Source organism: Malania oleifera, chromosome 8 (assembly GCF_029873635.1).
Source record: "Malania oleifera isolate guangnan ecotype guangnan chromosome 8, ASM2987363v1, whole genome shotgun sequence".
Classification (NCBI taxonomy): Eukaryota; Viridiplantae; Streptophyta; class Magnoliopsida; order Santalales; family Ximeniaceae; genus Malania; species Malania oleifera.
The window spans coordinates 99139404-99210778 of NC_080424.1; the positions used below are offsets into that span (position 1 = coordinate 99139404).

General features: G+C 37.2%; 6 protein-coding genes across 18 annotated transcripts in view; 3 read left to right on the forward strand and 3 right to left on the reverse strand.

Moving 5' to 3' along the window:
• The first annotated feature begins 22376 nt into the window (after positions 1-22376).
• Positions 22377-29345, forward strand: LOC131163096 (beta-galactosidase 3-like). The gene is made up of 19 exons (XM_058119818.1): positions 22377-22910; positions 23084-23179; positions 23307-23419; positions 23559-23625; positions 23803-23895; positions 24126-24269; positions 24523-24611; positions 24719-24824; positions 24925-25012; positions 25412-25530; positions 25634-25798; positions 26277-26455; positions 27037-27146; positions 27324-27433; positions 27774-27884; positions 27971-28081; positions 28196-28398; positions 28519-28855; positions 28991-29345. The coding sequence occupies exons 1-19, from the start codon at positions 22740-22742 to the stop codon at positions 29141-29143; spliced, it is 2565 nt and encodes an 854-aa protein (XP_057975801.1). The 5' UTR covers positions 22377-22739; the 3' UTR covers positions 29144-29345.
• A 2134-nt stretch (positions 29346-31479) lies between these two features.
• Positions 31480-35870, reverse strand: LOC131163098 (thioredoxin H4-like). The gene is made up of 3 exons (XM_058119819.1): positions 35525-35870; positions 32381-32503; positions 31480-31851 (listed from the first exon to the last, which is right to left on the reverse strand). Exons 1-3 carry the CDS (start codon positions 35609-35611, stop codon positions 31684-31686), a joined length of 378 nt encoding a protein of 125 aa, XP_057975802.1. The 5' UTR covers positions 35612-35870; the 3' UTR covers positions 31480-31683.
• A 5555-nt stretch (positions 35871-41425) lies between these two features.
• Positions 41426-45915, reverse strand: LOC131163100 (uncharacterized). Of its 5 annotated transcripts, none has more exons than XM_058119827.1 (3): positions 43379-45915; positions 42940-43006; positions 42158-42691 (listed from the first exon to the last, which is right to left on the reverse strand). In XM_058119827.1, the coding sequence occupies exon 1, from the start codon at positions 44343-44345 to the stop codon at positions 43470-43472; it is 876 nt and encodes a 291-aa protein (XP_057975810.1). In that variant the 5' UTR covers positions 44346-45915; the 3' UTR covers positions 42158-42691; positions 42940-43006; positions 43379-43469. The 5 variants fall into 5 exon arrangements, with proteins under 5 accessions (XP_057975812.1, XP_057975810.1, XP_057975809.1 ...); XM_058119826.1 differs by having other exon boundaries at positions 42782-43006; XM_058119829.1 differs by lacking the exons at positions 42158-42691; positions 42940-43006 and adding an exon at positions 41426-41611.
• On the reverse strand, positions 42158-49970 carry LOC131163099 (low-temperature-induced cysteine proteinase). Of its 6 annotated transcripts, none has more exons than XR_009138915.1 (7): positions 49355-49938; positions 47894-48129; positions 47537-47677; positions 47016-47447; positions 46241-46357; positions 42940-43006; positions 42158-42691 (listed from the first exon to the last, which is right to left on the reverse strand). XR_009138915.1 is itself a non-coding variant. In XM_058119824.1 (6 exons), the coding sequence occupies exons 1-5, from the start codon at positions 49773-49775 to the stop codon at positions 46259-46261; spliced, it is 1329 nt and encodes a 442-aa protein (XP_057975807.1). In that variant the 5' UTR covers positions 49776-49970; the 3' UTR covers positions 42158-42515; positions 46241-46258. The 6 variants fall into 6 exon arrangements, 4 of the variants coding, with proteins under 4 accessions (XP_057975807.1, XP_057975804.1, XP_057975805.1 ...); XR_009138914.1 differs by having other exon boundaries at positions 42782-43006; XM_058119824.1 differs by lacking the exon at positions 42940-43006 and having other exon boundaries at positions 42158-42515; positions 49355-49970.
• Positions 49971-51010: 1040 nt separating this feature from the next.
• LOC131163101 (uncharacterized) lies at positions 51011-56185 on the forward strand. Its single transcript, XM_058119830.1, has 7 exons — positions 51011-51374; positions 52896-53037; positions 53810-53957; positions 54042-54117; positions 54220-54331; positions 54523-54614; positions 55578-56185. Exons 1-7 carry the CDS (start codon positions 51342-51344, stop codon positions 55620-55622), a joined length of 648 nt encoding a protein of 215 aa, XP_057975813.1. The 5' UTR covers positions 51011-51341; the 3' UTR covers positions 55623-56185.
• Positions 56186-59290: 3105 nt separating this feature from the next.
• LOC131163102 (probable GTP-binding protein OBGC2) overlaps positions 59291-71375 on the forward strand; it is a 23572-nt gene continuing 11487 nt past the window's right edge. Inside the window, exons 1-5 of one of the 4 annotated variants that reach the window (XM_058119831.1) lie at positions 59291-59475; positions 59649-60121; positions 60429-60520; positions 60753-60836; positions 61121-61198. In XM_058119831.1, the coding sequence (XP_057975814.1) occupies positions 59372-59475; positions 59649-60121; positions 60429-60520; positions 60753-60836; positions 61121-61198 (831 nt within the window). In that variant the 5' untranslated portion in view covers positions 59291-59371. The remainder of the gene's footprint in view (positions 59476-59648; positions 60122-60428; positions 60521-60752; positions 60837-61120; positions 61199-71375) is intronic. The other 3 variants (XM_058119834.1, XM_058119833.1, XM_058119835.1) reach the window with 3 other exon arrangements.

The following is a 71375-nucleotide window of genomic DNA, read 5'->3' on the forward strand; positions in this document are numbered from 1 at the left end:
TGGACCTGAAAACATTGTACGTACATTCAGGGTGAGACCCCTCTTAGTAAAGAAGAAAGCAGGTTATATCAGTGTGTGACATACCAGTGTTATTTTACGCAATACATAACACTATACAATACGATACAATTCGAAAAATTTCCTTATGGTTCCATACAATTCCAGTATTTTCACAAATCCATTCCAGTATATACGATACCCAAAACATACAGTCAGTGTCGTCACACTAATATGCAACTACGCTATGAAACCCGAAGCTTTGAAAAGACCTAAGTTCCCTATAACTGGTCAAAGAGATCATCTATACGAGGCAAAGGGTAATGGTTCTTCACCGTCACTTTGTTGATCTCACGATAATGAATGCATATGCGCATCGACCCGTCCTTCTTCTTCACAAAAAAAACTGGAGCTCCCCAGGGCGAAACACTCAGTCGAATAAAACCCAAGTCCAGTAATTCCTGTAACTACTCCTTCAACTCACGAAGTTCTGCTAGAGCCATACAGTACGAAGCTTTAAAGATCGATGTCTTGCTGGGTAGCAACTCTATCGCAAACTCGACCTCATGATCCGGAGGTAAACTTGGTAAATCATCAGGGAACACATCCAAAAACTCATTGACCACTCGAATATCCTCGACCCTCAACTCCTCCCGCGGCTGTTCCTTCACAAAAGCTAGGTACCCCTGACATCCATCCAAGAGTAGACTCCTCGCCTGTAATACTGATAGAATCTATGGTGTCAAACGCACACACGATCCTATGACTCGTACTCCTACTCCCTAGGAGGTCAGAACACTACTACCTTCTTACGACAATCAATGACCGCAAAACTAGAGAATAGCCAATCCATCCCCAGTATGACATCAAAACCATACATGTCGTATACTACAAGGTTCGCTGGTAGCAGTCTCCCCTGGATTTCCACTGGGAAGTTCTCTAACATCTTACTACATATCGTTACACTCCCAGTCAGCATAGTCACAAACAACATCTCATTCATCACACAGGTTTTAGCCCCACACAACTTTACAAAACTATTAGATATGAACGAATAAGTTGCCCTTGAATCAAATAAAACAACAACTTTATTTGAAAGCAATAACATGGTACCTGTCACCACGTTCCTAGCATGTTCCGCGTCTGCTGGAGTCAGTGAATATACCATCGCTGAAGCCGTGGTTACCCAGTAGTTCCCCCAAGGCATCTAATTACCCCCACGGTTCTGGCTTTACGCAGACGTATCTCTCCTCAGTGCCTAGAGACTTCGTGAGATGTGCCCTGGCTTGCCACAGTTGTAGCAATTTTCCCAGAACGGCTGACATTCGCCATCGTGCCTTTTACGGCACCTGGCACACGGTGCGGGGAATGGATCCCCCCGATAACTCTGCCGCTCGGTGTTCTACTGATAACCGAAACTGTAGCTCTTCTTCTTCTTCCACTGTCCCTGCCGAAGACCACTCTGAGGACCAGAAGATACTATCCTTTTCCCCTGATCCTACACTACCTCATCTCCCCGAAGGTCGGTCTCAACTATGGTGGTTTTATCCACTAGGACAGAGAACTCATGGATCTGCAGCATCCCCATAAGATGGTGGATGTCTTTCCTCAGACCCTTTTCAAACCTCCGAGCCTTCTCGTGCTCATTCGGAACCAAGTATGGTGCAAATTGAGACAACTCGATAAACTTGGCAGCATACCTCTGCACCGTCAGAGTTCCCTGCGTCAGGCCCAAGAACTCATCGGCCTTCGCCTCCCAAGTGGAGACCGGAAAGTATCTCTCAAAAAATACCTCTTTAAAGCGGCCCCACATCATACCAGATGGACCAACTCTCTACCTCTCAAGCAGACTTACCGCTGTCCACCAATGTCCTGCCTCCTCAGTCAGCTGGAAGGTAACGTACAAGACCTTCTACTTCTTTGTGCAGTGGAGGACTTCCAAAATCCTCTCAGTCTTCTCAACCCAGTCCTCCGCCACTATCGGATCAAGTCCTCCCGTAAATGTCGGAGGGTGCATGCATGTGAACCTCTTAATGATACACCCTGCATCAGGAGGAGAGCTCTCTTGTCTCCTAACAGTTCGCCCAAATTCTCGAATCACATGTCTCGCCAAACCACGAGACATAGAAGGATACTCATCACTTGCCGTATCCTCAGAGCCACTCTCTAAGTTATTATCCTTGGGCTCCATTCTGAAAATAGAATAGGAATCAGTTAGAATTCCTATATCGTACATAGTTAACACAATCATAGACCTAATCATGTCAACTATTACTCTCATAAGCCTAAGTTTGCCCGGTCACACCGACATGAATCCATCAATGGTTTGCCCTGCCTTTACTGGAATCATCATCCCAGGAAAAACACAGAGTACCGCCGACAAATCCCAGTCTAGCAACAGAACAACCCTCGACCAACACTACCCATTTCCTACATCCTATACTCTGGTATGTATACATCAATACTCCTAACCAAGTCTACAAGACCTCGTAACCTGGTTAGCTCTGATACCAAGCTGTCACGCCCCGAACCCGCAAATGGGTCCCAGGTGTGAATATAGTAACCTAACATGTCTCTGTATCAATTCAAACATACATGATACAATACAATAAGAGGGTCTGACCTCGTGAGGTACACGGATGCCCTATACACATACACGTATACATCCAAACTCATCAGTTAAGCAGCGAAAAATGCTTCATCTATCTATATAACATACCACGCCAGAGTCTGTACAAAACTAGGATACACAAACCCATACAATACTGTACATACTCTAGGTGTCTACAAAAACCATCATGACAACCCGGTTACAAAATCTCGTACCTAGTAAGGTACTAACAGCAGCTAAAGACACCCCCGCTTCTGATTGCTAGGATGCTAAATATGACTACCTGATGGACCTGAAAACATTGTATGTACATTCGGGGTGAGACACCTCTCAGTAAGGAAGAAAGCAAGTTATATCAGTGTGTGATATACCGGTGTTATTTTATGCAATACACAACACTATACAATACGATACAGTTCAAAAAATTTCCATACAGTTCCATACAGTTCCAGTATTTTCACAAATTCATTCTAGTATATACGATACCCAAAATATATGGTCAGTGTCATCACACTAATACGTAACTACGCTATGAAACTTGAAGCCTCACAGCGATTACATTGCCAATACGCAACTACTCCATGAAACCCGAAACTTCACAGTGATTACATTGCCAATACAATGTAGCTCACACCCCTTGGTGACCAACCGAGATACGTAGTAAAATTTCACACCCTCGGATATAGAGCCGGACACTCTCACCCACAGTTTTCACACCAGTACATGGCGAATCGTATGGTAATTAGTTGCCACATAGTTGTTTCGGCGTATGGTAATTAGCTGCCACTAGCCAATTTCACAAAACCTGGAATCAATTTGGAGCTCACACTCCTATACATATCAGCATACGGTAATTAGCCGCCACTAGCTATTTTACAAAATATTTGAAACAATTACATACAACCATACATACCAAACTTATTTGGTTTGCGACAAATCATATCATTTTCCAATTCAAGTATACAGTTTATGCAAATATAGATAACAGTTATCTCAATAATATAGTTTAAACAAAATGAATGGTTTTTCAAACAAAATAGAGATGATACCCGAAATCTCCACATTTTCTCGAAAATTGTAATCCAAAAATCCCGTATTTTTACCTGATAGTTTCCCCAAATAAGTTACCAAAACATACATACGATTGTAGCCTATAAGCTTACCGATCCTGATTTTGAAAATAAACTAATATAAACTGAATCCCCTTACCTTAACCCGAATTCCAACTAGGAACTCTACGGTCCCCAAAACTATGAACCAAGGCTCCAAAACCTACAAATCACAGTACAATACATGCTTACAATTCGTACTACTACAAATATTTCGAATTAGAAAGGAAAATAGAGATTTACCTCTTTTGTCTCGAAACACGAAACTGCTCGAAACGAAATTTCGATCCACTAGAAACGTAGAGAATCATCTTCCCTGATCCTCGTAGTAATGTCTGATTTACGAATCAGGCGACAAATGGTGAAGAAATCAAAAGAGAGAGAGAGAGAGCTTCGAGTTCTAGAGAGAGAGGGAGAGAAAATCAAGCTAACTTAGCTTGGAAGCAACCCTTTTGGATATTTATAGCCCTTTGACTTGGGTGAATTCGTCGATGAATTGGCGTCCTCTTCGATGAGTTGGCATCCTCTTCGATGAGTCTGCCATTGCCTTCGTCGACGAGATAGTGGCCTCATCGATGAGCCGAATATTTCCAAATTTCCGAACCTCTTGGCATTCCCTCGTCGACGAGCCTCTAAACTTTGTCGACGAGGAGCCACTAGCCTTCATCGATGAATGATGGCCTCGTCGACGAAGTCTGCACAATTACCTTTTTACCCCTCTCTTAATCAATTTAATCCATATACCACGGTACGGGTTCTTACACACGTGTACCCTGAAACTGATCAAATAAGTCGTCTATACGAGTTAGAGGATACTTGTTCTTAATTGTTACTTTGTTTATTTCTTTGTAATCTATGCACATCCTCATAGACCTGTCATTCTTTTTCACAAATAAAATTGGAACTCCCCAGGGCGATACATTAGGTCTGACAAATCCTTTATTCAATAAATCCTACAACTGATCTTTTAATTCTTCCAATTTTGCTGGAGCCATTCGGTAAGGAGCTTTAGAGATCGGCGTCGTCCCTGGAAGTAAGTCAATAGTAAAATCTATCTCGCAATCGGAAGGCAACCCAGGTAATTCTTCTGGAAATACATCTGAAAACTCCTTAACCACTAGTGTATTGGCAAGCTTTAATTCACTTTCTGTCACCTCGTTTACATAAGCCATAAACCTCTGACATCCGTCCAGAAGTAGTCTTCTCGCTTGCATGGCTAACACTAACTGAGGCGGAGATTGCACCCGCGATCCCACAAATCTGAATTCTGCCTTCCCTTCTGAAAATCACCTCTTTCAAATGACAATCGATACTAGCATGGTGAGTAGTCAGCCAATCCATATCTAGTATTACATCAAATCGATGTAAATCTAGCACAATTAGGTCGGATGGTAATACTCTCCCCTGCACCCTACGACATCTCATCACTGACCTTGTCGGTGTTGCTATTGACTGTTCAATATCTAATAATTGTGTCTCCATACTAGCCAATTTAACATACCCCGCAGACATAAAAGAGTGGGTGACACATGTATAAAATAAAAAAATAGCTTGATATGATAATACAGTAAAGGTACCTGTCACAACATCGTCTGCGGCCTCCGCATCTCCCGACGTCAAAGCATAAACCCTCACCGTGGCTACATTCTGCTGCTGGCCTCCATAAGGCAGTTGATAACCTCCTTGGTGTGGTCTGGGAGCAAGTGCGGTACCCAGTAGTGTAGGACAATCTTGAACCATATATCCCGGTACACCGCAGCGATAGCAGACTCCTCTCCGTGATCGAAACTCTCTCAAGTGTCTCTTTTCACATGTCTGACAAGCTGGGTAGACCTGCAAACCTTGAGTCTCACAACCTCTCATCTCCTACCTCTGTCCCCTGCCATACTTACCTCTCCTTCATTGGCTCTGACTAGACCCTTGCTAATAGCCTGAAGGCATGGACCTCTTCTTCTATCCCTGCTCCTCTACACCGATCCGCTTACAAGCCTCAGCCACAACTGCTCTATCTACCAACTCGGCAAAGTCTTGTACTTTCAACACTGCCACCTGCTTATAAATTTCTCGTCTCAAACCTTTTTCAAATTGCCTCGCCTTCTTTGCCTCATTAGGTATGATGTATGAGGCGAAACGTGTCACGCCCCAAACTCAGAAATGGGACCCGAAGGTGATAATGTAACCTAACACGTCCCTGTATCAAAAAAATCATCAAAAGATACAGTACACTGGATGCGGGTCCGACCCCGTGGAGTTTCCAGGCACCCTAAACACATCCAATCACAACATATACGCAGTGGAAAAAAGTCATTCTATATCAATATATACAGTACCATACCAAAGTCTCTACATGAGTTAAACACACCTCGATCAAAACGTACAACCGGGTGCCCAAATACAACCCAAAATGGCAACCCAACAAAACAACTGTCCTAGCACTTACCCAAATGCTAACACAGTACACCGGCCACTACCCTCCCTACACCAGGACGCTAGTTCCAGTTACTCGAAGTACCTATAAAAATGTATGTACAGATGGGGTGAGGCACCTCTCAATAAGGAAGAACACATGTTATATTGGTGTGTGACATTTGAGTGTTATCATGACAAAAACATACATGCAGTTGAATGGAATCCAGTACTAATTTACACAGTGCATACACACACATATACAGCGGCCATTTATACGCAGCCCCATCACAATACACACACATGATCAGTAACACGGTGTCATCACACCCTTTGGCTCGAAGTAGGTCTGCGACAATCCGGTGTTGGCCCGGAGCCAACCCACGAAGCACGGTGCCACCGGCACATGGCTAGTCCTCAACTCCCATGGCATCGTACCGGAGCTAAATGGTGGATCCACACCCTTCGGCCTGATCTGCCGGACAAGGCTCACGCCCTCGGATATAGAGCCAGAACTCTTGCCTACATGGCAAGCGATAAACACATGGCCTCGGATATAGAGCTGGACACTCTCAGTACCTGGACTCATTTTGGAACTGCGTTCCCATCAGCCATTTCGCAATCACACACACATGCATGCTCATATAACCAAACAAACCACACTCATTTGGTAATCTAAATCATGGTTTTCCAAACAAATATAGTTTAAACAAATTCAAGGAACAGCCATCCCAATATCACAGTATAAAGCACACATATACTCGGTTTTCAACAAAACCCAGGATTCAGCCCGTCGCCCCTTTTTTTTCCAAAACTGTAATAATGAAAAACCCATAGTTTTCCCCGTTAGATCCCCCCCAAAAAAGTAGCCAAAACACACACAAGACTGTGGACCATTGCTCCACCGAGTCCGATTTCAAAAATAACCAATATAACACAGTTTCCCCTTACCTTAACCCCAAATCACAAATCCCGAACTTCAAGGCTCCTAAACAGCGAACCAAGTTCCAAAACCACTAAATCACAGTACAGAATATACTCATAAGACTGATACCTACAAAACTACTGGATCAGAATTAAAAACTTAGCCTTATCTCGATTTTTCGCCAAAACCCGAAAACCTCCAAAACGAGATTCCGATCCATAGAAGTTGTAGTGAATCCTTCCACAATCCTCGTGGTAACTTCCGTTTCCCGATTCTAGCAATGATCAGCAAAGAAATCTAGAGAGAGAGAGAGAGAGAGAGAGAGAGAGTAGGGAGAGTTTAGAGAGAGATAGAGATAAACTTGAAGTAATTTAATGAAGAAGTCAAGGAAATTTTCTTTTATAGCCCTTTGACCCGGCCCAATTTTGTTGACGAAATGGTACCTTCGTCGATGAATCTTTCACTAAATTCATTGAAGAATTGATGGCCTTGTTGACAAAACTTGATATTTCCCGATTTTCGAAACTCCTCGGCTTCTCCTCGTCGACAAGGCTCTAAATTTCATCGACGGGAAGAACACAGGCTTCGTTGACGAAATCCGGCTTCGTCGACAAACCTGCTCTTTACCAAAATGTCCCTCTTATATATATATATATATATATAAACCCATTATCACGATTTGGGTTCTTACAATCTCCCCTCCTTACGAAAATTTTGTCCTCGAAATTTTCCATCTCTCATTCCCAGATTCATGTATACAATCGAATACATAGACACAACTCAAGAGCGAACTGGCGATCACCACAACGCAGTCCCATTATACACATACATACCCTCACATATGGCGGAGGAATACCGTGGTTACATATACAACAATCTCAGGAGTTCACAATACACACACACTCCCGACGACTAACCACCTATCCCAACCCACAGTAGGATCATGTACAAGTTCTCAAAATAATTGTGGATACTTCTGTCGTATTTCCGTTTCCAGTTCCCAAGAAGCTTCCTCAACCTCGTGGTTTTGCCACAACACCTTCACTAACGGTATCTCTCTGGTACGAAGCTTCTGAACTTTACGGTCCAGAACCTGAATAGGTATCTCTTCATACGCTAAAGTATCCCCAATTTCCAACTCATCATAACTAATAACATGTGAAGGATCCAACACGTACCTTCTCAACATGGAGACGTGAAACACATCATGGACCCTCGAAAGTGCTGGAGGTAATGGAACTCTGTAGGCTACTAGACCCACTCGCTCAAGTACATCGAATGGTCCGATATACCTCGGGCTCAACTTGCCCTTCCTACCGAATCTCATCACCCCTTTCATTGGAGCGATACGCCAAAATACCTTACCTCCCACTTCAAACTCTAACTCACGGCAACAAACATCTGCGTAACTCTTCTGCCGACTCTGAGCTGATCTAATCCTCTCCCGGATCAAACACACCTTCTCAGACGCCTGTTGAACAAGTTTAGGTCCTAACACCTGACGTTCACCAACCTCATCCCAACACAAATGAGATCGACACCTCCGACCATACAAAGCCTTGAACGGTGCCATCCCAATACTAGACTGGAAGCTGTTGTTATAAGCGAACTCCATAAGTGGCATGAACTGTATACAGCTACCACCAAAGTCTAACACAAAGGCTCGCAACATATCCTCCAATATCTGTATCATCCTCTCTGACTATCCATCAGTCTGGGGTGGAACGCTGTACTAAAAATAAGCTTCGTCCCCAATGCCTCGTACAAACTCATCCAGAATCGAGAAGTAAACCTCAGATCTCTATCTAACACAATGGACATCGGTACCCTGTGCATTCTCACAATCTCATGCATATACAAATCTGCTAGCCTACTCAAAGGATAACCAATTTTCATCGATATAAAATGAGCAAATTTCGTCAATCTACCCACGACCACTCAAATAGCATTCTACCCGTGAAGCGCTAGTGGCTATCCATTCAGAAAATCCATGGAAATATGCTCCCATTTCCACTCCGGAATAAGCAAAGGCTGCAACAGCCCTACTAGCCTCTGATGTTCAGCTTTCACCTGCTGACACGTTAAACACTGTTCCACAAACTGAGCAATCTACCTCTTCATACTAGACCACTAGAAGGTCTCGCGCAGATCCTGATACATTTTTGTACTACCAGGACGTACCGTATACATAGAACGATGCGTCTCCTCTAGAATCTTCCTTCTGATCTCATCATTGTTTGGAACGCATAGCTTGGTCCCAAACCTCAGCACACCTCCCTCAGAGATGTTAAACTCCGTAGCCAATCCCTACTGTACCTTTTCCCTAACCTCTACCAACTCTGCATCACTAGCTTGCGCGGCCTTTATATGCTCAAACAAAGTCAGCTGGATCACCAAGCTAGCAAAGAAGGCTCGATGATCACCAGTCACCGACTTTATACCTAATCTCTCCAGATCCCATCTAATGTGACCTTGAGTTACAACCACAGATACAACCATAGGCCCTGACTTCCGATTCAACGCATCAGCCACCACATTAGCCTTCCCTAGGTGATAACTGATCATGCAATCGTAGTCCTTAATCAAATCTGGCCACTGTCTCTGCCTCATGTTCAACTCCTTCTGTGTAAAGAAATACCTGAGGCTCTCATGGTCTGTGAAGATCTCACACTGCTCCCCGTACAAATAATGTCGCCAGATCTTCAGTGCATAAACCACAGCAGCCAATTCCAGATCATGTGTAGGGTAATTCTTCTCATACTTTTTCAGTTTCCGAGAAGCATACGCTACTACCTTACCCTACTGCATAAGCACACATCCCAGGCCTTTCAGAGACGCATCACTATAAATCACAAACCCACCATCCCTTGAAGGAATGGTCAACACTGGAGCAGTAACCAGTCGGTGCTTCAACTCCTAAAAGCACTGCACGCAATCACTGGTCCACTCAAACTAAACTCTCTTCTTGGTCAATTGTGTCAGAGGTCCAGACAGTTTAGAGAAACCCTCTACGAACCGACCATAGTAACCCGCCAATCCCAGAAAACTTCGAACCTCCTGCACATTCTTCGGCCTTACCCAGTCGACCACAACTTCAATCTTACTAGGATCAACTGATATACCATCCCCAGTAACCACATGGCCTAAGAACGCAATCTGACTCAACCGAACTCACACTTCTTCAACTCAGCCAACACCTTCTCCTGTAGAATCTGTAATACTAACCTCAAATGTTCTACGTGCTCTTCTGTACTCCTCGAGTATACCAGAATGTCATCAATAAACACCACCACGAACCGATCCAGGTACTCATGGAAAACCCTATTCATCAAATCCATGAACACCGCTGGTGCATTCATCAATCCAAAGGGCATGACTAAGAACTCGTAGTGGCCATATTTGGTTTGGAAAGCAGTCTTCACTACATCCTCTGCTCTAACCCTCACCTGATGATACCCTAACCCCAAGTCGATCTTTGAAAAGACCCGTGTCCCCTGCAACTGGTCAAAAAAATCATCTATACGAGGTAAAGGATAGCAATTCTTCAAAGTCACCTTGTTAATCTCACGGTAATCAATGCACATCCGCTTTGACCCGTCCTTCTTCTTTACAAACAATACTGGAGTTCCCCAAGGCAAAACACTAGGTTGAATGAATCCCTTGTCCAGTAGTTCCTGCAACTGCTCCTTCAACTCTCGAAGTTCTGCTGGAGCCATTCGGTACGGAGCTTTAAAGATTGGTGCCTTACCAGGCAGCAACTCTATCGCAAACTCCACCTCATGATCTGGAGGTAAACCAGGTAAATCATCTAGAAACATATCCGGAACTTGCTGACTACCCGAATGTTCTCGAGTCTTAACTCCTCCCGCGGCGGTTCCTTTATACAAGCTAGGTACCCCTGACATCCATCCAAGAGTACCCTCTTTGCCTATAGTGCTGACAGAATCTGTGGTGCTGAACGCACACACGATCCCATGAATTCATACTCCTGCTCCCCAAGAGGTCTGAAAACTACCACCTTCCTACGACAGTCGATCACAGCATAATTGGAGAACAACCAGGTCATCCCCAGAATGATATCGAACCCCGACATGTCGTATACCATAAGATTTGCTGGTAGCAGCTTTCCCTAAATTTCCACTCGGCAGTCTACCAACATCTTCTTACAGAAAGACACACTCCCAAATGGTGTAGTAACAGATAACACCTCAAACAGAACAGAAGCTTTATGCGAAAGCAATAATAAGGTACTTGTCACCACGTTACCTGTATGCTCAGCGTCGGCTGGAGTAAGATAATATACTCTGGCCGGCGCTGTATTCGTCTGAGTGGTTCCCCGAGGTATCTGGTTGCTCCCTCGGTCCCCACTAACTGCAGGCACATCTCACCTCGGTGGTTGATAATCACGAGACATGTGGACTGGCTGGCCACAGTTGTAGCAACTACCCCTAAATGGCCAGCACTCACCCTCGTGCCACCTGTTGTGTCTGGTACAATGACCACCAGTCTGGCTCCCCTGAGAATCCTAGCGCTCGGTATTCTAACGATAACCCGAGCCCTTGCTTCTCTTCTTCCATGATCCCTGATGAGATCTTGACTGAGAACTAGAAGGTACTATCCTCTTCCTCGATTTCTGATCTGCCTCATCCTCTCGAATACCAGTCTCGATCACCATGGCCTTATCCACCAACACCGAGAACTGGCGGATCTGAAGCATACCCACTAGTCTGTAGATATCCTTCCTCAAACCCTTCTCAAACCTCCGAGTCTTCTCATACTCGCTCGAGATCATACATGGTGTAAAGCGGGATAGCTCTATGTATCGAGCCGCATACCCCTGCACCGTCAAACTCCCCTACGTCAGAGCAGAAAACTCATCTACCTTCGCATCATGTACGTAAGCTGAGAAGTATCTGTCAAAGAACACCTCCTTGAAATGGCTCCACGTCATTTCCTCAGAACCACCTCTCTGCTTCTCCAGCAGATCCACTGCAGTCCACCATCAACCTGCCTCCCCAAACAGCTGGAAAGTGGCATAAAGAACTCGCTGCCTATCCGTGCAGTGCAGGACCTCCAAGATCCTCTCAGTCTTCTCCACCCAATCCTCTGCTGTCGTCGGGTCAGGTCCCCCAGAGAACATCGGAGGATGCATGCGTGTGAACCTCTCAATGGTGAACCCCGCAGCAGTAGGAGAGCGCTCGCGTCTCCTCACACTCTGCCCGATCTCCCGTAATACCTACGTCGTCAACCTCGAGGCACAGAAGGAGACTCATCACTCGCAATCTCCTCGGAGCCACTTCCCAGGTTATTATCCTTGGGTTCCATTCTACAACACAATAGGAATCTATCAGTATCCCTACAACACATACAGTTAACACAATGATCTACACTAATCGTGTTAACTACTCCCTGCCGGGTCTAGGTCTGTCCTATCACACCAACACGAAAGTCATCAATGATCTGCCCTGCTTTTATTGGAATCTTCATCTTAGGAAAAACACTGAATACCGTCGACAAATCCCGGTCTAGCAACCGAACAACCCTCAACCAACTCTACCCATATCCACATCCTATACTTTGGTATGTACTTATAACTAAGCCTAACCAAGTCTACAAGATCTAGTAACCTGGTTAGCTCTGATACTAAGCTGTCACGCTCCAAACCCCGAAACGGGACCTGGAGTCGAGAATGTAACCTAACATGTCCCTATATCAAGCAAATTATCAAAAGATACAGTACACTGGATGAGGTTCCGACCCCATGGGATTTCCAGGCACCCTAAACACATCCAATCACAACATATACGCAGCGGAAAAAAGTCATTCTATATCAATATAACAGTACCATACCAGAGTCTATACATGAGCCAAACACAGCTCTATCAAAATGTACAATCGGGTGCCCAAATACAACCCAAAATGGCAACCCAACAAAACTACAATCCTAGCACTTACCCAACTGCTAATGCAGTACACCGGCCACTACGCTCCCTACACCAGGACGCTAGTTCCGGTTACTCGAAGACCTGTAAAAATGTACGTACAGCAGGGGTGAAACACCTCTCAGTAAGGAAGAACATAGGTTATATCGGTGTGTGGCATTTGAGTGTTATCATGACAAAAACATACATGCAGTCGAATGGAATCCAGTACTAATTTACACAGTGCATACACACACATATACGACAACCATTTATACGCAGCCCTGTCACAATACACACACATGATCAGTAACCCAATGTCGTCACACCCTTCGGTCAGAAGCCGATCCGCGACAATCCAGCATTGGCCCAGAGCCAACCCGTGAAGCACGGCCCCACCGGCACATGGCTAGTCCTCGATTCCCATGGCATTGTACTGGCGCTAAATGGTGGATCCACATCCTTCGGTCTGATCTGCCGGACAAGGCTCACGCCCTTAGATATAGAGCCGGAACTTTTGCCTATGTGGCAGGCGATAAACACACGCCCTCGAATATAGAACCGGATACTCTCAGTACCTAGACTCATTTTGGAACTGTGTTCCCATCAGCCATTCTACAATCACACACACATGCATGCTCATATAACAAAAAAAATCACACTCATTTGGTAATCTAAATCATGGTTTTCTAAACAAATATAGTTTAAACAAAGTCAAGGCACAACCATCCCAATATCACAGTATAAAGCACACATATACTCGGTTTTCAACAAAACCCAAGATTCAGCCCCCTTTCCCCAAAACTGCAATAATGTAAAACCCATAGTTTTCCCCATTAGATCCCCCCAAATGAGTAGTCAAAACACACACAGGACCGTGGACCACTATTCCACCGAGTCTGATTTCAAAAATAACTAATATAACATAGTTTCCCCTTACTTTAACCCCGAATCACAAATCCCGAACTCCAAGGCTCCTAAAAAGCGAATCGAGTTCCAAAACCTACAAATCACAGTACAAAATATACTCACAAGACTGATACCTACAAAACTACCGGATTAGAATTGAAAACCGAGTCTTACCTCGATTTTTTGCCAAAACCCGAAAACCTCCGAAACGAGATTCTGATCCGTAAAAGTTGTAGAGAATCCTTCCATAATCCTTGTGGTAACTTCCGTTTCCTAATTCTAGCAATGATCGGCAAAGAAATTTAGAGAGAGAGAGAGAGAGTAGGGAGAGTTTAGAGAGAGAGAGAGAGAGAGATAAACTTGAAGTAACTTAATGAAGAAGTCAAGGAAATTTCCTTTCGTCATAGCTACAAGTATCGCCCTCTATTCCTCCAATAATTTTACTACAATCCATCATCTTTCAGCCTCCCCTATCAGTTTATAGGTGGCAAATAAAACCCTCTACTCCTTTGTACACTTCAGTATTGCCAAAACTTTTTCTATCTCATGCATCTAGTTTTTAGCGACTGTAGGATCTACTCCTCTTGAAAATGCCGGAGGATTCATCTTAGTAAATTTATCTATCGTACACCTATGGCCTGCAGATGGGCCTCTCTACTCTCTGGAGCTTCGTGCGATCTTAGCCATGACCTGCTGAGCCACACTGCGTAATACTACATCTGAATTAGCTCCGCCTGCATTTGAGGGCCCTGCACCCTCACTACTGACTCGCTTCTAAAAATGAGTAGCACTAGGGTTATCCCAAGTATAGGAGCTATGTTGTGTAGTAATTAGCCTCAACAGGCTAGATCGTCTTCATTGGGAATGCAGATTAGTTTTAAACTAGCACGAAACAGGAAAAGAAAATAAGAAAACAATGTACTGAACATAGTTCAGATTCAAAATCTTTGGTTTTTATAGAATTTGTGATGGAATTAAAATGACGCAAGACTTAAACTATGAATGTAACACGCATAAAACCAACCAAACAACTCACCAATTAAACATTCAAATAACAAAACAAGGATAACTAAAATCAAACTTCAGCAGTGACTTAAGGATAATGAACCGACTCTACACAATAGTAACTTAGACAAAATAGATAGATCCTACAATATCTAGACATGAACCGAACCTAACAATGACTCAACTAAATGACAATAGACTAAGCTAGACAATAAATAAAGCTTAACTAAATAAATAAACTAAACCTAACAATGGATAAACTTAAATAACTCTTAAATGAAAACGACCAAATTTAAGCCAGTAAAAAAAAAACTCCATCAAGATATTTAACATGACATTAACTAGAGTAAAACAACTAAACAACCATGAAGGAAGGAGAGAGAATATGAGAGACTTAAACAAATACTTAACTTCAGTATTAACTCTAAATTAAAGTAAGGTAAACACAATAAAAATAAATAAATATACAACAAGTATTAAATCCTACATTGACCTTGGAATAAAATAGACAAACTAAAATTAATGATACAAACAACCCCGAACAGAATTTAAATTCAACAACTACTTTAAAGAAATAACTGAATTTAACCCTTTAAATAATCCAAATAAACATTCAAATTCAAGAGAGAGAGAGTAAAAGAGATGAGAGAAAGAGAGATTGAAGAGGGCCACCGTGAGCTCCACACAATAGCTATTGCTGCTATGTTATCCTATTTGCAGTAGTGCAGCTCCCCAAAAACCCAGCTCCAAGCCTCCCACACGTAATACCTTCACACGCAACCACACTCCCTACCTAAAACCCCAGCTCCCCAAAAAGTAACCCCCCTAGCCTCCTTTTCTTTTTTTCTCTTTAGCTAAAAGAAGTGCCCCCAATCACGTGCACTGCCAGCGCCTCCCACTCCCTTCACTGCTACTCAACGCATTCTCATGCACAAACAAGGCCCTTTTTTTTTTTTAATTGCATGGTCGGGTCACATCAAGGACCCGATACTCGCATGTTGAAGCCCACGTACAGCTACCAGCCCACTCTGCATGCAACATGACCTTCTTACTTCACTTGGTGCGGACCCGAGAAGCCCAGCTCTCACGATTCTCACACACCACATGAGCTACCAATGCTTGCTCCCTTCTTAATTTGTACTTGAATTTTTTATTAAAGCCCAACCCACTTTGCTTTTGCAAACACACACACGAGCCTCTTTGCATGCATACCCTCTTCACTTCATGCAGGGTTCACACATGCAACATACACGTTTCATTTATGCGGGTTCTTCTTTGAATACTTGCACATGGCTTCGCGTACACGGTCTATTTATGCGCACATGGCTCGAGAATGTTCGTAAACTTATGGTAAAAATAGGATAATTAACTCAAATGAGCCCAATGATTAAAATAATATAAATAATTAGACATTTAATTGAAATTATGATATTTAATGCATGAATTTAAATGTCTAATTACGCAATTTTGATGCGTAATCAACTATCACTCGCATGAGCACTACCACTACCCGAGTCCATCCTGAAAAGATAATAAACATAGCTTAGGGACCCCATCCTTATAACTTACATATCTAACCAAAACGCCTATTACCCCTCTATCTTAACATCCTTGTCTTAATTCAAGCTCCAGTCCTACACCTTAGAAACACAACCCGACAATAATTTACTATGACTTTTTTGAAATCGTCACTCCAAGAAAAACATAGAAACCACCACTGTAGTCCTACCTCTAAACTGTAGAACAAAACCTCAAATCCTTTTTCTTATACTCTAGTATTGTTTCTGATGCTCTCTAGAGTTTACAAAACCTAACAACCTAGGTTCTGATACCAAACTATAATGACTTGCCTAATTTACCATATATATATATATATTCCACATAATAACATACATAATATCCACCTAAACGGTCATAATCATAGTCAACTTGGACCCATGGGTACCGGGGATATACCTGTCGTACAACTCTAATACCTAAGTAGCGGGAAACATAAAATTATATACATGCTATAAATACCAAAAACCATACCAGAGTTATATTAAATCCGTCCTATCCATATATATACAGTCATCCACACAAAAAAATCCAAAAAGTGCTCCTAGGGTTTCAACCCCAAAGTCCATCTAACCCTAGCTCAATCCACTTACCCTACAGATAGGGTAGTCCAATCCTCTTCTACTGCAGTGGGGCTTTATCCGCCCTCCTACTTGGATTTCCTAAAATGTTTGTAATACTGGGGTGAAACGCCTCTCAGTAAGGGAGAAAAATTAATATCAGTGTGTGGCAACATGAGTATTTTTTGTAGTATACATATAAACAGTACATAATTTATTACTAGTATAACAATTGTATCATAACATAGCGTATCATACTAAATTTCTGTACTGAGAAATCATCTTATATAACTATATCATACGTAACTTATTATGCAGGATAGATAGTTAGTTAGCTGTCGTCATGTCTTACCCCCCACATGACAAGGTTGTGCGGCCCGAAGGCGGGACCTAGCAATGGTTGGCCGATCATGCTAAGTCAAACATAAGTTTGTAAGTACGATAAGTCTGTTCCACCTGTGCCGGTCTACCAAGGGAACTACAACACTCTCATAAAGCCACATCAACTGCCATCTCTCACACTCTATATAAGATGTGTGGTAGCACTAACATATTCATAATCATAAACATATAACTACGATACCATACTTCATAAAACTAAACTAAACTATCCGGGTTGTAATAACATATAATACATTTTATATTTAAACATAACTGTTCCGTAATTCAGAGTAATATCTAACATAAACATATTTCATGATTTCTTACGTATCATACATAATCACGGCATCAGCGCCGACATAATTCATAATGTAAAATCACGGCATTAACGCCGACATATTTCATATCATAATATACATACATTCTAGCATTATTTAACATAATCTTTAAAACATATTTCCTGTACTGATTTTAGGGTTTTCTTGAAAATCGTTATAACATACTTATCTGGAAAACTCATAATATTTCTGCATAACATAATTTCATGAAAATATTGTACTCATGCCACACAAATCTACATAACCTTATAAACCCATAATTATTTTTGAAATCACATTTTCATAATAAACGTATTAAAATAATTTCCCTATTCAACAACAAGTATTCTCAAACATAATTCTATATCATACATATTTTCCTGAAAATAAATGCTATTTAATTCATAATAATAATTGAAAATACTAACTTAATTTATCTCTTTACCTGACTTACTGTGAAACCCACAAAATACTCCAAATCTACACCCGTGTGTTTCTCATCTCAATACCCTGAAATTACATTTTCCCAAATACAACTTCAGTATATTCCATCTACTACCTTTCCTTAGTCTATAAATACCAAATAACTTATAAAATATTAAAATAACCAACTTAACCAAATTTTGGTATGGTGCCCAAGTTGGTCTAACCAATGATTTACTCCAGCAGATTTGTAGAGAATCTTCCAAAGAGTAACGTGGTGGCTTCAGATTGTCGATCCGGCGAATAACGATGCCGAAATTCTAGAGAGAAGGAGAGGGAGAAAAGGGTTCTAGATGAATTTCTCTCGCAGAAAAGTGATTTTTGGCCTTATATAAAGTGTTTGTTCACGTGACCTCATCAACAAGCCATGACACCTCGTTGACGAACACGACACCTCGTCGATGAGTTCATGAAGGAGGTTTGTCGACGAGCACTTGACCCTCATTGAAGAATTTTAGATCCAGGAAACAACCATTTCGGTAAGTTCTTGTCGACGTGACACGCGCCCCCATTGACGAGCTTAAGAAGCTTGTTCGTCGACGAGCATTCTGCACTTGTTGATGCGACCGTGTTAAATCTCTTTAAAAATTTCTTTTTCTTTAATTTCTCCTATTATTTAATTACCATAATCCCTTGGGTCTCTATAGGTTTGGCCGAACTTCAATAACAAATATCGTGTGTGTGTCTATCTTATTTAATTTCCTATACTTTAAATACCGCATGTGTATGAATGTTTATTTAATGTCATAATTATTTGCATACACACATGTGATCTAAATAAGATATACTACACAAGTGTATGCTTGTTTTCATTGTTAAAATTATTTTACATACATACGTGTACATTGAATGAGATATGATTTGTGGTGAATCGAAAAAATGTTTAAATTAACTAAAAAGTTTTTAAAATCCAATTCACCCCCCCTCTTAGAATCACACCAATTCCAATAGAATTCACCATTAAACCCCTCTACATAACTGAGATGCAAACTTTAATGTACACACATTAACGAGAGGAGCGGTTACAAGAATACACTTCAAACCTCAACATAAATACCCATAAAACTCCTATAACCCTCACAAACACAATAATGCCCATCAATGCCGAATTGATGGAGAGTTAACCTCCACCACTATAAAAAGGAAACTTGGAGAAGAAGTAAGGATCACACTCATTTCTACTGTTGCAATACAAAGTCTTCCATTAGTCCCTTACTTAGTCATCGAAGTGATTCTCAGGAGTACACCCCAGGTCCTTCAAACTATTCTTACTTAATTCTTTTCAGGTAGGTGATTGCGATCAAGGAACAACTTACGAAGGTAATTCAATTTTTAACAACAACATATTTAATTTAAAATTAGTATACAATTATGGAATTAATGAGCAATAAATTATAATAGATGATCACGTTTCATGAAATTTTAGGGCCTGTTTAGTATTGATGTTGTTTTCCATTTCCTGTTTTTTTTTTTTCTAATTTTGTATAGTAAAAAAATAGATTATAGAAATGTGTTTATTCATGTTGTCATTTTTTTTTTGTTTTTTGCAGATTTTCAGTTGTTTATAAAAAAAACCTAAAAATCATATTTTATGGTTTTTAGTTGCTTTGACTTATTGTAAGAAATTTTAATGTTCAGAAATAGTTATTTTGGATTAAATTATTCATCCTTTAAATAAAAATAAAAATAAAATGGTCATAGGATTTAAATTCAATTAAAATAAAAATATATATAAATTTCAAATAAATTTACTACTTTTCAATTATCATGTCCAATAAAAATTTATTTTAATTTTATAAATATAAACCAAGTCCCTTGTTTATTTATTTTTAGTTTGCATTTTTATTTCTAATTTTTTAATTTTTAATAGTAATGCCGAATTGTTCGTTAATTATTAAATGAGATGGGCAGGTAATAAGAGAGTGAGGTCGCAATCGAGCGGGTGAGAATGCGACCAACTTTGTAGGCTATGGATGCATGTCTAATCATAATAATAAAATTTAATAATAGAAATTTCGTGTGGTAATTGGGCGATCAGTCACTTGAAAATGAGGAGGCTTTATTTAGAATACGGAGTGGCGCCTGCTTGTGGTCGTCTTTTATGGGCTTTGAATTCTCTGATCCCCCACGTCACCAGAAAATCCTCTGTAAAACATATGATTGCATTCAATTTTATATGTCGCTTTCAATAATAATGCTTATGCCCATTTCGGTGGTGGGGGTGTTGTTTTTTGTCGGTGACAATTTTTTAAATTCATTTCTATTTATTATTTTTCTAAAAAAATGAAAAAAAAAAAAAACATTTTTATCATGATATTTTGATTTGTAGATAAATATTATTTATGTGGTTTGGATAAAAATTCAAAAATATTAGTGGGAATAATTGATTTTTTTGGACCAAATTAAAGATTTTCCGTGAAATAAAACGAGAGAAATTAAATTTTATTGCTGAAATTTTAAAAACGAAAGATTTTATTGAAGAAATATGATATATCTAAAATTGGTATGCTCAAAGTTGACAAGTGCGCTCATAGAAGCGGATGCATAACTATGGGTAAGTACCCTTAATTGTCAGTAACCCCTCAAGACATAATGACACGTTTATAAATCTCAAGCTAAAGAAGAGCCTACCTTTACTAATATAAAAAGAGAATCCTAGGAGGAGGTCAGAATCTCTCTCTTCACTTTCTCTTAACTTACTCTGTTGCAACTTGAACCTTTCGTTCCTTAATTTAGGCATCATAGTGATCCCTTAAGATACACCCCGAGTTCTCTAAGTCATTCTTGTTTGATTCCTTTCTGATGGTTACGGTCGACGGACGATTCAATAAAAGCTATTTGATTTTTGGTAGCAACAAAAGGAAATAAAAGAAAAATATTAAAAAAAAATTTATATTTTTTGTTTTGATATTAAACATTATTAAAAATAAAGTTTATTATCATATGATTGACAATTAAGAAAAATTAAGTGCTAATGATGTATAATAATTTTTTTTATTAATCTATTATCAAACATGAAAATTTGGATTCTTGAATTTGTCTTTATCTAATAAAATTATCAATATTCTACATTTTTTTATAAAAAAAATTAACACTTCTAAAAAGTTAAAATGAATTTGAAATTATAAAATAAGACGATTCATAAAGTACCATAAAATTCCTATCCCGTGGAAGCAAAGATTATAGATTTATACACATATATGAATAGGCTACTGAATCGACAAATATTAAGCTATAAGTGACACATAAGTGACATTATTTTTATCATATTCAAACGAATCAAAAGTTGTAACATAAAAAGTTGACTTAAAATGTTTAAAAGTCACGGTTGTTTTCATGTGATTCCAAAACTTTGTATTTACGACTTTTTAAACGGTCTTTTTTTTTTCTTATCATATCCATGTGAACTTTACTATAACCCCTTATGTATTAATTTCCAAAAAAATATAGTGATTTGATTAGGAGACTTTTATATTAAATATTTTAACTTTAGCTTATACTTAAAGAAGAGATTAATAAAGGGATTTGAAAAGGAAAATGTTCAATAACTTAGAAAAAATATTAAAGAGTCTACGCAATTGAAAAGATGTATTAAAATAAGTCAATAAATTTGAATACTCAAACTTATACACTTAAAAATTTTAAGTTGAAATCCAATTTTGAATTAATTTTATAATTATTGAACTTGAGTGCAATTCTATTAGATATTTTTAAAACTAAATTCTAACTAGTTAATTTGATTAAGTTTCTTTTAACTATAAAAAATATTGAAAATATATTTAAATTATATAATATCTCACTTATATAATCTAAAATATAATAAAATAACTTGATTTCACATTCAAATTAGCATTACAAAATTTAAATTTAAAATTTGAATAAAAAAAAGCACTATTTAAAAAAAAAAAAAGGCAGTTCGGTACATAAAACTTTTGCATATGCGGGGTTTGAGGAAGGAACGGATTACAATAAGTTTATAGTATACAGTCTTATCTTATATTTTTGCAAGAACGTGATGAAATTGGAATAAATAGAATTATATTATTTTATATTTATTATGTCTGTCAACATTCAGATATCAATCCCACGAGAAGTGCACAAACTGTTGTGCGCGTGAGATCGCCATAAATGAGCAAAAGAGATGTTTTACTTCACAATAAAGACTTCCATTTAAGAAAGGAGTAAAGAAGAAGTAGAAGAAGAAATTTATGATAGTTGTAATTATTTAATTTGGATTTAGATTTTTAAATTACAGGGTAGTGTTCACTTTGAAGTTGCCCTGGCTCCTGCTGCTAAGGACAAGTTTAATTTATTACCCTACTGGGAAAGTAAACTAATCGCCATTATTAAAAGCTAATAGAAGCAGAGCACCCGCTCCATCTGCTCTGCTGGGAGTGTGCTGTGTGTAATAGCTGCTACAGCAGAACCAAACAAAATGGCTGCCGACTTTTAGATCACGGATTTACAAGTCCTCTACTCCTCCACACATTCCCATATTCCTCTTCTCTCTTTCTAAATTCCCATCTGCAGAGAGAGAGAGAGAGAGGGAGATTGGAAGATGGAGATTAACTCGGTCTCCAAGCTGCTCATTTTGTTCTGCATGTCCTTGTTTGTGGGTTCCCAGTTGATCCATTGTGGGGTTACTTACGACAGGAAGGCCATTCTCATCAATGGGAAGCGGAGAATCCTCATCTCTGGTTCCATTCATTACCCAAGAAGCACCCCTGATGTACTGCTTCAAATCCCATTTCCATTTTCTCCCCCTTTTTTTTTTTTTTGTATAATCTCCGTAATTTTTAGTTGTTAAACTTATGTTTTTTGTAAAAATGTAATTGTTCTGTAGATTGTTCTATCATTTTGGTGTTTTTTCTCTCTGAAATGGGTTTGTGTTAATGTTTGCAGATGTGGGGAGATCTCATAGACAAGGCTAAGCGCGGGGGTTTAGATGTTATCGAGACTTATGTGTTTTGGGACGGTCACGAACCTTCTCCTGGCAAAGTACTGCTTCAGATCTCCATTTTCTCTATGTTTTGCTCTCATTTATACATTTACTCTGTTTCTTTTTCATCAAGTGTTGCTGCTGTTAAGCTCATGTTCTGCTGCGGTTATGGTTTTCTTTTCCCAGTATAATTTTGAAGGGAGATACGATCTGGTGCGGTTCATTAAGACAGTGCAGAAAGCAGGCCTCTACGCTCATCTCCGCATTGGGCCTTATGTTTGTGCAGAGTGGAATCTTGGGTATCCCCAGTTCATTTTGTTTTCCAAAAGCTTTTCCGGTTGAACATTTGCTATTTAAAAAATTTTTGGTGTGCAAATTTGCTGTAGTTTCATAGAAATTCCTATTCCGAGTGCTGATCTCTCTCTTTCTCTGGAGCAGAGGATTTCCTGTTTGGTTGAAGTATGTTCCTGGAATCAGCTTCAGAACCGATAATGAACCTTTCAAGGTTTCTGCCTTCTTCTCGTCTCCTAGACTCGAGCCTTACAGATCCACATAGGGGAATAAATTTGGGGATGTAAATGGGAAAAAAATAAATACATAGCTAGTTTATATTTGGCTACTTAGCCTTTTCCTGAAGATGTAGCTCTGTAAGCTTATCTTTTCTCGTTTTTCATGGCTTTAGAGGGCAATGCAAGGGTTCACTGAGAAAATCGTTGAGATGATGAAGAGTGAAAAACTTTATGCATCCCAAGGTGGCCCTATCATCCTCTCTCAGGTATGGTGTGCTTAGTAACTACTGTCCAGCCTCTAATGCTCTGGTTCCTTGAATTATGCTAGCTGGGTATGTGTGTTTTAATTCTCCACTGTCAATCATTGAAATAGAAAAAATGCAGAGTAGAAAAAAAAAATGAAAAATCCCAGGAGAGAGTCATTTACCTATGACTCAAAATACATCTTTCTTTGAATTATTTTATAATTCTTTTCCATTCCAATTTCGTTTGTTAGATTGAAAATGAGTACGGGTCGGAGAGTAAGGCGCTAGGAGCTGCTGGGTATAAATACGTAACTTGGGCTGCAAGTATGGCTGTTGGATTGGATACAGGAGTCCCATGGGTGATGTGCAAAGAGGATGATGCCCCTGACCCAGTGGTGAGCTCTCTCACTCTTTGCGTTCAAGAGAATTAGCTTAGTTTCTTAACCTTTCTCTATGACATGTCAAAATACATTGGTGTGTATCATTTTGCAGTCTTTATGATGAGCTTGTGGTCTTGTCCCATGTTTGTTGATTTTTTCCCCTTAACTTTTCAACCAAATTTTTGTATTCTATAAGTTGTTCCTGGTTTGCAATCTAGTTTATATTATTAAAAACTTAGGAGTTTTTGTTCCTTCATTTTGTTAACAGATAAATGCATGTAATGGATTTTACTGTGATGCTTTCTCTCCCAACAAACCCTACAAGCCCAAAATGTGGACTGAGGCTTGGAGTGGCTGGTAAATTGTTACTTTACCTGTTCTTTTAAAATGATTTGGTAAAAATGCAGTTTGACTATTCTCAGTCCATTTTTTTTTTTTTTCCTTTTCTTTCTAACAATGAATAGGTTTAATGAGTTTGGTGGCACAAAACATCACCGACCTGTTCAAGATTTGGCATTTGCAGTTGCTCGTTTCATACAAACGGGTGGATCATTCATTAATTATTACATGGTTTGTTATCTTACATTGTTGAGTTCATGGTTTAACAAGAGTCGCTGCACCAATGCTTAATTTAGTAACTTTGTGCTCATATGCTTGCTCCTTGAGACAGTACCATGGTGGAACCAACTTTGGGCGTTCTTCTGGAGGCCCTTTCATCACAACCAGCTACGATTATGATGCTCCTATTGATGAATATGGTGAGAAAAAAAAAGCTCATAACCTTCCATTGATTAAATTGAAAAATTTGAGGCTGTTTTGAAGTTGAACATTTCATTGCTTCTAATGGAATATATCATTTATGATTCAATAATCCATAGTGGCTGTTTTCCGTAATTCCTGAATTGCACCTTTTTTTTTTGTAGCTTATATGTCTCCTTAACTAACATTTTTATCTTGACTTATTCACAAAATTCTTATTATTTGCTAAAATTAAAGCTGAAATTTTATTGCTCTTTTAGGGATGCAAACTTTTTCACAATATTCCCAATTCAATTCAGTTTATTTATTATTCCTTCTTCAATATTTTTGGATCCTGAATTTGTTCTTGTGTTTGATAGTATTTAGCCATTTGTGACTAACCACTTCACTGTGTTTAGGTCTAATCAGGCAACCTAAATATGGTCATTTGAAAGAGCTCCACAGAGCTATTAAGTTATGTGAAGAGGCCTTGGTTTCTTCAGATCCTACAGTTACTTCACTAGGAAACTACCAGCAGGTCAGCCTATTGCACCTAAATCCTCCCTTTATTTTTGGATGTTGGACGGTTTGTATCATAACTGACATTCATTATGGTTAACCAAACAATTTTTATTTTCCAGGCTCATGTATTTTCTTCAGGATCTGGAAAGTGTGCAGCTTTTCTCGCAAACTACAATACAAAATCATCTGCAAGGGTGGTGTTCAATAATATGCACTATGATTTGTCTCCATGGTCCATTAGCATCCTTCCTGATTGCAGAAATGTTGTCTTTAACACTGCCAGAGTAAGTTAAATTCAAGTAGATTACAGTCGACTTAAAATGTTTAATCAAGTGATATGGCCTAGGTAACAGATGATGAGCCCATCTCATTGTAGGGTTCCTCCTGTCTTTTTATTTATCTTTTATCTTTTTTTTTTTGGTGCGAGGGTGTTTTATTTTTGCTGCCGGGGGGGGGGGGGGGGGGGTTAGTTGCTGAAGTGAACGCTCCATCTCCCAGCCTGCTTACATCTCTCCTTAGAGGGATCAAATGGTGTGGAACATTATGCCACATCATCAATGCATTTCACTAGAGTCTCTTTTCTTCCCCTCTCTTCTGAGCAGAGAACTCTTTCCCAATCCCATGTGTTAATTCTTTCAAATTGTGCTATTAGTGATCAAAGAAGGATCGTGTTATTCTACTTTACAACAGTATATTGCACCATGTTACATTCTTTTGCTCTGAAAATTAACCAATTGTCAAAATTGTTCAATGCTCGTCAAGGTTGGAGTTCAAACTTCAAGAACGCAAATGTTGCCGAGTGGTTCTGAATTGTTTTCTTGGGAAACTTTTAATGAAGATATTTCTTCTTTAGAGGACAGTTCAAAGATGACAACTGTTGGACTCCTGGAGCAGATTAATGTCACTAGAGATGTCACAGATTATTTGTGGTATACCACTAGGTGAGACTGGCTGATTATGTTATTCCTGAACACTTGCCTTCATAATAATCTGATTGAGCTTTGATGCAGAGTCATCTGTTCTCTTTGCTTGGCAAATTGCATTTTGGTAAAAATTTGGAGGTGTTAGTGTGTTACCTTGAAATTGAAGTTTCAGTTTGAAAGGAATTAGCAAAGATGGATAGACATTCTCAAAATGCTTGCTATATTTTGTATATTGTGACCTAAACCTGTTTCCAGTTTCCATATCTAATCATCCATGGTTTTATTTTCATAATTTAGATATGAAGTATTTGCCTTACACTAGAGATACTGCAGATTTGGATTTTGTTATATTTATAATGAAGAGGGTGATTGACAAGTGACAGAAAAGAAAACAGAAATTTGATAAGCCTGGGTAGAAGAGGTAGACTACATATCAAGTTGAATTGCCTCTCTCAGGACTTGTGGGACTTACCTTTGGGAGCTTTTAGATATAAATTCATTGTTGTTGATATGCATTTTCATCCATAACATGTCCAATTGTGCTATAATTGCTGCCTAATATTGTGGTTTTCACTTTTGAAATTCATACTTCATTCCAGTGTTGACATTAGTTCAACGGAATCATTTCTCCGAGGAGGACAAAAGCCCACTCTCTCTGTGCAGTCAACTGGCCATGCCCTTCATGTCTTTATTAATGGACAGCTTTCAGGTATTTATTGATTTTTCCACTTTTTACAGCAATCAAGTACAGTTGGATTCAATTTTACTACTTGTTAATTAACAATTGTAATCATGTTATACTTGCACATAAAAAAATTGCTACCCTTTTTTTAGCAAGTTAAATGTTTGTGATACTGCATCTTACAAGTGCAATTTACAACTGCAGGTTCAGCCTTTGGAAGCAAGGAGAGAAGGGGATTCAGATTTAGAGGACCCGTCAACTTGCAAGCTGGAAAAAATAGAATTGCACTACTTAGCGTAGCTGTTGGATTACCGGTTAGTTTCCTGCCCATGCCTCAGCAAATCTTTTGAGGCGCATTATAAGTTGCAAACTCAAGACCTTAACCCAAACGCTACCCCAGCCTACCACCAGGCTAAGGCCTTGGTGGCTTTTTGCCCATGACTCAGCATTCGAATGAAAGTTTGTGGCTTACCCCCTTGTGAGAATGCAACTACAGTGGGCCATTGTAATGACTCTTGTGGGTCCAAAGGCATTTAGCAGAGAATACTAAAAACTGGACTGAGCAAATAAAATTGTTAAAAACTCATGCTTTTATTGATAAGACCCCATTAAACTATATGATACTGATTAAAACTTTTTGCATTGCTCTCTAAGAATGTTGGGCTGCATTTTGAGACATGGAAAACAGGAATTTTAGGTCCAGTTTTGCTGCTTGGTCTGGACCAAGGGAAGAGGGATTTATCATGGTATAAATGGTCCTACCAGGTCAGAAAATAAATATGCTTTCTCTGTATATATTAATCAAGTTTAATTGAAGTTATAAATTTGTCTGACAATATCTTCCTGAATAGGTGGGTCTAAAAGGAGAGGCAATGAACTTGGTTTCCTCTGATACTACATCTGTTGATTGGATTCAAGGGTCTCTAGCTGCTAAGAACCAGCAACCTTTGACATGGTATAAGGTAAGAATTTCTTTTTTATTTATTTTCTTTCTTTGTGTCTTTTTTTTATTTATTTTAAAGAAGGCTTCAGTGATTGTTACAGGAGTAAAGTTAATCACCGAGTTACCTGTGCAGGCTTATTTCAATGCACCTAAAGGTAATGAACCCCTGGCTTTGGACATGCGAAGTATGGGAAAGGGTCAAGCATGGATTAATGGACAAAGCATAGGAAGATACTGGATGGCTTATGCAAAGGGTGACTGTAGCGTTTGTAGTTACCCTGGGACATATCGCCCTCAAAATTGCCAAGCTGGTTGTGGCAAACCAACTCAAAGATGGTAATACTTTATAAACATCCGACTTCTTAAAACAGGATTGAAATCACCTTTTTAAAATGGGATAGGCTTGCTTTGTCAGATATTACTCACTTTCAAGTCATTAAATGTTGGGTGTTGCAGGTATCATGTTCCAAGGTCTTGGTTGAAGCCAACAAAAAATTTGTTTATAGCATTTGAAGAGCTTGGTGGGGATGCCTCAAAAATCTCCCTTGTGAGGAGATCAGTGACGGGTGTTTGCGCCGATGCAGATGAGCACCGTCCAACTGTTGAAGGTTGGCGTACCGGGAGCTATGGCGAGTCAAAAATGCTTCATCAGACCAAGGTTCACCTGCGCTGTGCAAAAGGGCAGTCCATATCAGCTATCACATTTGCAAGTTTTGGAACCCCTTCAGGAAGTTGTGGAAGCTTCCAAAAGGGAACCTGCGATGCACCGAACTCTCACGCCATTGTAGAGAAGGCAATCCCACAACCATAACCCATATTTTCTATTTACACGTGCATATACTCACCGAGTCACCTGCACAAAATTCATAAATGATAATATCAAACAATATATGCTTCTGATATATTCTTCAAAATCTTAATTCCACAGGCATGCATAGGGCAGGCTTATTGCTCAGTTTCCGTGTCCAACAATTACTTCGGGGCAGACCCTTGTCCCAACAAGCTAAAGCGCTTATCGGTTGAAGCTGTATGTTCCCCCATGCAACATCAAACTCCTAAATTCACCAATTCAACACGATGAAATGGCAGGAAAAAAAGCATTCCAAAAAGTTATCATCAAAACTATCGTCATTTGTACACAACGGACGCTGCAAAGCAAGGTGTGGAAGGCTGGAAGCCAATAAAATGAAATTAACCATAGGCAAAAATCCTTCACTTGTGCAAGCTGCTGTTTTATTGATTCAAGGTATTCTAGAGATATATGTATATCTGGTTTTTGGGTGGATGGTGTGCTTCTGTAGAGTAGTTGTTCCAGTGGGCTAATGCTGTCCTGAAGTCCCATTATCTGGCCTTTTAACCTGAAATGGGCTATTGAATAATCCGAGTGTGGTTACCAATCCTAGTCATAATTTTTATATGTTGTTTTAAGGGGGAAAGAGATTTGATTTGGGCACAATGTAAATCATATGATCATTGATGCAAGTGATATTCATTAAAAAATCGTGATGGTGTGGTATATTTTCTTTAATAATAGGCTTTGCTTGGTTGTGCAGATATTATTTTTCAAAAAATCACAAATTAGGAGAAAGTCCTTTCTCAAGAAAGAAGGTAATCATAAATTTTATTTATTTCTTTAGACCCTGTTTAGAGGAATGGGAAGGAAAATATTTAAGAACCCACGCCTTTCATTTTTGGTTATCGAATGAAAAATATGTTATATACATGAACAAAATTTTAATTTCATTTAATAACTAGTGTTTTAATTTTTAATTATTTAAAAATAAATTTTTATTTTTAATAAAATTGAATATAAAGGGAAAATACAATAAAAAATAAATTTTCTTTTTATTTTCTTTTTTTGAAGTAAAATTTTTTATTTTGATAAAGTCGTTTTTCTACTTTTTGTTAAATTATATGTTTTCCCTTTCTATGCATTGGTCAAACAAAAGAAATATGGCGCATGGGTACCAAGTGAGGAGCTCCTTCACGCTGACAATCACTTGTAATAAAAGTCAAACTATTACTTATCTCTATTCTAAAGTATTTGCTTTTCAAATAATTTCATTTCCGTTTTCTTTTCTTCCCAAATTTCTTTTACTCGGAGAGAAAAATTCCCCTTTTCCCTACTAATTCACCTCTTAAAATCACTTTTCAAACGGTCTCAATCTCAATTAAAAATGAGTTGGTTGGTGAAGAAAATTCCTATCTACGTAAAGGGTTAAATTCTATTATGCATCCAACCCTGACCTACTACTATTCAAAATATGTAAATCTATTAGATTATGAAATTAACGAAGAACACAAGTGATAAATTTGACTTCTTTGCTTGCACCTTCATTTGTATGTTTTTAAATGAAAAAAAAAAATGTTTTTCTCCAAAAGGGTTTTTTTTTTTTTTTTTTTTCCGGATAAAAGAGGATGACACCTTCTAACTTTATTAGAAAACACCTTACTTATGAGGGAGAAATATCGTGATTCCAATCTTGAGATTATGGGACAACAAAAACAAACTCCACGATCCTAAAACTAACTAAACCACCATAAATCAAACCAAAAAAACCAAAGATCAGCAACCACTAAAACTAAAAACTAAACAAACTATAAGTTTTTTCTCCAAAAAGCGAAAAAAACAAGGAGAATTAGAACACGAAAATCCCGCAAGTGGAATTCTCAAAGACAATAAAACATTCTTTATAATTTTCAATAAAAATATTAATTAAAGAAAGAACTGAAAAAACGAAGTGGTATTTTTACAATCATTTGAAAACATGACCCCTACTTTTATAAATTAGGTTACTCATAAATGGAAGACATTTAAACGAAATACACCTCTAAAGAAAGTTTTAAAAAATAATAATGAAAAGAAATTACCACGAAACTATTTTCTAACACCGATGGGGCAGTAAATTAATTCAACTACGAACATGATACGAATATTGAATCCTGCATTCCTCCAAATCATCACATTTATTCTATCCTGCGTGAGTGTCGTTGGGATGTGTGTATAAGGCCTACAGAAAGATGAACAACGAGATTTGCCCAATCCTCTCTGTAGGGTGTTTTCCATTATTCAAGAAGACAAGTCCACTTCTTTTTCCTTGAAAAACAGAGCACTACGCGTTCACCACGCCAACACCGTATCTATCCTGCGGAAAATTACACAATAAGACTGGCCCAACTCTACTCTCAAACCCTTTTTCCAAAATTCAAGAAGATTAGTCCAATACTTTTTCTTTGAAAAACAGAGCACCAAGCCTTCACGACACCAACACCTCTCCTGTTGTCGAGAGGAAATTGGCGAAGTAAAAGCTAAAGAATTTCAGTCAGGCAGGCAATAATAAACTAACGCATTACTACTGATTTTCAATTTTTTTAAAAGGAATTGATGACAGGAGCTCAAGGAGAGACAATCACTAATAGCTAGTAAACAAGCCAATTATTTGCAATAATCTATTCAAACATCCCAACAAAAGCATTCACATAAATCCTCCAAGAAATCGAGGATTTTAACATCAGCCATGCAATATAAGTCGCAACAACTAGCAACATACATGAAATCTGCAAGGTCCCAACTACATGGTAAACACTAATTTAGGTTTTGCATTTAAGCGAAATAAGAAGTCAAGCAGTTGCAGTGGAAGAAGCAGCAGCTGTGGTTGCAGTGGTATGTTTAACTATCTTCTGCTCCAGCTCTTCCTTATGCGCACCCACAATCTTGTCCACCATGTTTCCTCCTTTCAGGAATAGGAAGGTTGGCATTGCGTCCACATTCCACTCGCTAGCAACAGTCTGAAACACTATTTTTTGTCAGTGAACTTGAGATTTCACAAGAGTTTAGTACCATTCTAAAAAGATAATGGTATTCTGAAACACCATTCGGTAAAATTAGCTGGATGACAAGACATAGGGATAATACATGAATACATATATTTGTCCCAAGACACTATATCGTAGAATAAGGCTATATAATCTGTTTTTTTTTATACAGCAAAGCCAGTGGAGTTCTATATATTATCCTATTCTGTGGCATAACTAAATAATTAACAATTTTACAGGCCAAGAAATCTTGTAATTGTGTAAGCCCTTTTTCATTGATAATCTTTTCTAATGCACATAGGGCAAGAGGAGTGGACAAGGAATATAATGTCCTTTGTATACATAATGTGACTGAATAAGGTGCGAGGACAGATTAAAACACATTCCATCCTGGTCCAACTCATTCTATCAAACAAACCTTGGGGTAAAATATGCTCTATAAAAATTAGATTGGATAAAGTAATGAGATAATCAATAAAAATGCAAGCTCAGATTATTTCACCTGCAATTCATCCACATCCACCTTCAGGAATAAGACATCAGTGAACTTCTTAGCCATCTCTGACAGAATTGGGGCCATTATACGGCAAGGCGGGCACCATGTAGCTGTAAAATCCACCACCACCTATCAAAAAGCTCTCTTAGTGTACTAAAATGTGAAATTCAAATAGGTATCAATCAGAAGTCCACATCCTCTTCATGTTGCTTCCACCAAGCCCATTAAAAAATAGGGACAAAAATTAAAATTAAAACTTCAAGAAAGCATAATGAAATTGCTATAAACCAAAAAATTTTACACCCATCAAACCAATAAAAATGTACAAAAAAAATGAAATGAAATGAAAATACAACACATAAATCACTCAACTGGTGCGATTATCACCAGAGTGGAAATAAAACTCAAGCTTCAACACAGGATTCAAAATAGAACTTTCACTTGGAACATACTGAATCAAAACAAAAGTGAATGAATCAATTATTTAAGTTAAAGTTGGGTTTTGAGTCATGGCCAAATAAAGGGACATTTAGCATGGGGTAAAAAACCCCTGGATTCAAGTTTATATTGGTGTGTTTCACAGGATTACCATGTTTTGTTGCAACATGGTGGTCATGTATGGCAATGATCACAAATGACTTGGTCATACAATCATTGCAAAACGCAATGATCTTCATCTCATCCTTCAGGAGCATGATTCAGGACAGTGATCTCACAGAAAAATTTAAGGACAAAGTTTTGTTATGTAAACGTGTGAAATGTTTCTAAATTAGAAATAATTAACTCCTTAAACAATGTTAAATAGTATTACATAAAATAATAAATAAATTTAATATGATATTAGATTTTATTGTAACACATACCCCCCTTAACAATTTTCAGGGAATAGTTTTGGTATTATTGACCCTTAACAATGGGATTCTCATGGCACAGTGAACAAGTCAATAACTGATACCAAGTGTTCATCAATTACTGCAGCAATAATGATCATAGATTCCTAGGTCCCTAGGGATGTGTCACCTCAAAGATGAGGTCACCACCATAGCTATCCACCCCCAAATTGTATATTTGGGATCATCTAGAATATAGCAAATAAAAAACAAATCTTACATCTAGTAACTCTAAGAATACAGGTGTATTTATATCCAGTCCTAATGATTCATCAATTACAAATATATCAGCCTCGTGGCTCGCATCACACGGGTGGAAGAGGAAATTTTGGCAATAGTAGCGTGGAAAATTTTTACAAAAAAAAAAAATCGTTCCTTTGATATTCCCATGATTTTATTGGCCACAGATGTTAAAAAAAAGGTAGTTAAGGGATTTTAGAGGAAAAAGTTAACTGAGAGTCTGAGACAAATAGAAAGAGACCGTGTCAATTGTCGTCCCTTATACATAGATATAGATATTTTTCTAAAAATGAACGATATTCATTGAAAATTTTTTTTCTAAAACTTGAGTCTCACAAAAAATGCTTCATTCATCATTGTTCTAGAAAATTTTCTTCATTTCTCAAATGAATCCCAAAACTGTATAGGCTAGGTATGAGTACCTAGTCCAAATAGAATTTGGATATGTGAACTTAGAGAGTTTAGACAGAGAAACATATAATAGAAACAAACCAAATATACCAAACTCATCCGTTAAATTGACCACAAAAGGATTTCATCCAATCAATAGTGTTTGTTAAAATAGGGAAAAAAAATGTTGAAAACAATAAAAGTTTAACACATATTTGTAATTACTCAAAAGTTTGCCGGAATCCTTTTTCTGGCGACCAAAAGGAGGCTAAATTTAACTCTTCAACCCTAATTGATCTGCATAGATCATTGCAAGACCAAAGGGGAAAATAATATATACTAAAGGACCATTCGTACATACCCAACTCATTAAATTAAAATCAGTACTTTCCCAACAACAAAGGGGCCTAAATTTAACTCTTCAAACCTAATTGAGCTGTGCATAGATCATTGCAAGGCTAAAGGAATATATGTTAAAGAACAAATCGTGATCACGCACTCATACCAACTCATTAAAATTAAAATCAGAGGAAAAAATAAACCTAGGAATAAAAAAACACGAACAAAAATGATTCCCACAATGTTGTGGGTCATATTTCAGCAGGGTGAACTAATTTCCACTATTGAGTCGTGACTCATATTCAAAAGGGTGCAAGGGTGCATTGATTTTCACTATTGAGTTGTGGCTCATATTCAAAAGGGTGCAAGGGTGCATGAGTTGTGGCTCATATTCAAAAGGGTGTGTTTGGGAAGGGGAGCGTGTTTAATATCGTTGTATTGCTATAGGAGAGCTTTTTGAGGTTTCTCACATTACAACTACACGCATACACACACTTGTTCCCGGAATTGAAATCTAACGCAGTTTTATTTGATATTGTAGCAGAGATTTTCACGAAGGTTTCTTGTTATGCGTACACTAATGTCTTAGTGTTGTTCTCATCTTCTTCTGTTTTCTTTTCAACTTGCTTTGTTTGTGTGCATACCCATGGCCTCTTTCACAAACATCCACATACAGAAGAAAACTTTAGGCTTCCTTTGAATCAACAATTTTGTTAAAGAAAAGGAAAACAAAGAAAAATAAGAACAAAATTCATTTTTAGTTGTATTTTCCTCTATATCAAATACTAATAAAAAAATGAAATTTTGTTATAAAATGATTATTTAAAAAAAAAAGATTAAACGTTAACCAGGTATAAAATCAAATTTTTTTTTTTGTTTTTCTTCAATAATCAACCATAAAAAGTGAATTTTTTTTCATGGTTTTTTTTTTCCTTCCCTAGTGTTTTCTGAGTTCCAAACAGGGTTTTAGGACTTAGGAATTGGGTATACTGCAAGTTTAAAGCATATTTTCCCAAACAAATTTCGGACTCTTTTTCACGGCAGCCAAACGGGGACCCGAATTAACTCTCCAACAGCCCCAAATCCAAAAGTGCTGCATACATATTTCCAACCCAAACGGAGAAAACATACACGAAAAAACGAAAATCAAAATCAATACACCCAGAAACATCTCATTAAATTAAAATCAAGAACTATAAATAAATAAATAAACCGAGTAATTGAAAAAACGATTTTCAATGTTAGAAGCGTAAGGAGAAAAGTATGGAGGAGTAAAGGAAATTGGGTGTACCAGTTTACCGGAATCTTTAGCACTCTGAAGCTGATCCTTCCAGGAGTCCACATGGTGGCAACCTATCACCTGCCCTACTTCCGCCATTTCACCTTCCGTCTCTTTCCCTGTTTTTCCCTTTCGACGAAATGAAACTACTGCTCAAAGCAAAAAGAACTGCTGGAAAGCAACGATGCCCCTGTCCTCTGTATATAGGCCTCGCCCGTTCAATCTCATCACCACGTTGACCAGAATCTCTGCATTTTCGAATGAATATTACGGAAACGCCCCTTGATTTTTCGCCAATGGCGTACCGTGGACCCGTTTTCGCCGCGCATGCCGTCGCACGTTCTCAAAATACTGCATTATTCAATCTTAATCGGTTAATCCTAATTTTTAAAAACATAAATTACAAAAAACTTTTTTGGCCCTTTATATTAAATACTATTAAAAATATAAATTTATTTAAATATGACTAAAAAGTAATAAAAATAAAATATTAATGATATATAAAATTAAAATCTTGTCGATAGATTTTATATCTTTTTAATTTTCATTCTCATTTCCTTAATAGTCAAAAATAAAATATGAATTTTTTAATATATTTTTTTCTTTTTTAATATTTTCTGAGTTTCAAAAGTAGCGTCGATTTAGCTTATGAATAGAATGAGATTTTCAATGGAGAACTTGATGAAATCAAGTAATAAACTTGTTTTCATTATCTTAAATCCATTATATTTCTAGACATGTAATAAAGAATTTTTTTTTTTTTTTTTATATCTGGTTATCAAGAAAAGTGAAAATATATAATAAATTAATGAATAAAATTTTAATTTTATGCATGACTAACATCTATTTTTTAAATTATTAATCATATTGGAATAACATTATTTTAATACAATTTAATGTAGAGATAAATATAATGAAAAATTTGTTTATTTATTTATTTTCTTTTTCCAAACAGAATCCTTGATCCAAACAGATCATAAGGTTTCAAAATTTTCATACACTTTTTTTTTTTTTTTTTAAGTTTAGGAGAAAGAAGTGGACCTCAAGTTTCAAAAATCTCATAAATCTAGATACTTATACCTTTCTAGTCTACTAGAATATAAAGAAAAATTTGTACATTTTTTATAAAATTTCAGAGAAGTTTTCATGGTTTTTGAAATTTGATAAGAGGTTTACATCTTTTTCTAAACAGAATCGTCGATATTTTTGAAACTATAAAAAATATTTATGATTTTTCAATAAATTTTAAAAAAAAGCCAATCACTTTTACCCTTTAATATATTTGATGATAATTTTATCCATTATTTTTATTTTTTAACGTGAAAAACCAAAAGAAATAAATTCGTTATTTCATTGCATAAGATAAAATGATAGAGTACAAATAATATATAGTTGATATTCGTAAAATTTTAAATGTAATAAAATTTGATTCTTAAAATTTTCAAATTCAACAAAATTCATGAACGAAGATTTGAGCTTTAATTTGTTAAAAATTTTAGGAGTTGTCATACAATTTATTATTTTTAAAAAATTATATTAAATAAATTATATATCAAAATCTTATATAACGTGACAAAAATTTGTAGCATTGTATTATTATTGAGAAAAAAATACCTAAAATCTAGATATTTTCATATAATAAAAAGATATTTTATTATAACGAACTTAGATATTTTCATAAAATTTGTAGCATTGTATTATTATTGGGAAAAATACCCTGAACTTAGATATTTTCATATAATAAAAAATATTTTTGTACAATATAAAACAAAAAAAAAGCATTTAAGTCATTTCCACTACTTACAAGTTAATAAAAAGAAAATAAATATTTTTATTGGAGGACAAAAAGAATCTTGCCTCTTAGAAGAATATCCCATTTGATGATATCAATCATAATTCATAAAAACATATTCTCTAAGCTTTAAAAAAAAAAAAATACCATAATAAAAAAAAAGTGAGAGCCTTAGTTGACAAATTAAAATTTTGACTTCAACATTCTTTATGAAAAAGAGAAAGGAAACAGAATAAATATAGATACTTAATTTGTAAAGCCAAATAGAATAGTAAATATGACTAAACTTTGTCTCTATTTTTTAATAAAATTTTTGACTTTTAAATGAAAGGTAATCACTTAACTATAATTTTCTTATCAAAATTGAAGTGATCATGCAATCATCACATTGCATTGGAATTTATTATTAATTACTAAGGAGATACATTGCTCTAATTAAAAAATAATTTTTTTTTTTTGTAAATCACAATAGATACAGAAAAAAATAAAAAAAATAATCATCAAAAGATATAGAAGATAAATATTTATCTATGCTTAATTTTTAATATAATTCTCATTCACATGTATTTTAGGTTTCGTAATTTTAGTCAAATTAGAATACTTGTGTAACAATAGTATTATGTTACAATTTTTTTTCTTTTAGGTACAATTAAATAGGAATAATTAAACATAATTGTAAAAATAAGCCATCTCATCATTTTCCTGCTCAAATATAATATTAAACATGACATTAATTTTAACAATTTTATTTTACCTTTTTCTTCTGCATTTGCTAATTCTATTATAACATGATCCGTTGATATTTTAGTCGGTCCAAAAGTGGGCAAATATAAACAAAATTCAATCCAGTTCACAAAAGTAAAAGCCTAGAAAAATAATTTATCAAATGATGAGGGAAAAAGAGATGGAGATAAATTAAATTAAAGGTGACTATAAAGTTGTTATTGAACTATTAAAGAAAAATTGTTGAAAATTAAAGAGAAGTTTTATAAATTCCGCAAGAATGCCCCTCTTAATTTTACAATTTCACAACTATTCAAAGACCCATATATTCCTAATATGTGTTTATTAAATGTTCTCTCCCCTCGTAAAGGATTCTTTTCATGTTGATTTTGAAGGAAGTCATGTTGATATGTTATTCACAACTTCAAAACTTAAATGTTATTAGTTGACATTAATTTTGTTTTTATCACTTATATTTAAAAAGGTTATCTATTTGAAATCTATAATAAATGTGAGGTTTTTAGATGAAGCATTTTTTAGTCAAAGCATTCTGTAATATATTTTTGTAAAGTATTTGTTTTTCACAAGATTAAATATATTATTTGTTGAGAATTTCACTTGTGAGTTTGTCTTACATTGGAAAAAGTGAGTGGATAATGAGTGCTTATATACATGATTGAGCTCAAGACCCAATAGGCTTAAACTTTTGGATCAAGTTGGTGCTCACTCATGTGTATCAAACAAACATATAAACTCTTTTGGTATTAACAAGTGGTATCAAAGTTAACAGTTCATAACTCTGGGCGTGGGAGTATGTGACTGAGACTAAAGAAGGATTATTTAAGCTATCAAGATGGATCCAAATAGGCGAGACACGTAAGACGTAATGGTAAGACCCACTTGAGCAAACTGTTGGAGATTTAGTCCCATGAGAGAAAAGATGACTTCCATTTAAGGGGAAACAATTGGAAGGAAACTCACAAGTGAGGGGGAGATTGTTGAGAATTTCACTTATAAGTTTGTTCCACATTAGAAAAAATGAGTGGATGATGGTTGTTTATATACATGATTGAACCCAAAACTCAATAAACTTAAGTTTTTGGGTTAAGTTGATACTTATCCATGTGTATCAAACACACCTATGGACTCCTCCGATGCTAACATTATCCATAGCCAAGGGGAATCGTTTGATTTACGACATAAAAAATATTCTCATAGAAAGACATTCTTAGGAATCTCATTCTTGAAAATAGATTGTTGGAAATGTACATAGAATTTCCATATCAATATTTTGTCCAACATGGAAATCATGGCAAGTATTTTAAGAAGATGACCATTATGTCCTTGAAATGTGTATAGCTAACATATTAAGTACAATTATATTTTTCAATCCAAAAACTTACTAAAATTATTTACTTAGTTAAATGTATATTCTAAAATTTTCAATAATTATAAATTTAAAACATTTAAAAGTCAATAATTGATTAACCGAAATAATTGAGGATGATATAATGCCTAAATATTTACTACTATATTAAATTTTTATAAGACAATAATAATATTACTTTTATTTGATAAAGTATAAAAGCCAATTAAAATGTTGGTTAACATGAATATTTACACTTTTAATAGGAATTTAAAAAAATAATTTATATATTTAATTAGCATTTTATATATTTTCTAATTAAAAATAACTAATATTATACTAATTCAAAATTTAAAATTTTGTTTTATTAATAATTTACTATTTTAAATATAATAATAGAGTAATTATAATAAATTACAGGGCATTGTTATTCAAGAGTCAATTTAGTTAGCCAATTTGATCCAAAAAGTAAGATTTCTATGGGAATAGGATTCGCATGAAACTTACTCATGGGGATAGTTAGGAATATGATGTCCATGTTTCATGAGAATATGTTAGACTTCCAAGAATATCAACATGTCGACCATATCAGAATCAATCTATGTCATGAATTAAAGGAATAAACCTCTTTGCCCACAATCGAAATCGACCTAAAGGGGAAGGATCTCTCCCTCTGAGAGTAGGAAAATAATGATCAAAATAGCAGACTCGAACCAATGGAACTTGGGTATGAGTCTTGTTGAAATGGGAAATGGAATAACCTTACGTCAAACCTTACGAATATTCCAATAATCTTGCAGAATTTGTAACCGACCAATTAAAGAATTGATTTTCATTTCAAAAGGCATTGAAAAAAAGATATTGAATTAACTAAACAAGCAGATACAAAAAGAAATTAAAGTAAAATTGCAGTGTGAATGGATCATAGTCTCTCCTACTTAAAGAGATAGATAGTTTGATCAAAAGTCAACTTTGTTCCAACTATTTATAGCATCACCATTTCACAATATGCACTCTCATAAGACTGAATCTTTGATGCCTTGTACCTCATGCTGCAACTTGAAACAAGGTTCACATTTAGCAATCAAAATATTTGGTGCAATGAAAGAGTAGCATTAGAACATTAAGGCTCCGTTTTTTAAATTCAAAAAATATTGAGAAAATAAAAAGAAAGATATGAAAAAATTCACATTTTTATATTTAATTACAAAGAAAATTAAAAAATAAAAATAAAAAATAAATTCAATATATAAATAAAATTTTAATTTTAAACATCATTAATATTTAATTCTTAATTTTTAGTCATATTAAAATAAATTTTCATTTTAAATATAATTTAATATAGAAGGAAATATAATGCAAAATAAATTTCCTCATTTTCCTTTTTATTTTTTTCCCTTCCCTTTTCTCAAGTAAAATCTTTAATCTAAATGGACCCATTGATTGAATCAAGAATTTCATTGGAAAAAAAAAAAAAAGAAAGGAAAAAAAGAAAAAAAATTAATTTCAACTATATCTTCTCCCCACATCAAATACTATTAAAAATAAAAAATTATTTATAAAATTAAAATTTTATTCATTAATTTGATATATATTTTTTTTATTTTTATTTTTATTGTTTCTACTTCCTTGAAAAAGTAAAAACCTTCTTACTTTTTTTTTCCTTTTCTCAATATTTTCCAAGTTCTAAACGGATTGTAAAAAAATGAATAGAGGGAGACAACTACGATAAATTAAAATGCAAAATTGAAGTAGTGTGAAAGCATAAATTTCGAACCTTAAATTTGAATTTGAATATATTTAAATAAATTTTATTTTAAATTTACATTACATTATTTTTTAAATCCATCATAACCAAATCAAGAGCTCCCCAAACATAGGGTGAGAATAAATAAATAGTCTCCTTTGCAGATGGTGAAAGATAGCTTTTGTTGCTCATGCATCTAATGTTTTCCTTCATTTTATCCTAAATAATTCATGCATATGTATATTTTGTTCATATGCAATATCACACTTCTTAGGATCCTGATGATGAATAAACTTGGTAAATTCATAGATGATAAATAGGATCTCAATACATCTTGCCTTAAACAGGTCAAACCTCCACACAATAGACAGATACATAGATAGGAGACGATAGGGATCAAGTGGAATCAAAGATTGAAGAGCATTCACCATTTTGTCTTTTCCAATCTCTCCCAGCATCATCCCTTGTACACTGAACAGTTACTAAGGGTGTCAAAGAGTATTCCCAACAGTCTATTTGAAATTTTTAATTTTTAGGATGCTACAGTTTGTGATAACCATTCTTCGAACAAGTCACAATAAGAATGTTAAGATGGTCGATCACCTATCACATATAAACTGATTCCTAGAACTTTATCTGGTTTTGCAAACTATATGTTCCTTCCAAAAATATAAATCTCTTTTCATCCAATAAAGTCGAGTGGCTGAGTAGCAAGTCCATTGTTCATCATTTTCTGGACTCACTTCCTCTTTGGAGGAAGAAAGAAAGCACCTTCTTCTGTGCACAGCACAGCACATCACCTGCTAACACAAAAGGGGGGAAGAAATACCAACGCTCCACAATTTTGATAATGAACCTGCTAAAAGCCTACAAGCTCTCTTGAATGATTATGCAATTTCCAACATTATTTTCCTCCTAGTGTTGATTGTTTTCCAGGCATCATTCCGGGTCCTACAATTTTCAAGCTGCTGGCATCGATTATGCGATAACCAAATCAAACTATATTACTCATAAGCCTTATTCAGAACTCATAAATTTCACTAGAACAAATCCAAGTGTATATATTTTGACTAAATTGTACCAACTCATACCCTACCAACAAAGACTTGGAACAGGAAATCATAAGAAATGAACAACAGCTTCAACATACCCTGCAAACCAATTACCATCCCAAGTAGAAAACTATGCGAAATGAACAACAGCTTCAACATACCCTGCAAACCAATTACCAGCCCAAGTAGAAAACTATGGACATAAAATTTCATAAAAGCTATACAATCACGTGGAGATACCCAGTCTCGATAAAGCCTGCTTGATTAGAAGAGATGGTTGATTGTTGTTCAGAGCATCTCTACAAATTCCATAACATTGCTCGCTGCTCAGCAAACAAAATGAACTCGGGTAATTGTGTTTATTTATGGATAGTTAAGACTAAAGGCATTATTTTGGCAATGTAAGGCATTCATATTTTTCTAGGATCCAAGCAAATTATCGCATCTTTGAAAAAATAAAAAGTGGATGCTCCTCCAATGCTCTAAAGGTTTGAGTAGTCTGCAATGAACACAAAATTGACAATATCATTTACAATCATGGCAATCAATTATTGCAAAAAAAAAAAAAAAAAACACCTATTTTCTGTACCAAATCTCAAGGTCTCAGTTTCCTGGGTTATTTTGGTTTCAATTTTTATGTACACGCTGTTGAATCTCCTTAGCCAATGGACTGAAGCAAATTCACATAGGACATTACTTAAGAAGGTGACCATATACAGGATACCTAAAAGAATAAAAATTGAGTACCAAGAAATTATCTCCCTTTGTTGAAATTCCTGCTCTCATGCTACTAATCTTTCATATCTAAACCACCCTGTTAGGCAGCAGCAGCAGTATATGAGTAATTCCTTTCTGAGCACAACATGAAGTCAAGAATATTATTGTTTTCCAACTCCAGAAATATATAAATAAACAGACCCACTAAGCCCAATATAATTATATGCGGAGAACAGATCAAAATCCCCTTTGAATTTCTCTCAAGTCCATTTATACTTCCCATGAAGTTTAGAAAGTTGACAAAACCAGTAGATACACTTCATATCAGCTAGTATAAATAGAGGAAAACTGCAATATAGCAGAACAGGCAAAGTATAATCACAGAGAAGGCAGATTTATTAAACTACACATCAAAATTTACAAATTTATATACCCTTCACGTGAAATATGCAAGAGCAAGCATCAATACCTATGTTCTTGAAATTGCTCGCCTCTATCTTATGCTTCCATGAAAAAAGTAAACCTCTCCGGTGCAGCTTCTACCCTAACCCTCTTCTCATTTATGATGATGGAAACACATCTTTGACAGCCGATGCCGCAGTCAAGTAATTGAGCGTATTCCTCAACGTTTCCTTCTCTCTCTTCAATCTCGTCGCCGTCTCCTCCAACTCCAGCAGCGCCTGCTGCTCTCTCGGCGCGCCCTCAAACGTGCTCCCAACGAAGAAAGAGAATGGCGTTGGAAACAGATTTCTCCTCAAGTCCTGCGCTTCCTTCTCCGGTTTCCCGTTCAATCGATTCGATAATCTGATCACGTCCTTCATGTACGTCTCAACCTCGCCGGCCAAGGCATCCAAATCGTCGTCGCCATCGCCGGACGGCCGGTCCTCGAGCCAAGTGACCTCCGCGACGAGGTAGGGTTTGGTCCGGACGAGATTCGTGACTCGGAAGCGCTCCTGCCCCTTGCAGATTAAGAAGAACCTGTCGTCAACGAGGCGTTCGTGCTTGACGACCTCGCCGACGCAGCCGACGTCGGCGGTGCCAGTGGCGGAGTCGGAGTATATAACCCCGAACCGGAGATCGGTCTGGAGGAGGGAGTGCATCATCATGCGGTACCGAAACTCGAAGATCTGCAGGGGGAGGATGGCGCCGGGGAAGAGGACAAGCGGGAGAGGGAAGAGAGGGAGTTCAACGACGTCGTCAGACTGCGGAGATCCCGTGTGGTGCTTCTCGGAGAAGGAGGAGGCGGAGCACCTGAGGGAGTAAGGGTTCCGGCGGCAGCAGTGGCGGTGACGGCCTAGAGAGGAGGCAAGGAACCTCGGCGGAGATGGCCACGAGCGTGGGCCATGAGTGTGACTGGAGGAACAGGAATTAGGGTTTAAGGAAGGTTTGTGGGCGAGGGAGGAAGAAGCAGAGGGGATGAGCTGCGGAAGAGCCATTGCTTGATGGGGAATCCACAGACCAGAAGTGCGAATCTAATGAGAGAGAGAGATAAAGAGAATAGAGAAAGAAAAGGGGAAGCATTGCGTTTGGGCAGAGCGACTGAGCGAGAAGTTGAAGGTTCTTTCGCCTGTTGCCATAATGTGTGGTTTGCTGAGGATCTCTTCTTCTCCTTCTACTTCTACAGTCGCTCTCTCCTAAGCAGAAGCAAATCCTATCTGGGATTCTGGTGGTTTAAAGAGGAGAGAGAGGGGGGCTTGTGGATAATGAAGAGATTTTGGGAGTGTTTGGAAACTGGGGATGTGGTCTTATCCGCACCGTGTGCGGTATGTGGCACGTGCTTCTCCTTCTTCCGGAGAAAATCTTACAATGCTTTTGGCCACTCTTTTAAGATTCTTTATATTTATTATCAAGAATTTTAAAAAAAATGGTAGCAGTAGGTGTACATTTCAGATTATAGAAGATATTGTGCTTTGTGTTTAGAAACTCATAATCTCAATTTAATAATTACACAAAATTTATAAGTAATATTTTATTACAAAATCAAATGATAATTAACGATTCTTCATTCTCGAAACTTGCAAACAATACAAAATTTATTTGGTACACAAGACTATAATGAAACGGAATGAAATGTAATTAACTTCTACAATTTTATAAATTGGCTATAGGAATTTCCATTTCATTCCACTCTAATAATTTGTTTGATAAATAAAAATAAAATGAAATAGAATGAAATTAATTTTTACAATTTTTTCATTTCATTTTTACTTTGAATTCATTCCAAACATAGGCTGTACTAGAAGGAAGATGATAAGAGGGAGAGTGATGGTATCTCAAACCTCGATATTATTGTGGGGGTGCACGAAAATTTGTAGGGACCTTACAAGATAATGAAGGAATGAGATGGAGCAATGACCATTAATAGCCACAAATGCCACCATGCTGACTATGCCTGCCAATCCACATCCAAACAAGCATGCATTACTCATAAATCACAAATGGGGAATTTCCATTTTTCACCTGGCTTTGTCTGTTACTTCCTGTGCAGTGTTGCAATACACAGGTGACTTCATTTCTTTAGACAAACTGATCTAGGGTCTCCCCATTGACAGCCCTAACCTGTTCATCCAGATACATATTTCATCTGAATTCGGCTCCAAATCATGCCATGGTGAAATGTCATGTTTTGTTTTATTTTGTTTGGAAGCATTTTATATTTCGATTTGTATGATGACAAAATCCAAGCTCTCAAACACATGGTAAGCAATTTCTAGTTCGGATTGCAATTTAAAGCTTAAATCTGTGAGCAAAATCACACGAAGACTATATCTCCAGAACTTTCAATCTAGCTCATAATATTTCCAGAAGAGGACTATCTGCACAGCAAAGGTTCAGAATGGTATCCCTCTGGCTGTTAAATCTATCCGACATGAAGAAAATCCGGGAGTATGGCGCCAACCTATATGCAGGTTCCTATTCTGATTTGCTACTGTAAAAATGCTCTTAGAGACGATTTCCTTATCTCAATCTAGTTGCCTGCCTAAAATGAAATCTGATTCAAGTTGGTTTCCATTCACCATCCCAATCTATCTCTCTGTCAAATGAACATATCAAGATCCTATTTATTTATTATTTTAAGGTTCAAGTGCTGAATAAAATCTTCATATGCGGGAAGTAGAATTGTATGGGTTCAATTTTAGTTGATTAGAATCAAGGAGATATCAACTACACAAATTTTGTTGATCTTTAATAGCTGCAAAATGTCGATCAACAACAAAACAAAAATTGGTCTTTAGGACTTGAATCAAGTCAGAAAAAATTCATGCTATACAGTAGAATCTTTGATAGGGCATACAAAGTAACACAAGTTCAATATTAAAAAATGACTCACTGATGCAGAAGGCTTTTTTCACATATTCCAAGCCTCAAGAAATGAACTCCAACCACCGAACTTCCCAACAGAGCCTCTCTTTTCAAGCCCTTTCACTATTGTAATATTCCCCATGTTCTGCAAGCACGTGACAGTCCATTAGAATACAAAAAGCTAAAGCTCACTCAGCTACTTAACCCCAAATCACGAATTCTACCAACCAAACAAAAAAGAAAGCTTTAAAATAATAGTTTTTTCCATTATGAAATCAGTGTTTCACTTATCATCATTACTATTATGTTTTTTTTTGGGAGTGGCATTTACTAGAAGAGGAAGCAAACAAGGTAGGAACAAGAAACCAAATGACAGTGCACAATGAAGTAAAGAAACAAAATCAAAGCAACATTTCATTTCCCTAACATCCCAAGCGTCAGCTAAGTGCAATTTCCCATAGGTCTACCCTGTCTTGTGTGACTGCGTGTGCTTAAAAAAAACATGGTTTTGAAACTAATGTTTGCCTTGTAAAAATTTTTAACAACCACAATAGTAACAGTTGTAGTAGTTCGCAGCAGCAGCAGTAGCAATAGTAATAAAATAGTATTCACCAAAATTCAGAAAGGACTTTATTTGAACAGAAAGTGCTAAAAGTTAGAATATGTCACAAATGAAATGGAAAAACATAATGCTATTACTTATAATGCACTGAAGAATTATTTAACTTGGACACCCAAATGTACCCATAATGCATAAGACTGTACATCATTATCCACTACAAAAGAAGATGGAAAATACATACCTTGAGGCATTGCTTCCTGTCTGTATCGCAAATTGGATAATCATGAGGGCAGCAGTGACTCTGGTCTTTACAACACACTGCAGACTCCAAGTCACAACATTTCCATGAAAAGCATATACCAAGCAAGCGCCAGGTACAGCAGCAGGTTTCACTTTCTGAACACCACGTAAGAAGATCACATCTAGTGGGAGCTGGGGAAGGAGAAGGAGGTGGATTTGGGCTAGTTTTAATGGGATACGAAGCCAACAAGTTAATACCACAGACCCCTTCCGAGTTGCCACTGTTGCGAAGGATGTAAATATAGCCATTCATTCCCCAATGGGCTCCCCATGAATTTTTTACTATCCAGTAATCTTTTCCCTTTTCCGATCCATACCCTACAATCAATACTGCATGATCTAGAGAAGTTGAACACGGGCCAGTAAAAATACCCTGTCACAGACACCAAAATACTTACAATTGTGAAGTCTTGTACTTTTAACAGTAATATAGTCCCATGGAAATACAGTTTAAGGATCGACCTTTGAGTACAGCTGGAATGCTCTCTCACTGCCACATATACCTACACTTACAGGTTGAGTTGCAACAGCTTGTAGTAGCAATTTCTCGTTACTTTCAGGTATATCAATATAGCTGTCAATTGTTACAACATGCCTGCTCAACTGCAACATGAATAGATGAGGAATTCAAAAAATGATAAATATTTCATTGCCAGAATCAGTATATTGTTAGATACAGCAACTTCAAGAATGAATTCACACCACCAAAAAAATGATAAAAAAAGAAGTAAGATTTTAGAGGTGTGAAAAATATCAAGTCTCTTAAATATAAAAAATACATGTGCAAGCAGAGAGATAGAGAGGGAAGGAGAGGGGTACTTTGTTTTTATTGCATGATCTTCCTCTCCCTTGATATGGGTAATCTTCCTCTGTGTCAATCCCATGGTTGTCTATAACAAACTGATATGCGTAATCCATGAGTCCACCATCACAGCCAGCATTGTAAGATTTATCACAATCTACTAACTCTTGTTCAGAAAGACTGACCAGAGATCCAGTAAAAATCTTATTAATACCTTCTATTGCCCCAGTGGCTGAGAAAGACCAACAAGCACCTGGACAATGCAGCAGAAAATATTTTAGGACTATACAGGAACAATCTTATTAAACACAAGGGCACCGTTGCATAACAAAGAAAGTTAACACTAACAATATGGTTCTAAGACAAAATGTGAATTCTCCTTCATGACTTAGCTCTAAAATAATATGTGAGATCACTAACCTGACACACACTTCTCTGGAAAAAATGAATTGTAACACCGTATGGTATGAATATAACAAAGAACCAGATAAACAAAATAATATTTCTATGAAGAACAAAAAGAATACAGTAAAATAAGCAACCACTTTATTCATATCCAGTCCAACATCCTTCTGTTTATAATTCTTCTTCTGAGTAAAAATTTCAAGCACTGCATCAAGACTGAATGACCATGAAGTTTATTTATTAACCTATCTGAGGACAACATTTCTTCTTGTGAAATTTGTATACCCTTTAAGAAAAAAGAAAATTTGCAAGAACGGTTCTTCCATGGATCGTTATATTAATGTTTGGATCCACTAAAGTGGACCAAGACTTAGGTCGTTGGGGCTCATACCAAAATATACCTCTCACTTTGTGACTTCGTGTTAATCCAGGTGCTAATATTACATGTTAATTCAAAATCCTACATGGAGAAACCATTTCTAAATTTTTCTAAAGGAAAAACGCTTATCACTGTGAATACTATCTTCCTGCAGTCCAGCTTGTCCTCCTTCCTAATAGAGGTATCATAAAGCAAGCATGTTCCGAAACATGCATGCGGACAAGTACAAAACACAAAAGCAAGAAGACAGAAGAAGTCTAGAGGACCGAAATCAGAGCCCACTGCAGGGTCATTTCACCACACGCCCAATAACTCCAAATAGTATATAGAATGGGGGATTTGGCACTTGGCAGCATTTTGTTTTGGACAAAAACAGAGTAATACTTGTGTTTCTGGCATCATATAGAAACCCAAAATTCGTGCTTTGCTTAATTGCTGAATAAGAAAATTACAGAGGCTTAAAATCTAGCATCTCAGATAATCGTCGCCACGCCTGAAAAGTTGAGCTGCCTATTAGGTTACATGCATAATTTAGACATGAAATACACATCAAATTCATATGGATGTTTCAAATTGGCAGCGAAGCACAATAATACTTGAGAAAAAAACCAAATTAATGTGCCTAAGAAAACAAAACACACAAACATCTTTGAAAGGAAAAGAAAAGAAAAAAAGTCCAAAGAAGCATAAATACCACAGCTTCCTTGATCTTTAACATGCGTCACTGCCCCTTTCTTCCTCCAATCTATAGAAGAAGGAACAATCACATCGCGAAAGGGCACCGGAGAATCCCGAAGTGGTCGACTCCTGGAAGCAGAGAGGCCCAAGCGAAAGGCTTTGAACTCGTGGTGAGTGAGATCGGCGAAGGCGTTGAGAGAGAGTGAGTAGGAGGAACTGGCCGCCGCGTTGTGACGGGTGACGAAGGCGAGGTTGTCTTCGAAGACCTCGAGTCTGCGCTGCCTTTCTTGCCCGGAAGAGTACGTTTTTCCATGTTGTCGGCACCAGGCATCGAAGAGATCTTCGGAGGTCGGCGAGGACAGGTGAAGTGAGAAGCGGTGGAACAAGATAAGAAGAAGAAGGAGAGAAGTAAGAAGAAAAGAGGAAGACGAATCCATTGGAGGTGCTGGGTGGCCACTGCGGAGGATCCCTAGGAATGTGGTGAACCAAAGAGATAGTGAAACTTGTCTGAAGATCCCATTGATCGGAAAAGGAGGGCTGACCGGTCAGAAATTGCTAGCGACGACGACTTTTAGTGTCGGAGGCCGGGGCCCCCACCGGTACTCCTAGCATCCAATTATCAAAAGTTAAAATAAAAATAGCCAACCCAAATAGCTACGATAAAAAAAAAAAAAAAAAAAAACTGAATATTGTGAGTTATTATCAGTAATTACAAATATGAATTTTATTTATTGTTGTACTTTTATTTCAAATGTTAATGTGTAAAATAAATAAAAATATTTGTATCTATTGAACTATTATAAGCAAGAGCAGATTAAAAACTGTTTTAGCTTTCTTTTATTAATAGCTGGGATAATATTTTTTTATTCAAATATTTTTTAAGATTATGGAATAAAATGCATTCTCAAAGCAATTGTAATCCTTAAAAAATGAGTATATTTGATTATTAAATTATTTTTAAAAATAATTAAATTTTAATATAAACATAATTTATATATTTATTAAAATGACAAAATCAAAATGATTAAACAAATTGTGATTAAAAATAACTCTTATTTAAAATTTGTCCACTCAACCCAAATCCAAAGTGTATACAATTAATGCTCTCAATCACAAGTCCGTATTTTAAAAAGTTGATTCTAATAAATGATGTTATCATAAAACAAATAATAACGTTAAAGTTTTTATTTGTCTATAACAAGAAAAAGAGAATAAATAAATATTCAAATTTTACTGTGAAATATTTATTTATTTTTTCTTATTACATGTGGAGTGAAATAATGAATTGTACTACTTAATTTCCTACTTATAAATTTTGTCGCTATGATATTACAAAGTATCCCTAATATAATAGGTAGATTAATATTAAGAAAATATTTATCTAACAAAATATAACCTATATGAATAATTTTTTATGTATTTATTTTTTTTCTTCTCAGTGTACAATTTTTGAAATAAACATTCTTAGTTATAAGAATAAATTTAATATTTAAAAAAAATCAAATAGAAGAATTATAGATAAAAAGAATCTATTTTTTTTCTTACCTTTTACTTGATCATTGAAAAAAGCTTATCATCTATTTTCTTTTATTTAGGAAAAATAAATTTTTTTATTTTCTCCCTATTATCCAAAAAATCATTCTTAGTAAAATTTTCTTCCGTATTGTCCAATATAAAAACAGAAATTTAAAAAAGAATAAAAAAATAAAGAACGCAGACGGGAGTTCTTGGGGAGCGAGAAGGGTCCAAGTTGAACGGAGACAGGCGGTTTCCTATCTCCGAGGAGAGATCCGACTGTCCTGACTCCTCTGTGTGTGAGAGAGAGAGAGAGAGAGAGAGAGAGAGGGACTGTACTGCTCATGGACGCGGGCTGGGAGGGAAAGGGGGAGAGAGAGCGAAAGGAGACGTATTAGAAGTTTCTTTCGTCTGCCGTCACTTTGCAGGCCCAACAGCAAAGGGAAATTCTGTATTCACAGACAGTTTGACAATAGGGTTTTGATACGATGGATATAGATCCGCGCCAATATGACCATGTTGTGAGTTTTTGCTTGAATTTATCACTCCAATTTATGGAATCCATTTTTAGTTTACATTTCTATATAATTCCATGATCTTGTTGAATTGTTGTTGATTTTTTTTTTTTAAAAAAAATTATCGTACTCAATTTTCAATCGCATTCGGGCAGCATTTTTTAAGTTTATGAAATTGATAATGGATTGCCTAGTGTCATCTTTTTGTTCTAGTTCAATTGTTGATAATTTTATTGTCTTGATTGGAACTAGCTACGTGTTGCAGTTTCGGAGACCGATTAGGGTTTGATGTTCGTTTCTCGTGTTTCTTTAATTCGAAAAAAATTATCTAGTGGTTAACAGTGGTTGTGCCTCTTTAGTGGCGATAAAATGCACAGAAATATGCTTTATATGTGGCCAATATCAATGGTTTCATCGGTTTTCTTCAGGGTTGGAGACGAGCCAGAAGAGTCTTAAATAATGTAGCCAGAACTAGCTATTTTTTTGGTTTTGCTTTTTGTTTTATTTTTTATTTTTCTTTTGGGGGGTTGGGGAAGGCGTTGGCTCTCATTAGTTTTTTTTTGGATTACGCACCGAGTATCCACGCGTCCGTTTTATGGTCCACGTGACTAATCTTGCGCCCCTTGAAGTTAACCCCACAACTCCAAAGGGAAGGTAAATTCAGGAGTCCAGGGACGGAAACGAGTCCAGGAGGGTTTGAACATCTGACCTCGTGAGAGACACTCCTGCAGCCCGCATTACTACCTGAACCATATCCTGGGGGTTGTTGGCTCTCATTAGTTGATTGAAGGAGAGGGGGGGGGGGGATTAGTGGATACTTAGATTAAACTCTATAGGAATTGGCATTAAGCAATGGTGTTGTATAATAATTTCTAATTATATAGTAAAAAAATGTGGGTCTTTGTAAGGACTTAAACCTTGGGTCATGTTTGTTTTAGGGAATTGAATTGGGTAGGAATGGAATAGATTGAAAATTTGAATGGAAAGCATGACGAAATTAAGTGATAAATTCGATTTCATTCCTCCTAACTCCATCCATTCATACATACCAAACCTGCAGTTAGGCGTTTGTTGAGCTGGATGTATGTGGTTTAGTCTTGAAGATGATCATGGGAAGCCAAGACGCTATGTGGTGCTTTATATTTGGACCTAATATTGTCTTTAGGACTTTGAAGAATTTTATCTTCTTTTCGTCCTTCCGAGATGAAAATGGAGCCATAGTCTCTTCCAAGTGAAAGTTAATTTACAAGAAAGACTTTACATTTTAGTGATTATTAGTTTGGCACAGGGAAAAAGTGAAAACTATGAAAGTTAGATGCCCTGGTAACATTCTCAAATGATGATTCTAGGCCTATAAAATCTTCTTGGTGAATGCAATGCATTTGACACTTTGATTAGCATTCAGATGTTACTCCACCATGAGTGGTATGTATCTGTATCTGTCACTCTGTGTGCATCTTTTATTGTCTTATCAGCTCACTCTTTCCTTTTGATTCTTTGGATTTTGACTTCATGTGTTGTTGGCAGGCTATTAATGACAATGACATCCACAGTGTTGTCCTATCATATCTTGTGCATAACTGCTTTAAAGAGACCGTGGAATCATTCATTGCTTGTACTGGAATGAAGCAGCCTGTTGATTATCTTGAGGAGATGGAAAAAAGAAAACGTAGGTTTTACCCTCCCTCACCGACCCCCACATTATAGGGAAATTAGAACGCATGACATTAAGGATGCTGACATATTATGTTATCTGGCTATGAGAAAACCTTGATGATTTGGTCCCTTAAAATTATCCTGCCAAATTTTGTGCATATATGAACTCATGAAAGTTGCTTCTTAGACTTTAATGCTCCTGTAAAGCACTAAAAGTTGCTTGCCATGAATTCCTTCATAATGAAGTATGGAGCTGTGTTGATTTAGCGTTTATTGGATAAAGATGCATATATGACAGTAAGCCTATGTAAATATTTAAATGTGTTCAGTGATGGAGACTGAGAAAGCTTGGTAGCTTCATGAGATCATGGCCTGTGTATTTGAAGCTGAAATTATAACTATAATTTTAGACGTTCTTCGCTTCACTAAGTGGCTTTGATTGGCAATTGCTGTCCACAATATAATCAGCTGTCTACTTCTTCTATGAAATTAAATATTAGGTATTTTTAAAACTTGGTCTTGCACCATGTAGGCATAAACTTTATTTTTGAAACTGGGGGGGGGGGGGGGGGGGGGCAGGTTATTGCTTATCTTATACATTTTTCATGTGATGAATGATAATTCTCTACAAAAAAATGCTGAGATATGGATCTGTTTGTTATTTATTTTATTTAATTTTTTGGTATGAATAAATGCGATGGCATATGGGATATTTTAGCATCTTTTGTAGATTAACATGGGATTCTAACTCGGTGCTCGTGCTAATTGTACATTCTGATGGCTAGGAATTTTTCACTTTGCGCTAGAGGGAAATGCCTTAAAGGCCATTGAGCTAACAGAACAGCTGGCTCACGACTTACTGGAGAAAAATATGGACTTACATTTTGATCTTTTGAGCCTTCATTTTGTTGAACTTGTATGCTCTAGGAAATGGTGAGGAAAATGTAAATGGTTTTTTTTTTAATCAAAAATACTGATTTCATGTTCTGATACTTAAATGCTATGTTCATGTGGCAGCACAGAAGCTTTGGAATTTGCTCAGACCAAGTTGACCCCATTTGGAAAAGTGCAAAAATATGTTGAGAAGCTTGAAGTGTGTTCCTTAACTTCCTTCTTATGCAAACCTTCTTAGAATTTCTACTAGGTCTGCTTGGGTATTTATTGGAATGGAAGATTAAGTTTGCTCTCAATGCAGGACTTCATGGCTTTGTTAGCTTACGAGGAGCCAGAAAAATCCCCAATGTTTCATCTGCTTAGTTTGGAATACCGGCAGCAAGTTGCGGATAGTTTAAATCGAGCAATTCTTGGTATGTTATCTTTGAGTTTCTACCGGCTTCTGCATATCACATTTCCAAGATCGAGCACAGATACTTGGCTTTCTTTCAAAGACCATTTCTTGATTATGTTGTTCTTATTGTTTATTTTTTGCCAAAGATGTTACAATTTATATTGAACTCTTTTTTCCTTTTTCTTTTTTATGACTCATGGCTTATGCCAGCATATGCAAACTCGCCCAGATTTTCAGCAATTGAAAGGCTTGTACAACAGACGGCTGTAGTTAGACAGTGCTTAAGTCAAGAGCTTGGCAAGGTAATGTGCTGTTAATTAAGTGTTTCTATTTTTTAATTTGAATCTGAAAAACCTCTTGTGTTGGATAATATGCACTTCATGATTGTTAGGGAGCTTGATGACTTTTCCCTTGCCTGCCCTGGAAATAAATGTTTAGGAAGTCCATGCTTTGTAACATTTAACCTTCTATTGTCTGGATATTTATGGATGTTACACGGGAAAAATAGTTGGCATGGTTAACAACTTACATGAAATTTGATGATGATGTTCTGTTGAACAAGTTATAATGGGCCATGCCCAAGAAGAAAATAATTGAAGGTTGAATTGTGTTGGTACAATTGTATACTCTTTTTTTTTTTTTTTTGAAATGATGGTGTCCGAGACCCTTTGGACACTCGACTAATCCACCGGGATAATGGGCCCACCCCTTACCCTTCTCTACTTAAATACCAAAGTATTATCTCAAATAGAAAGTTGTAGCCTCCAAGAGTTGAACCCTGATCATTTAATCAAGATTGTCTTGATTTTACCACCTGAGCCACCCTTGGGGGGCTGGTACAATTGTATGCTTTTGATTGGATACTTTTATTTTGGCATATATGGCTGCTCATTGCTTCTCCTAAGACCAAAGAAAGCATGTCACTGAATAATGTAGTAATCACCTTGTAGTGAAGTTGGTTTATAGTTGATCATGATCGATAAAAATTTACAGAAGCCTAACAATGAAGTTCTTGATAACTATAATCGGAAGCTATTTTCGGAATTACTACCTCTCATGCTCTGTATGATGCTGGACAATATTTAGATATGATTTTGATTAATTTGTGTCCTGAGGTCTCAAACTATGACGATGAACAATAACCCAATTTTCCTATGGTGGTTGCTCTGAGAGCAGTGGCAGTTAGTTATGAAACTCAGTAACATTGTGCTCAAATTACATGCATCATGGATGGCTTTTCTTTATTTGTTTCTTTCTTTCTGTAGGATGGGCTGCCACCATTTTCTTTGAAGGATTTTATGAAGAGCTAATTTGCAGAATTGTTTTAAACATTTGGCATGGAACAAATTGAGACGCATTCAATGCTTGGTACCATACAGTTGCATGTGGTGTTTGCAACCATTGGTGTAGCAATGCGATCAGTGTTTCCGTAACTATGCAAGTTTGCCAAGGAGATTGTCTCATGTATCTGGGTCTTCCGTATTTTGTGAGGTATGCCCAAATTTGTCATCGAGCTAGGAGGAGGAAAAAAAAAGCTCGATTGGCTCAACTGCGTGCAAAATGGTATGGTCTTGATGGTTAGGTTGATTTCCCTGGTGGTTTGTTTGTTTGTACCAAGGTATTCTGATTCAGATTAACCTTTTAAGCTTCGATAACAGCAGAAATCTAATGGTAATGGTGTTTGAAGTAAGGTTTCTTTCCACCATAATTGGCCATGTTTATGTGTTTGACAATGGAGAAGGCTTGAAGGAGTTGGGATGAGGCAGAATTGAGGAAAAAATGAAAAAAATATTATTGTGTAACATATATTTATGTTATTATTCCTTTAATACATATTTTGGAGAAGGGCAGTAGGTCCTTGGTATGGTGCAAATATTTGTCAACATGGGTCGAAGATATTTACAGAATATTTTATCAACGTTTGGAGCTAACAAAAATTTGCTTTTATATTTTTAACATTGCATTTAAGTATAGAAGCTAAATTTAAATTTAAAATTATATAAATTTTGATAAACTTAACATAAAATTGTATTGCAAATATTGGAAAAGGGAAAGGAAAATAGGAAGGGTTTTACTTTTTCATCAATGAGCAAAATTTTAATTTTACACATTCTTTACATTTGTGTTGTTTTAATTTTTAATCATGTTAGAACAATTTTTTATTTTAAATGGTATTTAATATTGAGAGAAAATATAATTGAAAATGAATTTCGTTTTTTTTTTTTTTTTCCTTTTTTCAAGTAAAATTTTTGATCCAAATTAAATTGGTCATTCAGTTTCAAAAGTTTCACGTATCATTTTTGAGATTTTAAAATTTCTACACACCATTCTTAACAAGTAATTTTTGGGATGCTTACGACCTTTAAAACTTTTATATTTTGCATAATATATTTTTAGTAAACCCTTTAGGGAGATTTGTGAAATTTTTGGAATCTTAGAGGAGGATTTTGAAAATTTTGAAACTTTAGGGGAGATAGATGTCTTTTTTGTTAAATTTCAAGGAATGTTAGTATCTTTTATTTAATAATAAAAGAAAGAAAATGGCAAAACCAAAAAAGGCTATTCAAATACTACAACCATCTAATGGACAGAGCAAAGTAAGTCAAAATTGCCCTCACGGGCATAGAGCGGTGGAAAGGCATCAGTATGTAAGAAGGAGCATCGGGGGTTCAATTCCAGGTAGATACACTCACGGAGCTAGCGGTACCTGTGGATGGTGAGAATTTACTGTGTGAGCCAGCAGAGACCGTGGATAGTGAGAGTTCGCTCTGTGGGCCAGCGGAGACCATGGATGATGAGAGTTTTCTATGAGTCAGTAGGGATCATGGATGGTAATGGAGATGTGTCCTAGGAGTCGAGTTAGCCGAACGTCCAACTGATGCAAGGAAGCCATGTTCGCATTTCGGACTTTACCTGATCAGCGAGACTTAGGGGGAGGACGCTGATCCGTAGGTTTGATGCCTCATCAGGGGGTCCAAAAGACTTGTTGGTGGTTGGAAAAAAAAGTAAGTCAAAATTGGAATACCATGCCAATCCTTTAGTAATACCATTTCTTCATCCTTCGATTTCAAGATTTTGATTTGAATTTCTATGAATTTTTAAAATTTTAAATTTTGATATTGTATTTTATTTTTCTAATAAATTTAAGGATGCATTTCATGCAAACAATACAAGTTAAATGAAATTAACTTTTTTCTACCCTTGATTTCTTTGTGTGCTTCACTCTATTTCATGCAGCAAAATGTTAGATTTTTATTATTTGAACTTATAGTTTTTATTCGACTATAACTCGTTTAACATATATATATATATATAACTCTAGTTTGATTCGATTAAAGCTAATTTCACGAATAAATGAGTCGAGTTCAAGTTCAAACTCAAGCTCAAACTTTATTCAATTGAAACTTGTTTCAAGCTAATAAATGAATCAAGCCACTAAGTTAATTAAATTAATTGATAAATAACAAATATAATTTGAAAAAGAAAAATATTTAAAGTAAAAAAAAATTAAAGATTTAATATGATTAATATTGAATTTGTTCGTAAGCCTAATATTGAGTTAGATTACAAGTTACTATTGATCTAGTAAATGAGTTGACTTGTGAGTTGTTAAATGAATTGACTCGTAAACTATTAAATGATCGGTTTGGAACCCTAACAAGTTGAGTATAGATTAATTTGAACTTGACCCATTCAGTTGACGAATTTTAAATTTGAGCTCAAATTCGATTTGTTAAACTTAATAAACGAGTTCGAATGAGCCATTATCAAATTGAGAGCCAAATAATTTATAAGCGCTCAGCCAAAGCCACGAGCTGATAATTGATGGTAGGCCTGGCAAAACGGGTCATAACCCGTCGGGTCACTCGGACCCACTCATTTAAAACGGGTTTGGGTTTAAAGAAGTTGACCCGTTTAATAATTGGGCGGGTCACGGGTTGACCCGTTTATAACCGGGTTCAACCGGGTTTGGGCGGGTCACCCGTCGGGTGACCCGTTAATTTGGTTCCTTTATATCATATATATCACTCACTGTCCACCGACTCCACCCTAACCAAAAAACCCGGAGCCTTCGGCTTTCTACGCTTCATTCTCCTCTGGATCTTCTCGGCCTTCGCCTTTCGATGCTTCAGCTTCGCTCTCCTTTGGCTCTCAGCCTCTCGGCTCTCACTCTCTCAGCCTCTCTCACTCTCTCAACCTCTCATCTCGGTCCTCTCCTCTCGGTTCTAGGCTTCTAGCAGCCCAGCCATCGCCGTCACCCACACTGCACGCCATCGTCGTCACCTACGCCACACGCCGTTGCCGTTGCCCACACCGCACGTCATCACTATCACCTATGCCGCACGCCGTCACCCACGCCGCACGCTGTCTGTCTGAGTGCCTATACAACCCGTCCCCCTCCCTCTCATGATCTCGACTCTCCCTCTCACTCTCAATTTGGCGTGACAGCATCAACAGTCACTCTCCCTCTCTCGGTTCTCTCAGTCAATCAGACCCCGATCTGCATCTTTCTTTTCCCATTTCATCTTTTTTTTTTTTTTTTAAGATTCAATAAATAAAATAAGTATTTTTAAAAATAAAAAATAAATTTAAAAAATTAAAATATATAATTATTTATTAAACGGTTGACCCGTGACCCACCCGTTTATTAAACGGGCGAGTTAGGGTTGAGATGTGTGTGACCCATTTAATGTTAACCTGTTTATGACCCGGCCCGTTGACAACCCGCCCAAACCTGACCCGCCCACCCGTTTTGCCAGGTCTAACTGATGGCATGAAAGTAAACGAGCTAGTACTAGTAAGTTAACCAAATAGAAAGGGGCAAGGTGCGAAAGGGGCAAGGCGACCAAGTGGGCTTATTAAGATAATGATTTGACCAACTCACTGGGCCTCCGCTGAGCCCAAACTGAAGCCCATGTTCAGTTCTGGCCCTTCTGTGAAGCCCACTGCCTCCAAAAGGAAATCCACTCCATCCAAATGGGCTCTGCACAGATTTACCACCGGTGCCGTCGCGCCGGAACTATGAACCCAAACCTTTCTTCTTTCTCGCACCAGAAAAATGCAGGCTGTGTCGTCTCCTCCATCCCCTTCTTATCTTTGTTTACACCTTCCTCACCATCCGCTCAGCGCACCTTTCTTCTCCGTTCGTCTTCTTCCCTCGAGGTACTACGCTAATTAATTTTCCCGACGAATTTCGTTCCTCATTTGCGTTTCTATGTGCTTTTCTCTCTCTCCAAACAAACGAGTTCAGGATTTCTACAAATTTCACTTCTTTAGTTCTTTCTGCTCATCCGTTGAAGTATTAATTCTATTACTCCTTTCATTTATTGTTTCAGTAGACGAAGAAGCAATTTCGATAAATCTGGATGCTCTACACTCATTTGCGGACTCACAAGGGCGAAGCAGTCTCCTCCTCCGCCGACTCCTGCCTCGCTGGTTCGCGAACCGCACAAATACTTTGATCAGGTCATCATCACAGTTCGTTCCGGAGATGGCGGCCACGGCGCGATTCTCAGTATGGCGAGCCAGAGAGCTGCTCCCAAGTCCGAAGGAAGGCAACGCAAGGAGAAGGCGAAGAAGAAAAGTACGTACAAGAGGGACTCCGATGGGTCCCTTATCCTTCCTATGGGCGGACATGGGGGAGACGTCGTGATTTATGCGGATGAGGCCAAAGAATCGTTGTTGGAGTTTCACAAGAAGAGTAGGTACAACGCGAAGCGCGGAGGGAATGTGGACGCGATGGGCGTTTTAACATCGCAGTTGCACGACGGACTGGCTGCCCCCACATTGCGCGTTCCTGTGCCTATAGGTTTGTATATTGCGTTGTGGATTTTGTTGTAGACACCCAGCTTCCCACAACTTTTTTGCAATATTTCTCAGGGACCATAATATGCTGAATATTCATGTCGCCTTTGGAACACCAATTTGGGGCTGCCAACTTCCAATTGTGTGAATTTGGATAAATTCTGTGCAATTTTATAATAAAATTCGTCCAAATTCACGCCATTTCAAATTCAGAGTCTCAAATTTGTATTCCCAGACGCTGACTGTTGTAGAATAAAAAAATTTGTTCAGTTGTTTGTTTTCTTTGCTCATAAGTTTTGGACGTGCTACAGGTACAGTTGTAAAGCATAAACGAGGGAAACTTTTGGCAGACTTGGCACTTCCAGGCGATGAAATTCTTGTTGCAAGGGGTGGTCGAGGAGGGGTGAGACACCCATGCTTTCTGACTAATCACAGTTTCATTAATTAATGCTTGTTCTAAAATAAATTTATCCTGTCTTATTTTTCTATTTTGTTAAATTTGTAAGCAATGCAACATACATTAGCAGGTGGGTTTTCAGAATTCTATTTTGTGAATGGAACTGTTATTAAACATGCTTTTGGATTTATATACTCAATTCTAGTGTATAATTTGCCTTCTCTTATGCCCTTGGCAGATTAGCTTGTTAGAAATGCCAGAATATAGAAGGAGAAAAATGATGGCTCTGACTACAAATGTCATGAGAGATGATAGTGACAAGGTAAAAAAACAGTTATGCTATGAATCTTCACATACGTTGCTAAATCCAATTTATATATGCTGGCTTATATATATATATATATATATATATATATATGTATATATATATAATATTTGGAACTTTGTATATGGCAACCCTTCCCCTCTATTATTTCTGACTTCCCTGAGAACAAATTATTATTTAGTGCAGGTTATAAAGGCTTACTCTTATGAAGATCGAGTTAATGTTCATATTGTATGCCTTTCTAATTCTTAAATGTTCTAACTAACTGTGCTTTATTGCAGGTTTTAGTACTTGGTCAGCCTGGGGAGGAGGTTAGTTTGGAGTTGATACTACGAGTAGTTGCTGATGTTGGACTTGTTGTAAGGATTGCTTTGTGTTCATTTATATTTAAAATGTTATATATGCTTATATGGTTTTTAGTGGAGGATGCACTTGTCGTGCATATATTTCAATGTTGCTACAAATTGTGTTTCTTGTGGTGTTATATAGTAAGTTCTTTAGGGACTACTAGAATGTTATTTGCAGAAGCAAAATCCAAGCTTTAGGATGTTTAAAAAGGCAGCCATTATGGAGGAACTGAAATTCTGTGTAATTATGTGCATTCAGCAACACAATTGGATAACATTGTAACTAAACCAACAAATCTTCCCAACACAACTAGGTTTTTATTTTTCCTTTTTTTTTTGGCTGGGTAGGATGGGGAGGGGAAAGTTATGGGACCACTACCACACATTTGCATGGCTGAATTGGGGTGCTGAAATTAACACTTGTAAGCACACAACATTCCAAAACCCTAGACAACTTTTAGAGGTGTTGAATTGTACTTGTAAGTCTCATAGGCTTGGCACGCTTCAATTAGGTTTCTTGAAATGAAATGACACGTGTCCCACCTAATTTTCACTCTAATGGAACATTTTTTATTTTATTTTTTCAATGTATATTGTATTTATAATTTTCTCTAATATTATCCAATTTAAACAAGCATGAGTGTTAGCATATTGATGTTTTAACTGAACAATGCAGCCTTGTTTGATGTTGCATGAGTCCTTTGCTTTACAATCCATATATCCAAATCACTCTATGGATTTAAGTAGTAGGTTTCCCCTTCCCCTCCTTACCCTCTCATTTTGGGTTTATTTGCATGGCTATTGGGCCTAGTCACAGCAAGGAAAAGTGCCCATTTCCCTTCCCAAACCCCTCACCCCTCCTTATTTCTTTCCAAGGTTTGAACCTTTAATGTCTAAAATGGATGTCCAATGATTGAATCACTGAGATCTTTTTTAGGGTTTCATTTGGAGGTCATTAACTCCACCTTTGATGCCTTTAATGTCCTAATCTTTTCTCACACGACCTATCCCAAGTTCGGATAAAGGAGGAGGGTTTTGTTAGGTAGTTGATAGTTAGTGTAAAACTTGTTAGATAAATATGATTTGAATCTTGATTGAATATTCGTTAGGGAGTACCCTACGAGCTTGTGTTGCACTTATACCATTTGGGTGTAGCGAAAAGTGGGTGAGGTTGCGCTAGGTCATCGCTCCAAAGTGAGATTTCATGTCGTACTATGTCAAATATGTGAGAGTTCTTGCATCATTTTGGACATGAGCGGGTAAAGAAGTTAGTTTAGAAGACTAGGATTAGATTAGCAACTTGGAATATAGGGACATTTATGGGTCAAAGCATGGAGATAGCATACACAAAGGTTAGAGGAAAAATTAATGTATTTAGCCTACAAGAAACTAAGTGGGTAGTGGAGAAAGTTAGAGAAATTGAAAAATAGGATTCAAGCTTTGGTACATTGAAAAAGAAAATATAAGAATGGGTTAGGAATCATTGTAGACAAAGACTTAAAAGATACTGTTGTAGTTGCCAAAAGAGAGGGGGTAAAATCATAAAAAAGCCAAGATGGTTTTAGGCCAAGTGACAATAAATGTCATTAGTGCTTATGCTCGTCAGATTGGCTTAGGCTTAACAGAAAACCTTAAGAGAAGATTTTAGGGAAATATGGATAGTATTATATAAGGTATATCTAGGACTGAAAGAATATTCATTGGAAGGGGTAATAAAGGTTATGAGAAGACATGGATGTGGAGATAAAACGAGTTCGGAGGTATGATCTTAGACTTCGCCAAGAGAGAAGAACACTTATTACTTCAAAATAAAAATTAAATAAATTTTTTTCTTAAATAGGAGGGTAGATCATTTATCATATAAGGATTGTAAAGTTATCTCAGGTGAAAACTTAAATATATAACATAGAGTTCTACTATGAGATATATGTATTAAAAGATGGAAGAGAGATTATAATATAAATAGTGCAAGAGAATTAGGTGGTGTAACCTAAAAGGAGAAAATATAATAAAATTTAAAAATAATATGATCAAATGGTAATTGGACAACAGAGGATGGTGTAGACACAAACACTCTTTGGAGTAGGATGGCTTGATAATATGATCACAGATGGTAATTGGACAACAGAGGATGGTGTAGACACAAACACTCTTTGGAGTAGGATAGCATGCTCTATTAAAAAATAGGAAAAGAGATTTTAGGTGAATCAAGAGGAAGATTCTTGGTTAGCAAAGCAAGTTGGTGGTGAGATCAAGATGCTGTAAAACAAAAGGAATTTGATATAAAACATGAAAAAATGTAGAAACATGGAAAACTTTGAGAAGTATAAAGAGCCGAGAAAAGATGCAAAAAAGGCTGTTAGTGAAACTAAACATAGATCATTTAATAATTTATATGCTTGATTAGGTACAAAAGAAGGAAAAAGAAACATATGTAAATTTGCTAGAGCTAGAGAAAGAAAAAGCAAGTATCTGGGTGATGTTAAATGCATAAAAAGTGAGTATGATATTCTCTTGTTGTTGTACGTAAAAGAAAGATGGTGAAGTTACTTTAAGTTATTTAATGAAAACCAAGTAGAAGACTTAAACTTAGAATTGACGAATGAGTAAATGGCTAAAAATATGAGGTTTATTCGCAAAATAAGAGTTAATGAGGTTTCTATTGTATCAATCTAACCTTTGTGTGATTCCTATTGAAACATATACTCGGGGGTGGGTGCAGGGTGGACGATTTCAAAGCAGACTCCTCATTCATTAGATAGAGAAGATCACCAAGATTTCATGATTTGCTAACCAAACTTATTCCAATTCCATTCAATGAGCATTCTCAATATGCCTTGAAGAGGACTTGAACCCGCATGCTGTAGCATGAGATTTTGAGTCTCGCGTGTCTACCATTTCACCACCAAGGCATCTTGAAAATGAAGTTAAATTTGCATTAAAAAATATGAAAAATGAAAACGCTATAGGACCAAATAACATCCCAATTGAAGTTCAGAAATGCCTTGGTGATGTAGGATGAGAAGCGGCAATTTGAATGGATCATTTTGACCCAATTTGGAGGCCTATGTCAAAGAACATGGTTAGTGGTTTATTGGTTCTGAGGCCCATATGTGCTTAACTAGTTAGTTGTTTAAGTGGTGTGTGTAGTTTGCTTGTATTAGGATTATGTATGTTGGGGGCTTGTTTGTAGTATTTATGTATTCTAGGGATATGTATTTAATGTAATGTAGTTTTAGAGGTGTATGTGTAATTTCATGTGTTTAAAGATTTTCTTATCAATAGCCATGTTGTAAGCAGTTGATGTTGAATTTGAATTGAGTTGTGAATGTGAGTTCCCCGCATATTTCCTCTTTCCTTTGTTCCCCTTCCTTCCTCTCTTCAATTTCTTCTAATATCTTCTATGGCTTCAGATCCAACTACAATCTTCATTCTTCCATTTTCAGTCCCCCATTTTCCTTCCAATCCTTCTTCTTCTTCTTCCTCCTTTTCTCTGTTTTGTCCAGCAACCTCTCTATAATTCTGCTTTGCTGGTTCTTTTTCTCCTCCTCTTCTTCTATTCTCAGCATTGTCCTGCAGCATCTTCTTTTCTCCTCTTCCTTCTTTCCTTCTCTTCCTTTTTCTCTCTGATATTTAGCAATCTGAAATTCTCTTTGTTCTTTTCATCTTTCGTTCCCTCCATTTATCACTGCCCCTCTTTGTTAACCTCTCATCTCATTACCATTCCACAAAAATCCCTTCAATCATCCTCTTTGATATCATCTTTCAGTATTAAAAAAAAAAAAACAAACGAAAAGCAGTTCTGCAGTTCTGAACAATTTTGAAACTTCCAGTTGTGTCCCCAGTTTTTGTAACCTAATTTTCTGGAATAAATTTGCAACACCACCCTTCCCCTGAAAAACAGAACCCCTCGAAACCCTTCCCTTGAAATTTCATCACCATCTGACCAGCCGTGAAGCCCCATGCTCCACTTGAAATTCCACCCCTTCAAAATCCACCCTTGCTGGAGTTGGTTTAATAAGCCACGCCCACCATTACCATTCGACTCACCACCCTTACCAACCTTCAATCTACCACCTCCTAGAAAAGCATCACTGGAGCACCTTTGCTGGGGGCACATGCTCCCCACATGTCGGTGACCACGAGTGGGATTTTGCCAGACTCCCCTCCTGCTGCCATAACCACGATAAATTGGTTCCAGCAACGAGAAATTGCTGTTTTCGCCTGAGATCTTGATTTGCAGCTTTTTGGTTCTAGACTTGAAGTTATGCAAGTAAGCGTGATAATTTTCTATGAGAAGCAATAAATTGCCACTGCCAGCATTGGAAATCAGGTTTTATTGCTGCAATTGTGAGCTCTCTGAGTGGATTTGTTTCATTTCTATGTGATACTTGTTGGGGGCGGATCTTTGAGCAACAATCGAACAAGCAAAATACACAAATGCAATACAACACCAGATTTAACGTGGTTCGGTCCATTGTGACCTACGTCCACGGGAAAATACACAATCCACTATAACCAGGAGAATTACTAGGAGGAGGAAACTACTGCCCTCAACTTGACTCTCTCTCTCTCTCTCTCTACAACACACAGTCTGCCTCACACTATTCTGCACACCACCACACCGTACTTTGCAACTCCCTCTCTTTGCACACACCACAGCACGCAACTCACAATCTTGCCACACTAAATTACACACATACATCACATATATATATACACAGATTGGGGGAGGGGGGGAGTCAAACAGAGGTGGCTGCAATTCAACATGGTAGGCAGAGTTTGGTGGCCGCCGGTTTCCAGCGTCAACGATTGCGGCTGGGTGGTGCGGCTGCCGGCTCCAATATGAGCCACATCCTAATAATCTCCACCTTGGCGAGTATCAATTCCCAAGTCCACAGCTCCACCTTGATACGAACTTGATCAAGGCAAATCTTCATAATTTGGTTCAAATGTCTAAACCATGCAAAGAGCACCGCCTTCTTTATCGGCAAACCAAACTCGTCTGTTCGTTTCTGACGACATGCAGCTATCATCATCCGAGGTCAAACCACCAGTCACTGTGGTTCCCATCAACTGATACAGCCCACGAGACTCCTTCCCAGTAAATATCATTGAGTCACGTCGAGTCACCTCCATAGCTCCACCTACGACAGAGATTTGACAACCCTTAGAATCCAACCGACTAAGGGATATCAAATTTCTTCGCATCCTTAAAACGAAGTTTACGTCATCCAAAATATGAATCGCTCCAACAGGCGTCTTCAGCTTCACAGATCCAATCCCTCTGACATCGCATGAAGACCCATCACCTAGTGATACCGTACCGCGAACTTCTTTGAAAGAATAGAAAAATTCTTTCTTAAAACAAACATGAATTGAACTCCCAGAGTCCAAAACCCATCCATCATCGTTTGGACTGCTATGAGCATTCATGTTTTTTCTCATCAATTTCCGGCACTCCCTCTTCATATTAATCGTATTTCTTGCATTATCGACATTGCGCATTATTTTGTCGATGTAAGCTGCTTGCTGTTACAAGGACCTCATTATTACCATGCCATGTGGCATGCTCCGATACATTGACACCATCCCGTGTCTTCTTTTCTTCTTCGTATCATTTTCGATCTTCACAGTCCCTCTTGAAGTGCCATTTTTTATCACACCAATAGCATACGATCTCGCTCGTATCTCGTCCTCTTGATTTTGAACGCCATTGATTACCTTTGAGCTTTCGATCTTTGCTTCTTCTTTGTCTCTCACTATTAGCTACCAAAGCTTACTCATGAGAAGTCACAATCGGATTTCTTAACGTCTCAGAATCTTGAAGTGATGCCGTCACATCACCCAACTTCAAGGTCTCCTTCCCCACGAGCAATGCAGTTACCAGACCATCAAATGAAGCTGGTAGAGACGACAAAAGTAGAAGCGCCTTATCCTCTTCATCAATTTTACGCCAAGGCTCAACAATTGGGTCAAAATCTTGTTGTAATCATTTATGTGATCAAAAAGACTACTTCCTTCGTTCATTCGGAGTTGATAAAGTTTCCTCTTCAGAAACAACTAATTGGTAAGGGACTTCGACATATACCTTTGCTCCAATTTCTTCCAGAGCTCCATTGGTGAAGTTTCATCTAACACAGAATATTTGACTTCATTTGCCAGACACAATCGGATTGTACTGACCGTCTTCATCTCCAATTCGGTCCATCATCATCTTTGATATCATCTGGCTTTTTCTCGATCAACGGCTTGATCAAGCCTTGTTGAACCAAAATATTTTTCACCATGCTTTGCCACAAGCTGAAGTTGTTTCGCCCATCAAATTTCTACACCTCAAATTTTGAAGTGTCAACACCTACCATTTTGCTCTGAATCTCACAAAATGGACACTGCCAATGGCTTCGGAACGACCGAAAATCTTAGTAATGGTTCAAGCCGTTCGAAAAACCGACCCGAAATGGCTCTGAAAAGCCTGGTCAAACTTCATGTCAAACCGGTCAAACACAAGTCAACTCTCCGTCAAATTTAACAGAATATTCCCTCCTTTAACAGAATATTCTTGACGCCGTTAATGGTCCTTGACGCTATTACTTGACACCGTTTGCTGACGTGGCACCGTGGGCCCACCTGCTGATGTGGCACTATTTGGGTCCACCTGCTGCAGGGGCCTACCTGTTGACGTTTCCTATGCCCACCACCGTGGGTCCCAGCTGCTGATGTGACAACTGATGTGGCACGGTCCCGGCTAACGTGGCTTGCTGACTCAGTGCTAACGTGGCAGCTAATGTCAGCGTTTTCAACCTCCAGACGCTCGTTAGGCGATCGCTAGCGCGTGATCCCACCTTCTGATCGCCTACTGGCGTGTGGGGACGCGTGTGGATGCGTGGTAATGCGATCTTTTCGTTGCGGGCGCGTGTTGGCGCGTGTGGCGTCCTCTGAGCTCCATTCGAGCTTCGATTACCACCGTTGGCTTCGTCTCAACGAGAGGAACGTGATGGTGGTCTCAAAACTGACTTTTGAGCTACTGGGCAAAGGCTCCAATATGGGAATTTTGCTTCGGTTTGACGATTTTGCTGCAACCTTGCTTTGATACCATTTGTTGGGGGTGGATCTTCGAGCAACAATCGAACAAGCAAAATGCACAAATGCAATACAACACCAGATTTAACGTGGTTCGGTCAACTGTGACCTACGTCCACGGGAAAACACACAATCCACTATGATCGGGAGAATTACAAGGAGGAGGAGGCTACTGCCCTCAACTTGACTCTCTCTCCCTCTCTACAACACACACTCTGCCTCACACTACTCTGCACACCACCACACCGCACTCTTTGCACACACCACAACATGCAACTCACAATCTTGCCACACTAAATTACACACACATACATCACATATATATACACAGATTTTTTTTGGGGGGGAGGGGGGGAGTCAAACAGAGGTGGTTGCAATTCAACATGGTAGGCAGAGTTTGGTGGCCGTCGGTTTCCAGCATCAACGATTGCAGCTGTCGACTCCAATACGAGCCACACCCTAACAAGAGTCAAGATTAAAGTTGACTTGAAGATTGTTCTTAAATAATTGAGAGTGAAGTTTGTGATTTGCATCATATAATTGCGTCTTGGTAATTTATGTTGAATTACTGCAAAGGTGGAATTGTTATATGGTAGGGTAAAAACATGGAAAATGCCTTGGAGACTATTACCAATGCTTTGAATAGGCTAACAACTGGAGTTGCAGCCTTAGGTAAAGAGGCCCATGGAATTTCCTACCAAACAAGATGGTGGAACAGCTGCTGTCCCTCGTACGTTTGAGTTGTGTAAATGTTAAAAATAATCATTTGAGTAAGGGAATTAAACTAGAAGTCTCATATTTTAATGTTGATGGTTTTCCTAATGAATTTGATGATTGAGCGTATTCTTTGAAGTACTATTTCTGATGGTATGACGTGAATGAGGCTAGAAAGTTGTACTTTGCTGAATCAAAATTGAAGGGAACTGCTCAAATTGGTGGATTAAACTATTGGAGATCTTTAGAAGAAGGAGACTTGGTGAGATTACAACATGGGATGAGATGAAGCAAGCTATGCAGAAGCAATTTGTGCCTCCCAATTATTAGCAGTGTGTTCATCTCCAGTTCTTTGATTTGAAGCAAGAAGAAAATACAATGATGGAGTACACTAGTAGATTCTACCATTTGGCTACTTGTGCCAGTATGGAATGGAAAGAGGATGTGATGATGGCTTTGTACAGAAAAAAGGTTGAGCCAGCTATTGCCTCCAAACTTGCTTCATGTTGTCTCACTACAGTTGGGGATGAAGCACAGGTTGCCACTTAGATTGAGGAGGATTTGCAACGTAATCCTCCTAAAGCTACATCAGGCCTTCGATTTGCGAAGAATACTAGTGGAGTTGTACGAAATAAGATAGTAGAGCAATTAGGTAAATTAATTCAGACGAATACTTTTTGGAAGACTCCTGAGAATTCTAGAACAACTTCTAAGAGCCAGCGACTACATAGATGCTTTAATTGTCAAGGTTTTGGGCATCGAGCTGCTCAATGTCCTAACCAAGTCATGGCTGTTGTGGGAAAAGAAGAAGAAGAAGATGATGATGATGTTGATGGCATTCAAGTAGTTGAAGCTGAAACAAAAATCCCAAATGACTTAGATGATGATGGCTATGTAAAAACCTGTTTGGTGCTTCGACACATGCTCTCTACCCACAAGGTTGACAAAAAGAAGATTGAAGGTGGATTGACATCTTTCTAACTTAGGTGATATACCAAAAGCAGCTTTGTACTTTGGTTATTGATCCTGGTAGTTGCAAAAATGTTGTTTTTGAAGAAGCTATGAAGAAGTTAAATTTGGAAGTTGAGCCTCATTCCGAACCATACAAAATTTCTGGGGGTGAATGATCCAACTTGAAGGTCCATGATCACTACTTACCTTCAAGATTGGTTCCATTGTGGAGATAGTGCAATGTTATGTTCTTCCTCTCAAAATTCGTCATATCCTTTTTGTTTGATCATGGTTATTTTATGATATGAAGGTAAAGCATGACGGATATGAGAATTCTTACTCCCTCTCCATTGACAACAAGAGTATAAATTGATGTTATCACAAATTCTCCCACTCACTAAGTTGAAGCGCACCGTTTGTTCCATTCTTATGAAACTAGATGATTCTATTCTTGATTTTGGGCTCCTTTGTACTTTCCCCAACTCGACAAAATCGAATTCTTTTCAGAAGGAGGGAATTGATGTAGGACAAGAAGTAAGTATTTGGATGGATCTTTTCGACTTAATTTGGAGGCCTATGTCAGAGAATAGAGTTAATGATTTATTGGGTCTTGCTTAATTAGTTAGTTGTTTATGTGTGCGTAGTTTGCTTGTATTAGGATTCTGTATGTTGGGGGCTTGTTTTTTATATTTGCATATTCTAGGGGCATGTTTGTCATGTAATGTAGTTTTTGGGGTATGTGTGTAATTTCATGTGTTTAGAGGCTTTCTTATAAATATGTGTGAAAGCCATGTTGTAAGCAGTTGATGTTGAATTTGAATTGAGTTGTGAACGTGAGTTCTCCTTGCTTTAATTTCTTTTAATTTCTCCTATGGCTGCCATGGATTTAAATCGCGGTAGCGAGTAGCATAACGTAACGGTAATGGGCGGGAGTAGCAGATGTTACATAAGGGGAAGCGGGTGTAACGACTGTGAATTTTTTTCAAGCATGCACAACATTGTGCATATTAGCGTACTTACATGTTTTAAGTTTTTAACCCTTCTTAGAAAGAGTTTGTGTATTTTGGATCCTTTAGTTCAACTAACTAAGTTATTTAGTAAATGCAAGAAGTTTATATTTGTTTTAAACCACCATTGATAGAAAGATTACACGTGTGCGTATTTATAATTCTCATTTTTCTTATGTGTGCTAGATTAATTAATAAAACAAAATACATTTGTTTTAAACCATCATTTTTTTTTTCTTTTTTGTTGCTTGATAGCAAATATAAAATAACTAGAAAAGAAAGAAGGTTGAAGTTGAAAAATATAGAACATAAATATCAAATTACTATTATTATCAAAATAAAATATTTTCCTAACAAGTAAGTATTTTCAAATTGCTAATTAATGCATATCTTGTGAGTATTTAAAAAAATAGTAAATTTTGTATCATTATCAT

What these genes read in the sequence shown, in the direction of transcription:
- LOC131163100 (XM_058119829.1), bottom strand. Translation starts at nt 44,345, where the DNA reads ATGGCTCTTCCGCAGCTCATCCCCTCTGCTTCTTCCTCCCTCGCCCAC.
- LOC131163101 (XM_058119830.1), top strand. Translation starts at nt 51,342, where the DNA reads ATGGATATAGATCCGCGCCAATATGACCATGTT. An exon ending in GGAGATGGAAAAAAGAAAAC is followed by an intron (nt 53,038 to 53,809) that starts GTAGGTTTTACC and finishes TCTGATGGCTAG; the next exon opens with GAATTTTTCACTTTGCGCTA. An exon ending in AATATGTTGAGAAGCTTGAA is followed by an intron (nt 54,118 to 54,219) that starts GTGTGTTCCTTA and finishes CTCTCAATGCAG; the next exon opens with GACTTCATGGCTTTGTTAGC.
- LOC131163098 (XM_058119819.1), bottom strand. Translation starts at nt 35,611, where the DNA reads ATGGCGGAAGTAGGGCAGGTGATAGGTTGCCACCATGTGGACTCCTGG. An exon ending in CTAAAGATTCCGGTAAACTG is followed by an intron (nt 32,504 to 35,524) that starts GTACACCCAATT and finishes GCTTTTTGATAG; the next exon opens with GTGGTGGTGGATTTTACAGC. An exon ending in TGGATGTGGATGAATTGCAG is followed by an intron (nt 31,852 to 32,380) that starts GTGAAATAATCT and finishes ATAGTGTTTCAG; the next exon opens with ACTGTTGCTAGCGAGTGGAA.
- LOC131163099 (XM_058119824.1), bottom strand. Translation starts at nt 49,775, where the DNA reads ATGGATTCGTCTTCCTCTTTTCTTCTTACTTCTCTCCTTCTTCTTCTT. An exon ending in TAAAGATCAAGGAAGCTGTG is followed by an intron (nt 48,130 to 49,354) that starts GTATTTATGCTT and finishes TGCATTGTCCAG; the next exon opens with GTGCTTGTTGGTCTTTCTCA. An exon ending in CATTCCAGCTGTACTCAAAG is followed by an intron (nt 47,448 to 47,536) that starts GTCGATCCTTAA and finishes TGTCTGTGACAG; the next exon opens with GGTATTTTTACTGGCCCGTG.
- LOC131163096 (XM_058119818.1), top strand. Translation starts at nt 22,740, where the DNA reads ATGGAGATTAACTCGGTCTCCAAGCTGCTCATTTTGTTCTGCATGTCC. An exon ending in CATTCATTAATTATTACATG is followed by an intron (nt 24,825 to 24,924) that starts GTTTGTTATCTT and finishes TCCTTGAGACAG; the next exon opens with TACCATGGTGGAACCAACTT. An exon ending in GGCAAACCAACTCAAAGATG is followed by an intron (nt 28,399 to 28,518) that starts GTAATACTTTAT and finishes TGGGTGTTGCAG; the next exon opens with GTATCATGTTCCAAGGTCTT.